The sequence below is a fragment of the Megalobrama amblycephala genome, linkage group LG4, assembly GCF_018812025.1.
Source record: "Megalobrama amblycephala isolate DHTTF-2021 linkage group LG4, ASM1881202v1, whole genome shotgun sequence".
NCBI classification, from domain to species: Eukaryota; Metazoa; Chordata; class Actinopteri; order Cypriniformes; family Xenocyprididae; genus Megalobrama; species Megalobrama amblycephala.
In genome coordinates this window covers 3,768,197-3,822,949 of record NC_063047.1, presented here as the reverse complement: position 1 = coordinate 3,822,949, position 54,753 = coordinate 3,768,197, and the positions used below count along the sequence as shown (strand labels likewise).

The following is a 54,753-nucleotide window of genomic DNA, read 5'->3' as shown; positions in this document are numbered from 1 at the left end:
CTTGTTTGCTTAAAATTTTTGTGAATAATTTGCTGATGCAGGTACAAAAAGACGTTTTCTAACTGCAAAAAAAAATAAAATAAATAAAACTTGTCGCCCATGGCGCCAACTATAGCTGGAGAGAAGAGATTTGGCTGTGGCTAACTTACACAGAAGAGATTTTTTTTGTTTAGCACATAAAAATTAACTACTTCATTTCAGACTGTGGTGATGTGGTTTCTCCACTGCATGGATCTTCATGTGCAGCTTCAGGTGACTTTTAATAGTGAAACTTTTTCCACACTGATCACAGGTGTGCAGCTTCTCTCTGCTGTGAATCCGCTCATGTGTTTTCAGATTTACTGACTGACTGAATCTCTTGTCACACTGTGAACACTTATAAGGTTTCTCTCCAGTGTGAATTCTCTCATGTGTTTTCAGATATGATGACTGATTGAATCTCTTGTCACAGTGTGAACACTTGTAAGGTTTTTCTCCAGTGTGAATTCTGTGGTGCTTTTTTAAATCGCTCCATGTAGTAAAAGTCTTCTCACACTCAAAGCACATGTACTCTCTCACACCAGTATGAATTTTCTCATGTTTTTGTAAACTACACAGCAGTGAAAAACTCTTTCCACACACAGAACATGAATGTGGCTTCTCCTTTGTATGAACTGTCAGGTGTGACTTCAGGTCTGATGATCTAATAAATGTTTTGTCACATTGATCACATGTGAACGGCTTCTCTCCAGTGTGAACTCTCATGTGTTCCTTAAGATGTCCTCTTTGTGTAAAGCTCTTCCCACACTGATCACATGTGAACGGCTTCTCTCCTGTATGAACTCTCATGTGAACATCAAGATTTTGTTTGGTTGAGAAACTCTTTCCACACTGAGTGCAGGTTGTAGATTTCTTGGCTCTTCTTTTCTTTAGAAATGTCTTTTTAGTCTTTAAGCGACTCAAAGGTTTTTCTCCAGGTTTGTCTTGATGTTCCTCCTCCACTTCTCTCAGTTCTTCATTCTTCTCCTTCACTTCCATCAGTCTGAAACGAAAGAAAAAAAGTAATTTAATTTTCAGTAAATCAAAATAATTTAAAGAGATAAATATGAAGTTAAAGGTCATAAAATTGAGACTTGTTGTGATAGACAACTGCTACAAAACATTATGATCATTTTGATGCATTTGCATAAATTAGTTGCATATGTCCCTGAAACTTTAACATTAATCTTCCAATCGTAAAGGACCAGCTGTCGTTCCAACGACAGAATCCAGTGGTCTGGGTGAAGGTATAATGTGTGTATGTCTTTTCAGCGCTCCTGTGAAGTTCACTTAATTGTAGAATTTAGTTCCCTTTCAGTCGGTCACGTTCGATGTACGTCAGTAGTGACCGACGAATTGGGATATCGCTAGAGAGCCCTATCAGCTTCGAGTGAACTAAAACAGGCCAATGGAATTGGCGTGCGATATTTGCATAATGCGCACCACCTCCGACAGGTGTATATAAATAGGAAGCAGATGCAATCGCACTCTGTCTTTTGCTTCGGAGCCAACCGATTGGTGTCCAGCTGTACAGACTTCAAAGAGTGTTTTTCTAAACAAGCCTGTGAAGAGGATCAGCGCTTTCTGTTGGTGTTACGGCACAGCAGCGAGGTTGCGAGCTTAACGAGGAGCCTGAGCTTTGAGCTCTCAACTGCTGTTTTTACAGCAATTTGTCCCATTTAAAGCGTGCTGTCTGTTGCGATTTGGGCCGGTTCCTACGTTGTGTTCAGGGAGTGGTGTACCCGAACACATCGTGATACTCCCTGCGTGCTTCAGCACGAGAGAGCTGTTCTTTCCCCTTCTAAAAGAGCTTCACAGACGAACCCTGCGTCTTTATCAAGATGTCATTTCGTCTGTGCGTTACTGGGTGCGGTCGTTCCCTGGTCCCTGCTGATGGGCACAATCTCTGCATCACGTGTTTGGGCGTTCAGCACGCTGAAGCAGCTTTTGTGGATAGTTCATTTTCTCACTGCGGGAATATGACTATCGCAGTGCTGAGATCGAGACTCTCGTTCCTTGGTTCTCAGGGAGCGGGGGTCCCCTCCCCTATGCCCCATGCGGCCGTTTTTTCCGGCTCCGGTCGGAATGACGGTTCGGCGGCGTATAGGCAAGGTGATCTGAGGATTACGGTTAGGGCTTCCCCGCCGAGCACCGCTCCGCGGGCCCCTGCCGCCTCATCAGCACTGCAACCCGTCGTGCTGCCATCGGTTTCCGCTGGGCCCTCTACGGCCCTCTAGCCGTTACCTTTGGTGCACCCGCTGAGGATCAGATGTCGATCTCAGCATCGGAAGGTGAGCAGGAGTCCTCGGGAGATGAAGACTCGGCTGCGCTCCCTCCCTCTGGGACTGTAGCGTTGCCCGAAGCCGATCCCGAGTTGACGGCTGTGCTTTCCCGGGCAGTCGAGAGTGCCGGACTCGTGTGGAACCCTCCACCCTTTCCCGGGCCCTCTTGGCTTGATGATTGATGCCTTTCTTCCCGGAGGTGCACGATGAGGTGACCAGATCTTGGCGGGCGCCGTATAGCATTCGTGCGAGGTCTGGACCCTCGTCCGCCTTCACCTCCCTGGATGGCGGAGAGGCCAGGGGATATGCGAGGATCCCGCCAGTCGAGCGGTCCGTTGCAATGCAGCTGTGTCCAACTGCCACTGGCTGGCGTGGTGAACCGCGTCTCCCGTCCCGGGCCTGTAAATTCTCGTCAGGATTGACAGAGAAAGCTTACAGAGCCTGTGGACAAGCTGCCTCCGCCCTGTATGCCATGGCACTTTTGCAGGTTTATCAGGCAAAAGCGCTTTCAGAAATGCCCCAGGGAGGGCTTGACCAACAGTTGCTTGGGGAGCTGTGTGCTGCCACCGACCTCGCCTTAGTAGTCCAGCAACACCACCTCTGGCTGACCCTTGCGGACATGAGGGAAACCGACAAACATCGGTTCCTGGACTCCCGTATCTCCGGTCGACCTTTTCGGCGATGCGGTGGAGAGCTTCGCCCAACAGTTCTCCACCGCACAGAAGCAGGCTGAGGCGATCAAACATGTCATGCCCCGGCGGTCCGCTGCTGCCTCCACCCTGCCGCCGGCGGCTCAGCCTCAGCCTGCTCGTCGCCGAGGGCGCCCACCCGCGTCGTCCTCCACCTCTGCTAAGTTGGTAAAGCAGCAGCCAACACCAGCCAAACAGTAGGGTGCCAGTCGCGGACGTGGTGCCCAGCCCTGGCAGCCCTGGAGGGGAAGGATCCTGCTCTACGGGAGAGTTTTCCATCATCTCCCAATTTGTGTGTGTGTCTGTCAGTCCACCGCCGCTGGCTCTCCGGAGACCAACGGTACCCACTTCCTCACAAAAAGAGCAGTTTCCCCAACCTCCAGTTCACAAGAGGGTGCGTCTGTCAGCGTGCGAGGCCCCGCCTTGCCGCTCGCAGGCCCTTCTCACTTCGCCAGCAGGTGGCAGTGTGATGTGTAAGCCGCGCTCCGTGCGCCGTCTCCCATACGCACTGCTGCCTCGCAGAGTCCGACCACTCTCCGGGCCGCTCCCATGCCGTCCGAGTCGGGTCCCCGTACTCTGCCTCGCTGCCCCACCCCCGGTACGTCTGTGGTGCCTTTGGTCCCGCTGGCTCGGTGTCTGGAAGCGTGGATAGCGCTCCCCAGCCCATCCCGCTGGCTCATTCACACCATCAGACTCGGCTATGCGATTCAGTTCACCCGGCGTCCCCCAGTTTTCAGGGCTGTCCACTTCACTCAGGAGATTGCTGTCCTCCTGGCGAAGGATGCAATCAAGCCGGTCCCTCCAGCCGATATGAAGTCAGGGTTTTACAGCCCCTACTTCATTGTACCAAAAAAGGTCGGTGGGCTACGGCCAATTCTGGATATGCGCGTCTTGAACCGGTACCTTCACAAGCTGCCGTTCAAGATGCTCATGCAGAAGCGCATTTTCAAATGCGTCCGTCCCCAGGATTGGTTTGCAGTGATCGACCTGAAGGACGCGTACTTTCATGTCTCGATTCTGCCTCGTCACAGACCCTTCCTACGGTTTGCGTTCGAGGGTCGGGCATATCAGTACAAAGTCCTACCCTTCAGGCTGGCCCTGTCGCCCCGCGTCTTCACGAAGGTTGCAGAGGCGGCCATTGTTCCCCTCAAGGAACAGGGCGTTCGCATCCTCAACTACCTCGACGACTGGTTGATCCTGGCCAGCTCGCGAGAGCAGTTGTGCGAACACAGGGACATGGTTTTAGCTCACCTCAGTCGGTTGGGTCTTCGGGTCAACTGGGACAAGAGCAAACTCAACCCCGGGCAGAGGATCTCTTATCTCGGTCTAGAGCTAGACTCAGTCGCCCGGACTGTGTGACTCACCGAGGAGCACGTCCAGTCGGTGTTGACCTGCCTGAGTACGCTCAAGCGCAGGACAGCGGCCCCACTGAAGGACTTTCAGAGGCTCCTATGGCATCTGCAGCCGCGGTCACGCCGCTCGGGTTGCTCCATATGAGGCTGCTTCAACACTGGCTCCGCGGCCAGGTCCCGAGATGGGCACCCTCATCCGGTGGTCGGACCCCTCGTTCCTGCGGGCGGGAGTGCCCCTCGAACAGGTGTCCAGGCACGCTGTGGTCTCCACAGATGCCTCTGCCACCGGATGGGGGGCCACGTACAACGGGCATGCAGTGTCGGGTCTTTGGACGGGGCCTCAGCTGCATTGGCATATCAATTGCCTGGAGTTGCTAGCAGTACGTCTTGCACTGGGCCGCTTCAAGGAGCTGCTGTCAGACAAGCACGTACTGCTCCGCTCAGACAGCACTGCGGCCGTTGCGTACATCAACCATCAGGGTGGTCTATGCTCCTGTCGCATGTCGCAACTCACCCGCCATCTCTTGTTATGGAGTCAGAAGCATCTGAGGTCACTTCGTGCCATTCATGTCCCAGGTGTGCTCAACCGTGCAGCCGACGAGCTCTCACGGCAGCCTCCACTTGCGGGCGAGTGGCGGCTCCATCCCCAGGCGGTCCAGCTGATCTGGCAGCTTTTCGGCGAGGCCCAGATAGATGTTTGCCTCCCCAGAAACTGCCCACTGCCAGTGGTTCTATTCCCTGACCGGTGGCACGCTCGGCACGGATGCCCTGGCACACAGCTGGCCCTGGGGCCTACGCAAATATGTGTTTCCCCCAGTGAACCTTCTCGCACAGCTCCTGTGCAAGGTCAGGGAGGACGAGGAGCAGGTCTTGTTAGTGGCTCCATACTGGCCCACTCGGACCTGGTTTTCGGACTTGATGCTCCTCACGACAGCCCCTCCCTGGCCGATTCCTCTGAGGAAGGACCTCCTGACTCAGAGACGGGGCACCCTATGGCACCCGCGTCCCGACCTGTGGAACCTCCATGTGTGGTCCCTGGATGGGATGCGGAGGTTCTGAGTGATCTCCCGCAAGCGGTCGTAGACACCATCACTTCCGCTAGAGCTCCTTCCACGAGTAGCCTCTATGCGTTGAAGTGGAACCTATTCGTTGAATGGTGCTCCTCTCGCCAAGAGGACTCCCAATCATGCTCGGTCAGATCTGTGCTTTCCTTCCTGCAAGAGGGCTTGGAGCGAAGGCTGTCTCTCTCCACCCTCAAGGTGTATGTTGCCGCTATCGCCGCACATCACCATGCAGGGGGCATGAAGACTAAATCCTCCTCGCCCTTCCTCCATACCCTCTTGGGATCTGACCCTGGTTCTTACATCTCTCCGGGGTCATCCCTTCAAACCTTTGCAATCAGTCGAGTTAAAAGCACTGTCTCTCAAGACCGTCCTCCTGGTTGCATTGGCTTCGCTTAAGAGGGTAGGGGATCTGCACGCATTTTCGGTCGACAAATCGTGCCTAGAGTTCGGGCCCGGTGACTCTCACGTCATCCTGAGACCCCGGCCCGGATATTTGCCCAAGGTTCCTACCACTCCCTTCAGAGATCAGGTAGTGAACCTGCAAGCGCTGCCTTCGGAGGAGGCAGACCCAGCCCTAGCTTTGCTCTGTCCCGTCCGCGCTCTGCGTGTGTACGTAGACAGAACGCGAAGCTTCAGGACCTCAGATCAGCTCTTCGTCTGTTACGGAGGCCAGCAGAAGGGAAAGGCTGTCTCCAAGCAGAGGATGGCCCACTGGATAGTGGATGCCATCGCCCTGGCATACGAATCCCAGGGCGTGCCTTGCCCTCTTGGGTTGAGAGCCCACTCCACCAGAGGAGTGGCCTCTTCCTGGGCGCTGGCTCATGGCGCCTCGCTGACAGATATCTGTAGAGCTGCGGGCTGGGCGCACAACTAACACGTTCGCTAGATTCTATAGCCTACGTGTAGAGCCGGTATCTTCCCGTGTACTCGCTTCCACTAGCCGGTAGACCCGTTGAACCCGCTCTAAGTGTCGGCTTGCAATGCCACTCCCGCCCCCTGGGCCGGATACGTGCATCTTTGACTCCAGTCGCGTTCCCCGCTTGGCGAACCCTGTCGAGTTCCTCCGCCTTCCCCTTCGGCTCGGACATTGCGGAGTGTCTGATGCCAGGCCAACATCCGTCTCTGAAGTTGTCTGTTTGGCTGGGTTCCATATGCTGTGACTCCTCTACGTGAAGTGGTCCCATATGTGTAATTGTCCACGGTCAAACTCCCTACGGTGAGCCCGTGTCTTTCCCTTAGCAGAGCCAGCTCTGCTGTCACCTGTCAGATATGTCTCCCCCTACTCAGGTGGAGCCATCCCAGGGACTCCATATGCGTACTGCCCCCCGGCCTCCGCAGCGTCCCCTTCGGGTTCGCTTCCCCAGTGTAGTCTAGTTTACTTAGTGGGTATTTGGTTAGACAGCAGTAAACTCTCTCGGCGTAAAGCTTGCCCCCTTCACCGTCCCAGTTGGTGCGACGGGTGGCTAGAGCTTGCGCTGGGCACTGGAAGGGGTTTCGTAACTGTGGCGCTTTATTTGGGATCCCAATTCGTCGGTCACTACTGACGTACGTCGAACGTGACCGACTGAAAGGGAACGTCTCGGTTACATGTGTAACCCTCGTTCCCTGAGGGAGGGAACGGAGACGTACGTCCCGTCGCCACAGTTTCTATACCCTCGCTGCTGCGTGGACACCAGTTGTCTCCTCAGCGAAAAACAGAGTGTGATTGCATCTGCTTCCTATTTCTATACACCTGTCAGAGGCGGTGCGCATTATGCAAATATCGCACGCCAATTCCTTTGGCCTGTTTTAGTTCACTCGAAGCTAATAGGGCTCTCTAGCGATATCCCAATTCGTTGGTCACTACTGGCGTACGTCTCCGTTCCCTCCTTCAGGGAACGAGGGTTACACATGTAACCGAGACGTCTCAATTTTACTTTAGCTGCTCATTTAATCTGACTCCAATTTCAAATGTTTTTACATCAAGATTTACTGAATTAATAGCCTGACTTCGTCATACTCATATTCTAGGCAGAATGTGAGTCTGATACTGCTCCATTGCACTTGAATTATGGGGCGTGTCTTAACCGAACCAGTAAAAAAAAAAAAACTCTGCACTCAATTGGATAGACCTACAACCAATCAGAGCAACGCAGTAAGTGACGTATGTTGAACTTGTACTTAAACTTTTGCCGAATCCCGTTGGAAGGACGGCAAACACATCTTTCCCATCGACAAATGCCTTGATTGCGGTTCTTTGTTCGTCTTTTAAAATTAATGCGCTGTCGATTTCTTTTATTACAGACGTGATAGTGGAATCTAAACATCTTACTTCTCCAGCTGCAGTCAACCAATTCAACCCAAGCGCTCTTTGATGACGTGGGTGGTTACGTAACCGCAGATAGCCTGTCCATCATCGATTAAAGCCCGCCCTGGCAATTTGATTGGCTCTGCCTTCTGGGAGCCGAGCATAATTACTCCACAATGGATCGAGTCCAGACCGAACTTCCCGTCCAAAAAATGTTGTGGGTGGGGTTCGGGCTGGCACCCAGGCTACTGAATTAAGACAATCAGCACTGAATGGAGGTCTTCTGGCTACAGAATTTCCCAAATAGCTGCTCTGTCACCTTCCCTTAAATAATTCTTGATAATTTATAAATAATATTAAGAAAATAAAGAACACATTGCTCTGAAATATTTTGAGTAATATATTTGATCAATGACAAAATTATCTAATGTGATATTAACAGCCATATTTTTACATATTTAATAAATTTTCCTAAAAACTGTGTAATTATTAAGGGCCGTTCACAGAGACTTCTCCTTCCACTGACTTCCTTTCATACACATGTGAATGTGGGACACCAGAAACACAAGATCAAGTAAATTTTGCAGTAAAGTGGAGTAGATTGTATATTTTAAAATTTTGGAGTGATTATTATTTGTTATTTATGTTTTTATATCACGTCATATCTTGAACATTGCTGTGTCTGTAGAAAGTTCACATGCTCAAAGTCTAGACTGACTGCATCTTTAAATGTGTTATTATCAGTGTCCTACATGATTCACTCAACCCTGTTACTTCTGACATGATTTTCCTCCTTTCAAAACCAGAGGATTTCTTAAAACTGTGACACCAGGAAGTGACATCATCTGGGCTCTTTCTACAGCATGATGGGAGGACAAGAAAATAATCCCAATCCATTGTCTCAGTTTTTACACAAATGAATGACTGCATTCATCAACCCTGTTACCAAAGTTACTGTAAGAAGAGATTTTGCTCAAGTTACACTCACAACCCTGTCAGCCATTCTGGAAAGTTCATTCACTTCATACATTTTGGTGTTACAGTTTATTCCTAAAATTAGCAATGTTGAAAACTGTATTGAAAATGCCTAAATTCTGGAAACACTTTTGCAAACTGTGAAGCAGATATTGAAATAAATGTAAAATAAATATTTAGTTTGATCTGATGTTGACAATCAGTATGAAAGTTTCTCAAACTTCCCTTTACTGAGCTTCTGTTAGGAAAGAACATTATGTATAATTTCATAGTTTAACTGCATATCTAAATATGCAGAAGTGTTTGAATCTTTCTAACATGAATGTTGTCATTAAAGTTTCATTATGTATTTGATAGTTTGATGAATGAAGAATAAACACCAACCTCTTTGTTCTTCAGAGTGTTTTATTCTGCAGGGTTCTGGATCACTCATCTTCTCACTGTCCTCTTTAATAAACTCAGTTTTTACTGGTTTCAGCTCCTGATGCTCGTCTGATGGGAATATCCCAGTATTTATTGATGAACTGCTGTGGGAGGGGCTTCACTGATGATGTGACTGCTGTGGGAGGAGCTTCATTGATTATGTGACTGCTGTGGGAGGAGCTTCACTGATAGTGACCTGTAGTGGGCGGATCTTCACTGACTGAACCAGAGATTGGTTGGAGGAGATGATCGGCCCAAATCTAAAATATCAGTTACTGTGTTTGTTTTTATAGGGTTAAAGTCCAGAGATCAAACTGTAGTGTCTGCATCAAATTTAAATCGAAAACCCATTAAATGCAAGTGTCTATTTTAAAGTTTCAAATTACTTTTGTGAAAACCAAATGTTTTAATGTCCCATCATCATTTAGTGTAACAGATATATTTATGTAAAAATGAAACAATTTTTTTTTGACTAGAACTTAATAAAGTATATAAAAGAGTAAGAGATCATACTAAATCTCATTATATTTTAAATGATTAAAAAACTTCTTGGTGACAAATAGGTGAAAGCTAGTGGGACGAATGATAGTGGCAACGTATAAAGATTTAAAATGACAATTAAAGAGTATTTTGGGCTTCACTGTGATCCTTCAATACAGTGTTTGAATGTTGTCAAATGATTCTTGTTCTAAATATGCCTGACAAGATTTTTTCTTTCTTTCTTTCTTTCTTTCTTTCTTTCTTTCTTTTTTTTCTATATTAACCCCTTTTGTATTTCACTCTTAAACTAATTGCATTAATCATTTATATCCATCTATCGTAAAGCAAATGAGGCTAATTTAGAACTTTTTGTTTCTCATTCTAACTTTATTTTGTTTCTTCATTAAAATAATGACAGATGTCTAGAAAAGTAGTAAAGAACTGTAAGAAAAACATTTATGGCATGAAGACAGAAATAAACATATCTGTAACCAACAAATCCCCTCAGTCTGTTGACAGCAATGAAATGAGCTTTAAGTGTCAATTTACAGCAGATCTGAAGACATCAGCATAATAAATGAGGTGAAAACAGGAACTATTGACATGAAATAAAGAGTGTTTTCAGCAGTTTCTCTGTTAATATTGATGATCCTCAGACTATCAACACTCATTCAACAAGACATTAGCAGATCATCTCACTTTATTCTGAGTGTTTGCTGTTAGAAAGTGATTATTTGAATCAGCATATACATTATTTGCATTGTGGTTGATCTGACTGTGCATTATTGTGACCGCGCAATAATTACGATTTGTACAATAATAATAATTTATGAGTGTAATGTAATGAGTGGATTGTGTAATATTGTGAATTGTGCAATGTGAGTAGTGTGCAATGTGAGGTGTGTGCAATAATGTGGATCGTGCAGTGGCCCTTTGTGACCCCAGCTCCCGGGACAACGGATGGAAATTAGCCTTCGGCTACAATCCGGTGTGTTTACATTCATGTACAATCGTGTCTGTCCATTAACACACACTGCCCCTATCAAATAATAAATAAATAAACATCAGTCAAATATATGAGAAAAGACTATAAAACTGCTCTATTGAAAGACAATACTGTTATTTCTGACAATATAACATGAATAAAACATTAACACAAAAACAAACACTAATGACACTAATTTAACATTAGTTTCTTCTTTTCTCAGAGATGGAGTGTGAAAGCAGGAGATACCAACACGTGCTCTACAGGTGAGCCCTGATACGAAACACCAAAAACAATCCTGAGGAGTTTAAATGTGTTATGTCTAAGTTCAAAATGAACAAAGCTCATATTAATGTACAGATTATACAACATAAATATTACAAAACACACACAAATGTCATATATATTGTCAGTCGCTGTGTCTTTTAATCTTTCAGCTTTAACCCTGTGATTATTCAGGTAGGGTCAGGATAGTCAGATCTGCCTCAATCATAATGTCGTCACCCGCCGCAGCTGAAGATCTTCAGGAGTGATGGAGAAGACTCTCTTGAGCTTCTGTTCTGAGGCTAAAGTCTCACGGGAGTCTCACAGGAGGCAGTCATAACAATAAAAACACTTTTTTTATTGGTTACGATACAAAGCAGATAAAACTTAAATCATCTTAAGCTAAAAAGCTCTATAATCTTCACTTAATGCAGTTCATCTGAGGAAACCTTTCACTTCTCAGACTCCCATTCTGGTTTATATTTCTGAAAACTCATTTTAGTGTATTTCATTTACAATGAGTTCACACTTTAATTCATCCTCTCTAATCTACATGTAGCCTATACTGGTGATTATACTGGATTTAATACAGATCACTGCTTTGATATCTTAAATATGAGATGTTTCTGTATTATGACAATAACCTTACTTTGTGCTGCTCTTTATTTTCGAAAGGTTTTGTGATCATTGTCTCTTCTGATCTAATTTCACTACTGCAATCAATGTACTTATTATTAGAAAATCAAACTTTGAGTTCATATCTCTGTAGTAATTCATCTTTGGTGGTTGATGATGGTGAGTGTGTGTTGATTTTTGTATTATTAATGTCATATTGTGAGAAATAACAGCTGGATCCAAGTGAAGAACATAAATACAGGTAATACAAATCATGTAATCTAAACCAGTTTATGTTAAGTATTTTTAATGTACTGCTGTAATGTACTGCTGTACTGTTAATCTGTAGTAAGTGCTTTGCTTGCGGGCTGTAATCTTGTATGTAGTAATGTGCTGCCTTTTAATCCACAGTTTAGATTGGTTAGGTTTTATTTAGAAAGGAGCAAATCAGCAGTGAAACAATATTCTTGTGTGTGTGTGTGTTATATATATATATATATATATATATATATATATATATATATATATATATATATACACATTTACTAAATAGTGCTAAATAAAAAACAAATATTGGTGTAAGTAGCTTTTTTTTATTAAAAGGTAAGTATGATGAACCAAAACATTTAAAGAGAAGTAATTTCTTGACCATTAAAAGTGTTATATAGCCCACTGAATCATTCTCAGACTTAATACTGACAACAATGGAAGCACTTGGGAGAGAACTGTCAGGAGACTTATTTCTTAGCACAGAAGAATACAAGAGGATTACCAAATCATTGTTTTAAGTGTGAAAATATAGCAAAAGTAACACAGAAATTCAAAATCAATAGACCTGTGACAAGACCCCTGAAACAATAAGGCCTTCATTTGTAAGCTTTCATTAAGTGATGAGTGATTTTTTGCTAGACAAAGAGCAGGAGAAATACTAAGTGAGTGTTTCAGAGCCAGCAAAAGCTATGAAAAGAGTAACCGAGTAAGATGCAGTCTGCAGAAGTGACATGTATGGTTGTTGTCCACACTGAAACTACCCACTGTAGTCAAAGCACAATAAAGTCAGCTAGCCTTTTCCAAGGCCCATATTTAATCTATACTCTGGTCTCATATTATATATATATATATATATATATATATATATATATATATATATATATATATAGTGAATTCAGGTTGATTGTGACACTTTTTGCTATTGAATTGAATTATATATGTATGTGTGTGTGTGTGTGTGTGTGTGTGTGTGTGTGTGTGTGTGTGTGTGTGTCACCTACAGGTTTTCCCTTCTTACTGGCTAAATGTTTTGTGTCCAATATTTAATTGTTTTAAAATATATGATACATTTTTTCCTGGTTTTGTTTGGCAGCTGTAGTACTCTTTGTGGTTATTAGAAGAGCAGAAATTAAAATCACAAAATTTAAAATTTAAATAAATATGCACAGACTAAATTTTAATTGGTAAGATGAATCTAAACTCAGTAAATGGCCCAAAGTATTGATTTACCCCATTACAATAGTCCATTTACAGTTACTATCATAAAAATACACTTACTTGTAGGATTAAAATTGTAAATAAGTTACATTTAATGTCCAACATCAAATATTTTAGCGAAATGTATATTTTGGAATTATTGCGCTTCTATTGCATCCCGTCTGTTTAGCGCGCAACAGCGCTCGTTCACTGTGAAGTTTAGCCTCAAAATGGAAATATTTGCATGATTTTCTAACATTTACAGATGGAGAATAAACTTGTGAAAAGTAAGTTATGCACTGAGGAAAACACCATGTCTCAAACGCATAAAATAGCACAAAATGTATGCCGTTTCCTATGGTGGATCGATTTGATCCATGATCGACCTCTAGGGCTGCTTAAAAAAAGCGTGCACGCGAAATTATCTTGACTAGGTAAACCTGGATCGAATTAGCGGGACTGCGTGAACTTCAATTACCTTTTATGAAACCGTTTTAGCCCAAACTCATTTGTTAGGTTAATTCAAGTCAGGGTTTGGAGTTTAATCCTCGCTTTTCTTAGCATCTTTTATGAAACAGCTCTCAGATCTGCCCAAATCAAAAATATCAGTTAGGCTACTGTGTTTGTTTTCATAGGGTTAAAGTCCAAATATCAAACTGTAGTGTCTGCATCAAATTAAATGGACAAAAGTGATTTTACATAGAAAACCCACTAAATGAAATGTGTCTGTTTAATGTTTCAAATTACTTTTGTGAAAATAAAATCTTTTAATGTGCCATCATTTGGTGTAACAGATATATTTAATGCAAAAAGGAAATAGTTATTTTAACCTGTATTTAATAAAATATATAAAAGAATAAGAGATCATACTAAATTTCATTATATTTTAAATGATTAAAAACTTCTTGGTGACAAATGAGTGAAAGCTAGTGGTTTGAAGGAAAGTGGTATAAAGATTTATAAAGATTTAAAATGTCAATTAAAGAGTATTTTGGGCTGCACTGTGATCCTTCAGTACAGTGTTTGAATGTTGTCAAATGATTCTTGTTCTAAATATGCCTGAAAAGTTTTTTCTTTTTCAATTAATTATTTTTTTTGTGCTATATACCCCTTTTTGTATTTCACCCATAAACTAAACGCATTCAGAATTTATATCAGTCTATCATAAAACAACTGATTATTGTCTTTATTCTGTTTCTCCATTAAAATAATGACAGATATCTAGAAAAGTAGTAAAGAACTGTAAGAAAAACAGTTAAAAGCTCAAAGATAAAAATAATTGTTTATATTTGAGGTCCACAAATCCCCTCAGTTTGTTGACAGCAATGAAATGAGCTTTAAGTGTCAATTTACAGCAGATCTGAAGACATCAGCATAATAAATGAGGTGAAAACAGGAACTATTGACATGAAATAAAGAGTGTTTTCAGCAGTTTCTCTGTTAATATTGATGATCCTCAGACTATCAACACTCATTCAACAAGACATTCACATCATTAGCAGATCATCTCACTTTATTCTGAGTGTTTGCTGTTAGAAACACATTATTGGAGTCCTATAAACTGCTCTACTGAAAGACAATACTGTTATTTCTCACAACATGACACCAATAATACAAAATCCAACACTAATGACACTCATCTTCAACAACCACTGCTGCTAAACATTTTACCATATTAAAACAAAACATTTCGTTTTAGATAAATTAATTTATTTAATTAATTACACAATATGGCAATTAATTAATCACAATTTAATCCCATGTAAAATCTGTCTGAGAAATTACCTCCAAAAGATCATCTAAGAGACATTACAAAAAGTAGCTTTAAATATTTTATTTGATTCAACGTGAGGGTGAGTAAATGATAATTATTAATTATTAATATGGAAAAATTTATTTATTAAAGTTATTCTCTAAAAAATAATTTAAAACTGCCAGTAGGTGGAAGTTAATGTCTTAATGAGTAAGTTACTGAGTCCTTTCCATTCAATTGATTCATTCAAACGACTGATTCATTCAGAAATGAAGTAAATGGCTCTCTTTATGAGTGCACCACTAAATCGATTCACCCGATTGATTCGCTCAAAATGCAGATTCATTCAGAAACAAAACGAAACACTGTTTAATAACAACATCATACTAAATCAAAAGCAAAACATTTATAATAGTTTTAGATAAATGACCATATTAATAAAAAATAAAAACATGTTCCAGAAAGTGACAAAGTAGTTCCTTATGCAATGATGTCCATACAACAAATGAAAGCTTTACAAAAACTGCAAATAGTTTAAGTAGAAATCTAAAATCTCAGAGTTTTTCTCTAAGTGAGATCTTTCCAGCAGGATTTGTGAGTCTGAGACGGGAGAGTTTTCAGTTTCTGCACATAAAAGTGTTACATGTTAAAGATCTAATTACTTTATTACAATGAATCTTATCATAAAATCAAACCATGTTTCATGGTTATAGTTAATTAATAGTTATTAAGCAGCAGTGGTTGATGAAGATGAGTGTCATTATTGTTTGTTTTTGTATGGTTTTTTATCTATGTCATGTTGTGAGAAATAACAGTATTATCTCTCAATAGATCAGTTTTATAGTCTTTTCTCATATATCGTGACTCCAATAATGTGTTTCTAACAGCAAACACTCAGAATAAAGTGAGATGATGTGAATGTCTTGTTGAATGAGTGTTGATAGTCTGAGGATCATCAATATTAACAGAGAAACTGCTGAAAACACTCTTTATTTCATGTCAATAGTTCCTGTTTTCACCTCATTTATTATGCTGATGTCTTCAGATCTGCTGTAAATTGACACTTAAAGCTCATTTCATTGCTGTCAACAGACTGAGGAGATTTGATGACTACAGATATGTACAATTATTTTTGTCTTTGTGCTTTTAACTGTTTTTCTTACCATTATTAATATTTGTAAAATTTCGTTACATTATATTGTTATCATTTATATATAAAAACAAACCCTGTTACTGATATATATATTTTTTTATTTTGGCAGATCAGCTCCTCCCACACTGGGATTCATCATCAGTGAAGCTCCTCCCACATCAGTCACATCATCAGTGAAGCTCCTCCCACTGGAATGCATCAATAAATACTGGAATATTTCCATCAGATGAGCATCAGAGCATCAGGAAGAGCTGAAATCTGTAAAGACTGAGTTTATTGAAGAGGACAGTGAGAACATGAGTGATCCAGAACCCTGCAGAATGAAACACAGTGAAGATACTGAAGAACAAAGAGGTTGGTGTTTATTCTTCATTCATTCATGATGCTGAACAACATTCATGTTGGAAAGATTCAACTACACATTTAAATATGCAGTTCATCTAATATTCAACAAATGGTCAGTAAAGTGAGATTTGAAAAATGTTCATATTGATTGTCAACATCAGGTCAAAATACAGATTATTTTACATTTATTTTAAATCTGGTTCAAAATTTGCAATAATGTGACCAACATTTTAGACTTGTTTCAAAAGAAAAAACAGTAATATCAGTAAACACCAAACTGTATCAAGTAAATTCACCTTCCAGAATGGCTGACAGGGTTGTAAGCTTGACTTAAGCAAAAGCTGATTTATAGTTATTGATAAAGTTGTATTTTTCATAAAATGTAGAAGTTATTCATAGTTATATAGAATATTCTTCTTACAATAACTTTGGTAACAGGTTTGACGAATGTGATCAACACTGTACAGTTTGTGTAAAAACTGAGACGATGGATGGAGATTATTTTCTTGTCCTCCCATCATGCTGTAGAAAGAGCCCAGATGATGTCACTTCCTGGGCGTCACAGTTTTAAGATGAGGAAAATTCATAACGGGGTTGAGGGTCGAAATTCACTTGAGTTTGTTTTCAGTGTCCCACATTCACATGTGTGGAAGTCTGTGAAAGAAAAAGTGACTAACTCTTAATAATTAAACAGTTTTAGTACAATAAATATCAATCTAAAAGTTGGTGTCAAAATATAGCAATAATTGTGATTCATCAACATATTTAATAGTTCTCACTACAGAAACATGGTGATTTGTCTATGTTTTAAATATAATAACTGTTTCAGGGACATAATAAATATATAAAAGGCATCAAAGTGATCAGAATATTTCATAGCAGTTGTCTACTTCAGTACATGAAGGTTTACTTTATGTTCTTTCACTTCATAATCCTCATTTTGAATTACTTTAATATACTGAAAATTAACTTTTATTGTGATTTCAGAGCTGATGGAAGTGAAGGAGGAGAGTGAAGAACTGAGTGAAGTGGAGGAGGAACATCATGACAAACCTGGAGAAAAATCTTTGAGTCGCTCAAAGGCTAAAAATACTTTTTTAAAGAAAACAAGAGCCAAGAAATCTACAACCTGCACTCAGTGTGGAAAGAGTTTATCAACCAAAAAAAGTCTTGATGTTCACATGAGAATTCATACAGGAGAGAAGCCATTCACATGTGATCAGTGTGGGAAGAGTTTCTCAAATAAAAAACATCTTGAGCTTCACATGAGAGTTCATACAGGAGAGAAGCCGTTCACATGTGATCAATGTGGGAAGAGCTTCAAACAAAAAGGACATCTTAAGAGTCACATGAAAGTTCACACTGGAGAGAAGCCACACACATGTGATCAGTGTGGGAAGAGTTTTACATCAAAACAAAGTCTTGAGATTCACAGTGCAGTTCATACCGGAGAGAAGCGGTTCGCATGTAATGAATGCGGCAAAACGTTTCGCTGGGCAACAAACCTGAAGAGACACCTGAGAGTTCATACAAAGGAGAAGCCACATTCATGTTCTGTGTGTGGAAAGAGTTTTTCACGGCTGTATAGTTTACAAGAACATGAGAAAATACACACTGGTGTGAGAGAGTACATGTGCTTTGAGTGTGAGAAAACTTTTACTACAGCATACAGTTTAAAAGTGCACCAGAGAATTCACACTGGAGAAAAACCTTACAAGTGTTCACAGTGTGACAAGAGATTCAGTGATTCATCATCTCTGAAAACACATGAGAGGATCCACACTGGAGAGAAACATTACAAGTGTTCACACTGTGACAAGAGATTCAATCAGTCATCATCTCTGAAAACACATGAGAGGATCCACAGCAGAGAGAAGCGGCACACGTGTGATCAGTGTGGAAAGAGTTTCTCTTTTAAAAGTCACCTGAAGATACACATGAAGATCCATGCAGTGGAGAAACCACATCTCCACAGTCTGAATTCACGATAAGTAGTTAATCTTTATGTGCTGAGGAACAAAGTAGTTTCCTTAAAAGTGCCCTAGATTCAAAAATTGAATTTACCTTTATCATTTGTTTAAAAGACCTCCGAAGAACAGGCGAATCTCAACATAACACAGACTGTGACACAACAGTCGGGATCATTAATATGTACGCCCCCAATATTTGCATAATGCCAGCCCATGATCAAGTGATTACACAAGCCAGTATTAACGTCTGGATCTGTGCACAGCTGAATCATCAGACTAGGTAAGCAAGCAAGAACAACAGCGAAAAATGGCAGATGGAGCAATAATAACTGACATGATCCATGATATCATGATATTTTTACTGATATTTGTAAACTGTCTTTCTAAATGTTTCGTTAGCATGTTGCTAATGTACTGTTAAATGTGGTTAAAGTTACCATCATTTCTTACTGTATTCATGGAGACAAGAGCCGTCGCTATTTTCATTTTTAAACACTTGCAGTCTGTATAATTCACAAACACAACTTCATTCTTTATAAATCTCTCCAACAGTGTAGCATTAGCCTTTAGCCACGGATCACAGCCTCAAATTCATTCAGAATCAATGTAAACAATATAACAGTATACAATACTGTTTGTACACTTTGTAACACTTTGTAAAGATCCATTTGAGGGTTATATTAGCTGTGTAAACTTTGTTTAGGCACTGTTCAAGGCAAGCCTGAGCTCTGTTGGCGGAGAACACGAGAATTAAAGGGGCCGCACAGCATAAATCGGCACGTTTATAAAAAAAAATTTTTTTTTAAAAATCTATGGGGTATTTTGAGCTGAAACTTCACAGACACATTCAGGAGACACCTTAGACTTATATTACATCTTGTGAAAAAGCATTCTTGGGCACCTTTAAAGCCATAATAAGCGGCAGGACAGTTTGGTGGTTGCTTAATGTCTGCTTGGAAAATCTGAATCTTCTCTTGAAACCACAACAGAATGATCAAATCACTGTTAAAACAGATTGTATGGATTCTTCCCTTAAGGTCAGTTTGACAAACTAGTGACTTACACTTAGTGAACAAACTGCCATGTTTCTATTATTGTCATTTACAACATAGCAATAAAATAACCTAAAACTGACTATTAACTTGTTGTTGCTCATCTTCATTCGTTCCATGTTAAATCTTCCACCATTTCCCATCATCATTCCTTCGATCTTCTGTAGTAGTTCTTGTACCTGGATGTCTGATTTACTCTTGATCTTGAAACAGTAAAATTGTCCTCCACATTCAGTCAACATCACGATCTTTCAGTTTAAGATGTTCATCAATGCCTGTTCCAGATCCTCCAGTTCATCTCCATGCGTGAACAGAATCATGATGTACTTCTGAACTTCAGTAGTAAAGGTAAGCAAAAAACAGGCCATCATAGTCAGAAAATTAGACAGTTTTCGGAAAATATTTACAATATTTCAAACCATGCCTTGACAAGTGCTCCATTCTGACAGTTCACAGAATTATATGTGGCAAGTCAAAAACATCTATGATAAGACAAAATCTATTAGGCAATCATAGTAAGAAAATTTGACAGTTTCCAGACTATATTTACAATTCAATGTGCCAAATAATAAAGACACAGACAAGAATGACACTGTGTAGACTCACTGGGCCCATGCCTTGACAAATGGTCCATTCTGATAGTTAATGAGAAGACATGACACTGCAAACAGTTGATTAATGCTACCAGAAATGGACAAGGGGATGACTGCGTCAAACAACTTGTGTTCCTTCACCCGCCGGATAAGGCGTTTAACACACACCCTGAGCCTGGCAACAGACTGAGTGTGTCTCACCTCTCCAGTATACAGGTGCTGGTCATATAATTAGAATATCGTGGAAAAAGGTAATTTTTTTATTGTAAATTATTTTTAAAAATGAAACTTTCATATATTCTAGATTCCCTACATGTAAAGTAAAACATTTCAAAAGTTTTTTTTTTTTTTTTAATTTTCATGATTAGAGCATACAGCTCATGAAAGTCCAAAATCCAGTATCTCAAAATATTAGAATATTTCCTAAGATCAATCAAAAAATGGATTTTCAAAACAGAAAAGTTCAAGTTCTTTAAAGTATGTTCATTTGTGCACTCAATACTTGGTCGGCAGCACATATTACAGCAAATGACTTGCTCCTAGCACAAATTACAGCATCAGTGAAGTGTGTCATGGAAGTGATCAGCCTGTGGCACTGCTGAGGCACTATTGAGCCTTCAGATCATCTGTATATTGTTGGATCGACTGTTTCTCATCTTTCTCTTGAAAATATCCCATAGATTCAGGGGTCAGGCATGTTGGCTGGCCAATAAAACACAGTAATATCATGGTCAGCAAACCACTTGGAAGTGGTTTTTGCACGGTGGGCAGGTGCTAAAGTCCTGCTGGAAAAGGAAATCAGCATCTCCATAAAGCTTGTCAGCAGATGGAAGCATAAAGTGCTCCAAAATCTCCTGGAAGATGGCTGCATTGACTTTGCACTTGATAAAACACAATGGACCAACACCAGCAGACGTCACGGCCCCCTCAAATCATTACTGACTTCAGAAACTTCCAGCTAGACTTCAAGCAGCTTGGATTCTGTGCCTCTCCAGTCTTCCTTCAGACTCTGGGACCATGATTTCAACATGAAATGCAAAATTTACTTTTATCTGAAAAGAGGACTTTCATCCACTGTTCACTGTCCAGTTATTTTTCTCCTTAGCCCAGGTAAGATGCTTCTGACGTTGTTTCTGTTTCAGAAGTGGCTTGGTAGTCCTTTTCCTGAAGATGTCTGAGTGTGGTGGCTCTTGATGCGCTGACTCCGGCTTCATTTGACTCATTGTGAAGCTCTCCCAAGTGTTTGAATCGGCTTTACTTGACAGTATTCTCAAGCTTGCGGTCATCCCTTGTGCACCTTTGCCTACCCAATTTCTTCCTTCCAGTCAATTTTGCATTTAATATGCTTTGATACATCACTCTGTAAACAGCCAACCCATTCAGTAATGACCTTCTGTGACTTACTCTCTTTGTGGAGGCTGTCAATGATTGTCTCCTGGACCATTGCCATGTCAGCAGTCTTCCCCATTAGTGTGGTTTCAAAGAACAAGAGATACCCAGAATTTATACTGTAGGGATGGTCATTTAATGAAACTCAAATGAAAAATTCTAATAAACAAAAAAAAAAAAAAAAACTTTTGAAATGTTTTATTTTACATGTAGGGAATCTAGAATATATGAAAGTTTCATTTTTTAAAATAATTTACAATACAAAAATGAACTTTTTCACAATATTCTAATTATATGACCAGCACCTGTATATGACCAATATTCAGTCATAGCGCTACCTGCTGGCAAAAGGAAATGGCATTTTTACATTTAATTCACTACCAGAAACACATTTCAATATGCCATGAAGTACCAAACATGCGAGACACGTTAAATCATGCAGCACTTGGCTAAGTGGTAATGTATGCGATTAACGCCTGTTGATGAATATGATGATTATGCAATTACTCTATTTTGTTTAAAGTTGTTTTGGCTTTGTAGTAGTTTATGTAAACCAATTAGTGATGATGCATTAAAATGTATTAAAATGATGTAATGTAGAAAAGCAAACTAATGACATTATGTATGCATGTATACTTAACCATGTTAAAGTAATTTGTATATGACTACTTTACTTACAGTATATGTTAACTATGAAACTGTGGTGTATAGTATATTAAAGTAACATAGAGTAGAAAACATTTATGTATTAGATACAAGAGAATTGTAATGTTGTAGATAAGGCATGTTTTACAGACAAAAACGAGACGGACACAGAGGAGAAGAGCCAAGAGGAGAGCTAACAAGAGGAAAAGCAGGCTACGTCAGAAACACCTTAAAAGGATGGTGGAAGACTTGGCAGCTCTCCAACTGATGACAGCAGAAGAGAATTTAACATCGGCAGTGAACTGTTTGAGTATAAAAGACTGATGAGAAGACTGGCCAGACAGATACTGATTGAGCAGTGTCTCTCGACGCGAGAAACCCAGCTTTTACACCTTTGATTGAAACTTTGCTTTGTTTAGATAACTTTGTTAATAACCTTTGTTTGCCTTTACTTTTGTTAAATTGTAATTAAAACTATTATTACATTAATTGCAAATAATTGTCTACCGATATTCTTATTACTAAACCCTTGAGCACGAACAGACCACAGAGAAGTCTTCTGAACATATTGTAAGTATTGTTTGAATGCTTATGATTTAGGTCAGATTTGACTTACTCAACCTAACCTGAGAATAATAAATAATAAGGTTAAAGGTGTTAAGGTAAAAGTTACCCACCATAAAACACGCCACAAAACAGGAAGTTGTTATAACTTAGGCATACAATGTCCGATCTGCTCCAAACTTAAGACATTTGATAATATTTCTGGCCTGAACACATCTATATCACAATATTCAGTTACGGTCAAAGCGCCACCTGTTGGCAGCAGGAAGTGTGCCACTTTGACATGACTTTGCTTTTATTCTCCTGTATTTACACACTTACATGCATGTCGCCCACTATTCACTCTTTTCTGAAGGCCAATGGGTGAGCCCGGGTGCGAGGGCCCTTTCAGTGCTGCTTGCAGCTTTAATTAACATTACATTTGCGAGTATGAGTCTCACTCGGCATGTGAATGAGTATAACTTGAACACAGCCACTTATACACTTCTATGGGTTTGATTTTGGTTGTCATTTGTTGAAATAAATACAAAATAAAAATAAAAAAATACAGTGTGTCAGTGTCTGTCCGCTGAATGCCCATCCGATTCTCCTCCAAGGCCATATGGGAAAGTGAATATTTACAGTTACATTTACACCCTACCAACACAGAAATGGATCGACTTCTGTCAGGTTGTTGAACATTTATTTATTCTGACATTTTCTATAATATGATTGCTGAAGCAGCAGCACGTGACACTGTTCTCATGGTAATCAGATCAACATTGTAAACCGAATTCTAAAAAACTGATGTGAAAACACCTGTAGCGATCACGTGTAGCGATCAGTTATTAATCAATTTATGGTGAAATATGAATATAATAATTCATAAATCTTTATGAATAATTATTATGAGCATACCAACGCAAGGGGGAATTAATCATATATGGTGAATTAATTACAACGAATTATAATCAATCACATATATGAATAGTTCTGGTTTAATAATTATGTAGAGAAACTATCCGTTTGTCCAGCAAACCAGTAAGTTTTCCACAGACTATTATAACGGAAGTGTTATCCTCTGGCCACGAGGATAAATTCCTATGATAGCATCAAACAGAGAGTGATTGTATTAGAATCGAAACGTTAAAGTGACCTGGTTTTTGTTGAATGAGCAAGAGAACAATCGAGTATGAATAATGTGTTTAATATATGAAAACTACCGAGGTTATACGTCTAAATATATACAGAAGATATACACATATATATATACAAGAGTGAAAATGAAGAAAAGACAGGAAAAGAAAGATGATCAAAGAATGGCAAATTACAACAGTTAAACCTTTTGAAAGCCAGCACAGAAATCAGTTTAAATGAATTTCAAAGAAATCATAATACTTGCATATTGGTTCAAGTCAGTGTGCAGTAGAGTTTTAGTGCGCTTGGCTTGGTTGGTCCTTTCCGAGAGGGGTTTCTCCGGCGGGGTTTTCAAACGAGGTTTAAAGAGTAACTTAACCGAAGAGAGAGAGAGTCCAAAGAAGTGGTGTTCCCGAAAGAGGAGTGCAATGGAGGTGTGTGGTCACCGGAGATGTCCGGGAGAGGCATGCACGAGGTGCTCGAGAGACAATCGGGAGAAACTGTGCGTCTTTGCTTTTATGGAAAACGAAACTAACCCACCTCCCAAGTTGGGTGGCCAATAGATGCAATGCAATCTTTGGCGGGCAAGGATTCCTTTGTCTTTTCTTGCGAACTCATTTGCATAATTTACGAGGTTGGATCAGTGTTCATTTTTCTTCAAAGTACTATTAAAAATTAGGGTTGTTCCGATTCCGATACTAGTATCGGAAATACCACCGATACCACCAAAAATTCTGGCATTGGTATCGGCGAGTATTTAAACTCACGTACTCACGATACCATTTTCTTAAACAATACCTAGTTGTGCCCGCTATCTTTGCTTAACACAGCAAATCGGAAATCAATTCTTCTTCGCGGCCAAGAATGCAAACACAGGAAGTTGTGCTGTGTTGCCACAAGCAACCACTGTTTAGAGCAGCGAAGAAGTGAAAACGCGCTAGCAGTATGTCTGCTGTTTGGCATTATTTCAGACCAGTAAAACGGCAACATGTCTCATATGCAATGCTGCAATTTCGAGGGGTGGCACAAGTATTGATTATTTTCTTATATAATTATATTCCTAGATTTATTTGTTGCACTGTTTTTATACAGTTATATTGTAAAACTAAAATACCTTTTTCAGTTTACAGTGTTAGATTTGTGGCTGCATTTGAAGTTCTTTTTCACTTAAAATAAATAAATAATATAACTAATAAAATGTATGTCAGATAATAAAAATACTCTAGTTCACTGTATTTGTTCTTGTTTTATTAAGGGATAAGTCTGAAAGCACACCATAAATAATTCTATCAATTTATACAGGGCTTGTAGTATATACAGCTGTTTATACAGAATACATACCCAGGTATCGGATCAGTACTCGGTATCGGCCGATACCCTGAGCTCAGGTATCGGAATCGGTATCGGGAATGGAAAAGGGGTATCGGCACATCTCTATTAAAAATAGAACAATACATTCTACAGGGATGTGAGATACATTATGGAATAAGGGAGATAAAGAGCTTTAAAAAGAATCTAAACTCATCACATCAGAACAGCATATAGAAGAAGTTATAGTTTACAGGCAAATTCCATCAATAAACTAACACACCTACACTTATTTATCCTAAACACTGGGAAACATACATGCACGTGTATATATGATGGGTACTTTTGGCACAGTCATATTTTGAGAATAACTGTACATACCATCTCTAGGCATGTTTGTGTGTGTGTGTCTATGTGTGTGTTGGTATGTGATCTGGTACTGAGTCTCTGGACCCACAACAGGGGGTATCCTTTGAAGTCCCAAGAGCTGGCAGTATAGCCACCTGGTCAGCTTCGGCCAGGTGGTAAAGTTGTTAAAAGGGCTTGTCTTTTGCATACCGGCCGGAACCGAGGGGAGATTTTACCACACAGTCCAGCCTGCTAAAAGCGTTCTGAACATTCCAAAGTTTATTGACTACAAACGGATCCATCCAGACGCTACACACCAAATAATCATTCAAAGGGATAAAATATCTTCTCTTCACTGCAAACAATACCATGAAGAATGTTAACATTTAACAAAGTTAAAAACAAATAAAATAAGCAGGTTCCATATTCATTTCAGTATCAGCAGACACAAAACGCTATAAAAGGTGACAACTTTTAAAGTTAAAAAAAGATACAAGTTATGTAAATGATAAAGGCTCATTGTGGTTTCTCAGTTTGATAGATTTGATCAACCGTAAACAATGCAAAAAATAGGAATTTTGAGTTTGTAATAGTAGCGTAAGCTTTGTGAACTGTTGCGTCGACCTCAATTTATTGCAATATTGAGCTGTTCAATTTTATTTTGATATTACAAAATAATGAATCAAAGTTACAGGCTTTTCTCCAGTGTGAGTTGTCATATGGCCTTTAAGGTTTCCTTTCTGACTGAAACTCTGTCCACACTGTTGGCAGGTGTAAGGCTTTTCTCCAGTGTGAATTCTCATGTGGATTTTAAGTTTTGCTTTGTCACTGAAACTCTTTCCACACTGCTGGCAGGAGAATGGGCTCTCTCCAGTGTGAATTATCATGTGTTGCCTGAGGCTTTGCTCCCGTTTGAAGTCATTCCCGCACAGAGTGCAGGTGTAAGGCTTTTCTCTAGTGTGAATCATCATGTGGACTTTAAGGTTTCCTTTTCTTCTGAAACTCTGTCCACACTGTTGGCAGGTGAAAGGTTTCTCTCCAGTGTGAATGCTCATGTGGTCTATAAGGTGTTTTTTATGTTTGAAACTCTTTCCACACTGTTGGCAGGTGAAACAACTTTTAGTTCCTGTCTTTTGAGCTCCTTTTTGTAAGGAAAACTCTGTTGATTTTTCTTCACTCATTAAATTATAATGTTCTTTCTCTTCTTCCCTTTCATTAAGTTCATGACTTGCCTCTCTCAGTGCCATCAGGTCTAGGACAAAAATAGACACAAAACAAAACAAAAAAACAATTCAGACATTTAAAGCATCAAAATCAACAACATGTATGATCTATACCCTATCCAATTGTATGGATCAGAAATAGGCAGCTTTGGTACTGGATGACCACTGTTTTGCAGACTTAAGTTTCATCCCTAAGCAAATACACCTGCCCTTAATTTTCAAGCATTCCTGAAGACTTGAGGCTGATTTATACTTCTGAGGATAGTGAAGCTCTGCAGCATCTACTGGATAAGGTGATCATTTTTTTACTTTTAAAACTGCACTTTCCAAAAGATGGGCAAAAATCTCACACTAAACAATGTCAAATTATCCATGTGATCCCCATGAATGAAATTTAGAAATTTGGGTCTTTTAGAAAGTGAATTGCACATAAAAAGCTGTTTTTGTATAAAAACCTACTCAAAAAAAGATTTATTTATTTATATAAATGTAAAAGATATGATAAATCCTTTATAAAACTGCACAAATATGAAGTCAAAACATTAATAAACAGAGTAAAATTACGTTTGTTTTTTAAAAAACAATTATTTTGTTACAAAATTAGATACTCAAATTTTTTTTTTTAATTTGTAGATCTAGAAAGTGTTAACCACTGCACAAAGTTTCATGTCATTTGGACAAAGACTAAAAAGACCCTATAAGGGTTAAATGTAACTCTCTAAGCTTTTGATTGCTTGGAATCTGCTATGGAGCTGATTTATAGATGCACTTATGTTCCAGAAAATACTGTAACTATAAAAGGACTATTTTAAAAGGCTTGAATATGTGCCACACTTACTGCTGCCAGCTGGTGACACGATAACCATGAACAACAATTGATCAGCTCCCATGACCAAACATACAACCACAACATGAAATGTGATTTATACAAATCCATTTCCAGCTACATTCATATGTGGTTTGAAATCCTATTCAAAAATTGTATTTCTGGAAGTCTGTTTCAGTCCGAGCGCTCTGATCAGATTTAGCGTGGTTTATTTGACTTGCTCACGCCTCGTCAAACATAAACATCAGACATTGTTATAGGAAACATGTTTAAAGTCACTGCAGAAACAAGGTTGTGTTGTTGCCGAACAAGGAGAAAACTGAGACATATTTTGAAACCAGCGGAGATGATAGCACAGAATAAAGCTAGAACAAAAAATTATATATGATTCCACCAAATTAGCTTTTTTTTTGTAATATGGCAAAGCTCTTAACATCAATCAATCAAGTATTATTTAATTAATAATAGAACTTTATTAACAAGAATTAAAACTTGATAACCATGAATGCATATTTGTCATTTTAACTAAGCAGAACTGGTGGTGGTGCTTAAGATATTGTTTGTCAATCAGTGTTTGTTAAAAAAATATATTGATAATGGTAATTATTATTACAAGAAGATTATACTACTACTTCCGCTTTTCCAGTCATTAGTTTGAGCAAAGAATATACTCTTTGGTATGAGGAAACGCAGCTCTGTTTATCATATTAGATACATTTGAGAGTGTGGAAAATGATGTTATAACGTTACTGCTGTGAGACACTGTTACACACTGCTGTAAGATAGATCGATTTTACAATATCATATTAAATTCTGGATGGCTTGTGTTGATAAATGGCATGCAATTAATTTTAAAACGTATTGGATGATGGAGAAAAAAAATAAAGCTGCATCTGATTATGCTATGTTAGCTACTTCACAAAATAGTGCTTTTCTTTGAGGCATGGTAAAGCATGGTACTCACAAGAAAATTAGATTTAAACAATAAGACTAAACGTGTTAAACTATATAACGATAATTAGTTTTCTGCCTATGAAAAAAAAAAGTTGTTCCCTTGTCTATTAAAACATGTGATTTATTAAAGCGTCTTTGGTGTTTCCATGGTTTCTACAAAATAAAATCGGTAACCGAGGGTAACGCAGGTATGACGCCACTGACAGGCCTTGGTTAAAATTGCAATTTTCTCATGATTTACAAATTGTTGGAAACATTTGGGATATTGTAAGTACTGAAGTGAACAAAATACATAACACTGGCCTAGTGGTTTTTGGATATTTTACTGCAAAAATATTACCTATTGTACCTTTAACCCTTCACAGATTCGACATTCGACATGCAGTGATGGGAATAACGGCGTTATAAATAACGCGCGTTACTAACGCTGTTACTTTTTTCAGTAACGAGTAATCAAACAAATTACTTTTTCTCCCGTTACAACGCCGTTAGCGTTACTGACAAAAAAAATGCCGCGTTACTATAATTGAGCTCACTGAAGCGGTTTTCATCCGAGTAAGCTCTCTCTCAGCCATAGGACCTGCAAAGTTTTTTTCTCTGGTGTGTGCTGCGGTTAGTCATACACAAATATAATTTTAAACTGATAATAATGTATGATGCGCTGTGTGTGTGTCTGTCAGAGCATGCGCGCGAAGCGCGAGCTCAAACCAGAATACCCTTTTTGATGCTTGATCGAAAATATGTGAAATGAGTTTTTTTCTAGTCGACTAGTAGTTGTTCATTTAAGCTATTGGTTGACTAATCACATTTATATTAATTTAATGTCTTAAATACTGGAGAGAATAAACCATAATAAGGAGCGTTTACATAATATAGGCTATATAGCACTCAAGGGCACGCATAATTGCCATAAAGAACCGGCAAAAGAAATGATTATGAGTGTGACAAAAACAGCAAGGAGACATTTTAATTGTTTATTAATAAAGTAATGTTTTCTGAATCAGTGTCGGCTGCAAAGATGAAGTTGACATTGCTGATTCTCATTGCTGATCATCTGCTCATATGGACGCGCCTAGAGAGATAATGCACATTTCATTCGGATTAGGCTATATAATCAGAGTAGCCTCTTTCTTTTCGTGTTTAATTACTTCATTTTCGTTAAAGTAGATATTTCAAGCTTTCTATAGATATATTTCTCATGTCTGCGAGGCAAGCAGCCTCTGAGTTTCGGTTCATTTAGCCTATAAGACGCGCTCCAGTTCACGCGCCAGTGATCGCGCCCGCGCCTCCATGTCATGATTTTATTGTCTGCTATATTTGCTTGTTATATATTAAATCCAAGCAATTGGTTGATGAAACATTGATTAAAATTAAGATACAATTTTTACACAACGAAATTCACTTTAAAGAGAGGCTTTCTATAAAACAAAATTTAATGAAGTGTTTAAAATCACGTCTGACCCACTCCATGTCTCCCGATATATTTGCGCATCTTATGATGCATCTTACTCACGCTGTTCACTTTTCATAATCGAATAAATGGATTTAAAACATAACATAGGACTATTTAAACATAAATATGAAACTACGTTTTCTTTAATGGCTACCAACACAGTACAGAGTCGTGAGCCAGAGCGGATCAAGAATAATTTATTCTTAGACTTATATGTAATATTGGGGGCATTCAATTTATTTGCCATATTTTTATTTATTTATTTATTTATTTTTAAGTAACGCAATAGTTACTTTCCCTGGTAATTAGTTACTTTTATAATGATGTAACTCAGTTACTAACTCCATTACTATTTGTGAGAAGTAACTAGTAACTATAACTAATTACTTTTTTAAAGTAACGTGCCCAACACTGTCGACATGTGACCATAAATGTCCGAGTAGCCTATTTTAGAGTTGTTTCTGCTTTTATAAGAAAATTTAAGTGATCGCGCCGGCGCCTCGCGTACACACAACATATATCAGTTTTAGTAACTTGACATCGCAGCCTGTTAATTGTAAAAATAACATACATTCAACCAAATATGTAAAAAGTTATAGTAGTATGTAGTGTTGTCAAAAGTACCGGTACTTCGGTACCAAGTCGGTACTGAAATTTTGAAAATGTGACGATGCCAGCATTTCTGTAGTACCGGTAGTACCGAGAATCCGGGTATATTCGGTACCCACTGATAAGGCTGTTGGCAGTATTTACTTGAATATGACACGAGTGAAGCACAAAGCTTTGTTTACAGAAGAAATAATAGGTTAGCAATTAAATGTGACATCGCAGCCATGGAAACATTTTGGTTAATGCCGAATAAGAGAGGTGCGTGAGTCCATACATTTAGGCTTTGTATACTGTTTTGCGAATCGCGATCTGGTCACCTGATTAGCAGAGAATTTAACAATATTCCATTAGTTATTCCACTGAACATGGAATCTGTTTCTTTTCCCAAATCTTCACTCACGCAGGGGATTATAGTTTCTTTCGTTCGCGTTTAGGCCTATTATAGGCTATTCGCATTATTTACTGTGGTAAAGTAGAAAAAACACCGTAGGACAGAAACCTTTTTGCTTGCACGTCAGTTTCTATTTAACAGAGTTTGTGCTTGTTATTAGACTTTATAAGGCGCGTCAAGTTTATTTGTATATATCGCGTTTCATACGCTGGTGATTTTTACTTTCGTTTTCTCTGGCAGCGCTAAATCAAACATAGCCTGAATGTCTTGCCCCTGCAGAGGATAAAACTTGCTCTTCAGACCTTTTACAACAAGTGTCAGTTGTTTGTAACATCAGGAGATAACGAAGATAATATTAAAGAGAAATGGTCTCATTCCTGCTCGTGTCCCACATCCCTCTCAAAGCGCAAAGCGGCTATATCAAAATAATAACGGGACTTTGGCTATATGACGCGTCTTTGTGTGGAAATAAAAAACGAATGCTTTTTGAAATAATATTTAACTTTCTTATTATTTAGGTTACCATTATTTACCGATATTTATTTCATAGTTTTACAGGCTGTAGTGTGTTGTTTCTCTGACGGAATAGCTAAAATAAACACGCACGTCTGTTACCCCTGTTGAAAAAACGAGCATATGCTGGTAAAGTAGGTTTTGAAGCTGGTATGCTGGTTTGAGCTGGTTTATGCTGGTCCAGGACCAGCTTAGGACTAGTATGGACCAGCAGCACCTACCTTACCAGCATATGCTGTTTTTTTCAACAGTACACAATGGATGTTTGAGCATTTAATTATTTATTTATTTTTTTTTATATTTCAAAATTTATTTAATTGAGGTAGCCTATATATACACACACACAAACACACACACTCCAAATCATATTTAATGTTTTTAAAATAGGCTATATAAAATAGTAAAATAGTTCCAATAGATTTTACTGTGGTACCGAAATTGGTACCGAGAACCGTAAAATTTTCATGGTATCGGTACCGACTACTGGAATTTTGGTACCGTGACAACACTAGTAGTATGTGTACAATAAAAGTGTTTAAATAATATAGTTTAGCCAAATCGTGAATATGGAAACATTTGGATTTGTGCCAAATTATAGGTTATAACGCCGGTTAGTAGGTTACAGTATAGGTGCCCCCAAATACACAAATATACCCGTACGTCTTACGACTGGTTTTGTGGTCCAGGATCAGATTTTATGGAAACACTGAATTTTACAGTAATGTAGTTACACATTACTACATTTACTCACTATAGTAATGAGTTAATAAAGCTTAATTACAAGTAACCAAACCCTAACTCTAGCTCTACAGTAAGTCCACTTGAAGGAGTGAATGAACCAAGTGAGTGAATTCAGACACTTTTCTTCAAGATTATATTTCTGTATATTCTCTATTTCTGTAGAGCTGGACATTTTAATAATGATCAAATGACTGAGTTCAGCTGTGAGAATAAAACCAACCTGTTTGTTCCTCAGTATCTTCATGTTTCACACTGAATGTTTCTTCAATCTTCATGTCTTCAGACTCCTCTTTAATAATTATCTTCATGTTGTCAGTCTCATCTTTAATAAACATTGTCTTTATGTCTTCAGTCTCATCTTTAATAATTATCTTCATGTCTTCAGTCTCCTCTTTAATAAACACCATCTTTATATCTTCACTCTCCTCCTCTTTAATAAACTCCATCTTTAAGAAGAGAATAATTAACAGAGTTAATGGTCTTAAATGACCCTGTTAGACAAAACAAATCTCTAAAAACTAACGCTGCAAATGAATAAACTTAATATTAAGGCATTTATGACTGATGAAAACATGTTTAGTTTGTTAGTGTTTGTTGTTCTCGTTCATGTTCACTGTTTGAGCGCGAGTCGTGATTCACTGAATCATTTATCAAAGTGTTTGATTCAATTGAAAAGTTCAGTTTCTCCATCATTACTCTCCAGAGACTGAACTCGTGTTCATAATAAACTGATTTATGATATATATAGAGAGAGAAATGAGACGCAGGTTTACTGTTTCTCATCAGTGGATGAGCTTTACTCACACAAATATCCTTCATTACAGTTAGATAAAGAATCACAATGTTACATTAAATAGTAAATAAACTCATTTCACATCGCTTGTTTAAAACAAAACACAAAACTATAAATCATTGAACTGTTTCTATCGATTAAAACAGATTAAATTCTTAAAACAAACCTTTCTTCAGCAGAATCACAGCAGATGCAGGATCTCGACGCAGTCTTATGACGTCATGCCTTCACTCCAAAATAAAAGTCCTGTTCAGACGCTGCATTGTCTACAATCACAGAAGTGCATAGACTGTTTTACCAGTTAATCTTTGTATTAAAATTAAAACAGTGAGAAATATGATACAAACAATCATGGTAAAAAGAAATATGATACAAACAAATTTTCAAAAAAGATTTGAAACACATTAAAAGGTCAAAGTATATATATATATAAAATATGAACATTAATTAGTTAATTTTAGTCTAAAAATGGGTATAAAATGTGTAAAAAGTTATCTTTCAAGTGACAAGTCTTTAAAGGGGCTGATTATGCAAAATTCAAAACTATACCTGTTCTGTCTCCATGCATTATATATTCTCAGTTTCTGACATTACAGAGAATACGAATCTGACGTCATTTATTCGAAACGCCCACTGCGTTTCGAATTATGGGTTGCACGGGTTTGTTTTCACAGATAAATATTTATAATCTGTAAAAATGATGGAAATCAAATACTATCACTTAATGCTGAAGTTCATGAACATTTTTATTAAGGAACATATAATACGTAATGCACATATATACATCACTATAGTTATGTGTAACCCGTCCGTTATTGCTGTGGAAGAATCACGCTTTTTCATGGCCTGTTGAAAGTACCTTGTTGATGCTTTTACACTCTTAAAGGGTTAGTTCACCCCAAAAAAAAAATTCTGTCATTAATTACTCACCCTCATGTCGTTTCACACCCGTAAGACCTTCGTTAATCTTCGGAACACAAATTAAGATATTTTTGTTGAAATCTGATGGCTCCGTGAGGCCTCCATAGGGAGCAATGACATTTCCTCTCTCAAGATCCATTAATGTACTAAAAACATATTTAAATCAGTTCATGTGAGTACAGTGGTTCAATATTAATATTATAAAGCCACGAGAATATTTTTGGTGCACCAAAAAAACAAAATAACGACTTATTTAGTGATGGCTGATTTCAAAACACTGCTTCACATTTGATTTAGGGCTGCAAAAAAAATGGTCAAGCTGATAATCACGATTATTTTTGCTCAAAATTATAATCACGATTATTAATCATGATTATTCTATCAAAAGAGTAATGTAACTATGGCTATTTTGCAAGTTCTTTACCAACCTACACTTCACCCAAAAGGCCTGTAGGTGGCACAAAGTCTTAATTTAACCAACTATGATAACTTCGTTAGATGGTAAATTAATACAAAACATGGTTTTGGTGAGCGCTTTGTAATATGTATTCACATTAGATTTTAAAGCAACACAATTCGTTTGCAAATAAGACAAACCAGATTCAAATTGCCTGGCAAATTCGTAAAGCAAAGAACAATCATTTCTAGCTGATCAACATTAGGAAAACTGGTGAAACCTTTAGGAACTTCAAAAGATAAAACAGCGAAACTTCTAATATTACTTCCAATATTTCCAAATTATGTTCATTTTCATAGAGCGGGCTAATATCGTGACGATTATTTAAAATCAATCGAGAGAAGCAGATATCGTTATCGTGATTAAAATACGATTAATTGTGCAGCCCTAATTTAATTTAATTTAATTTAATTTGACTTGACATTTGATATTCAACAGTGTTCGTGACATTTATTCAACAGTGCCTTTGATCTGCCTGCATTGACACTTTTCCTTAAAAGGAAAATTATATACCAGTTATCAATGTAAAGCTGCTTTGACACAATCTGCATTGTAAAAAGCGCTATATAAATAAAGGTGACTTGACTTGACTTCAGGAAGCATCTGAGCGTTATTAATCAGTGTATCGAATCATGAATCGGATCGCGGTCCAAACCCGCCAAACGGCTGAAATCACGTGACTTTGGTGCTCCGAACCGCTGATTCGATACACTGATTCATTTGTGCTCCGATGCTTCCTGAAGCAGTGTTTTGAAATCATCCATCACTAATTAAGTTATTTTGTTTTTATTGGCGCACCAAAAATATTCTCGTGGCTTTATAATATTAATATTGAACCACTGTACTCACATGAACTGATTTAGATGTGTTTTTAGTGCATTAATGGATCTTGAGAGAGGAAATGTCATTACTCCCTATGGAGGCCTCACGGAGCCATCGGATTTCAACTAAAATATCTTAATTTGTGTTTCGAAGATGAACGAAGGTCTTACGGGTGTGGAACGGCATGAGGGTGAGTAATAAATGACAGAATTTTCATTTTTGGGTGAACTAACCCTTTAAATGTCCTTTAAATGTTTGTTGGTTGAAGGGTGAGTAGAATAATGTCGTCTCATTGTACCCATATAAAATAAAACATATTATTGTGTTCATAGAGTGAGTCTTTCACTTACTGTTTACAGCTTAACGGAAGTTACACCCATAATTCGCACAAAGCATCATGGGGCGTAGGAATAGTGATGGGACATTTGAACCGAGGCTTCGGAGCTTGTGTCGAGCATAAATGGGCGTGCCAGATGAAGAGTCGATTCGAGGCTTGTGTTGGGAATGTAGAAATCACGTGAACGATGACAAACGAGGCCTCGGTTTGTGTGGAATACGTCATCGGTTCGGTTTGAGTGTCGCTTCCGGATAAAGGGGGTTCGAAACACGCGCCACCTTGTGGGTGTTTCAGGAGTAGTAGAACCAGTAGTAGTAGTAGAGTGTCGGAGAGTCAGAGTTAGAGTTGTGTTATTGTCGTTATTGTATTATTAGAGCTATATTATTATATTATATTAGGTTAGTATATTGTTATTATTAATTATATTAATTATATTATATTACATAGATAAGATTGGTTGCTTTGGATTTTTGGACTTGGACTGGACTGCTTGTTGATTTGGATCGCCCTTTTGGATTTGTTTGCTTTTTTTGTGACCTCTTAATGGAGCCAGCAAGAAAGAGGAAATCCTCCCCTGTCTGGGAGCATTTTGAAATGGTTGCTCACAATAAGGTATGTGTAATTGTTATATTGTACTGTCTTAATATAATTATAATCCTCACTATATGGCTGTATAATGTTTCATGTCTATTATTTCATGTTTCAAGGTGAAATGCTTGCTGTGCCTGAAGGAGCTGACATACAGCAATAACACCTCCTCCATGCTCAGGCATTATCGAGCACTGCATGAACATGCAGAAACTAGTAACAATCCACACAGTACTCAAAGTAATACATAATTTTTTTTTTTTTATTTATTTAAATAAGGTGTTAAGCTCCTACAATACACCAGCTTTGTATTTTATTATAGATTCCAAAAAAGAAATGGTGAATGAGGTCCTGGTGAACATGGTCGTCAAGGACTCCCAACCCTTTTCCATTGTGGAAGATGCTGGATTTAGGGAGCTCCTGCATGTGTTGGATCCTACTTATGTTATCCCAACTCGAAAGGTATATGATTAATAAAGTGGTTTATAATTATTTAAGCAGTTAATTAAAAGTAACTGCATTTCTTTTTATCCACAGGTCATGGTTGAAAATAAATACAAGGAGGCTAAGGAGAAGGTCAGAGAGCAGTTGCAGAAAGTTGCGGCTGTAAGCCTTACGTCTGACATGTGGACATCCCTACACATGGATGCCTACCTAGCAGTAACCTGCCATTTCATAGATGAAAACGACAAGCTCTGCACTATTTCACTAGGTGTAGAGCATTTTCCTAAGAGCCATACCGCTGAGAACTTGGCTACTGGACACATCAAGCTCATGGAGGAGTGGGGCATAAAGGAGAAAGTGAAGTGCCTGGTAACTGATGCGGCAGCCAATATGATTGCATGTGTAAGATCATTACATGTTAGGCATGCAATATGCATTGCACATGCACTAAATCTCATTGTGAGGAAGTCCTTTGATGACATCAGCAGCTTCAATGACATTAGATTGAAATGTAGGAAACTTGTGACATATTTCCGAACAAGCACAACAGCAAAAGAAAGACTGGTCCAAGTACAGGAGCAGATGGGGAGACCAGTACTCAAGCTGATAATTGAAGGGACACTCGCTGGAACAGCACTTATAACATGCTGGAACGGCTCTATCAGCTGAGAGAGCCAGTGGGGGCAGCCCTTGCCTGTCTAAGGACTGACATCACCCCACCTACTGCCTTTGAGTATGAGGCTGTCCAAGAGGCCTTACATGTTCTTGCCCCTTTCCACCAGGCTACATTAGAGCTTTCTGCTGAGAAAAGAGTATCTGCCTCAAAAGTGATTCCTTTGATGAAGATGTTGAATCATATGGTAACGAGTAAGCTGGAAGGCCTCAAGTCCAATTTAACAAGGCAGCTGGGTGACAGCCTGGTCCGGAGGGTCAGAGAAAATGCTGTACATTTTGAATCATTAAGTGTGATGACCATACCCACATTATTGGATCCCAGATTCAAAAATCTGGGATTCTTAAGCCAAGGGAAACTACAAGAAGCAGTATCAAGATTAAAATCAGAATGTGCTACTGTAATCAGAAGTTCTGGTGCCCATTCTGCTTCCACCAATACATCCCCAGCTCAGCTGCCAGCCTCTTCGGAAGCAGGTCAATCTACAAACAACAGTAAGTAGTATATTTCTTTGTTCTGTGAATTTTCACATAAGTGATTAGTACTGTGAACCATTATTAATGGAATTTTTCTCTTTGTACCTCTATTATTAGGTGACCTTTGGCATCTGCTGGATAGCACGGTCGATCACAGTAGAAGGAGCTCAAGTGCAACAGCAGATGCTACTGTTAAAGTGGACCGATGTTTATCAGAAGTGAATCTCTCAAGATCTGAGGATCCACTAGTATATTGGGCTCAACAGAAGCATCTATATCCTCACTTATACCAGCTGGCACTGTCATTCTTATGTTCCCCTGCATCCTCTGTTCCTTGCGAAAGGATCTTTTCCAAGGCTGGAGAGGTTTTGTCCAAGAAGAGGAATCGTCTAAACCCCAACACACTTCAAAAAATTCTGTTCCTCAATAAAAATCAATAATAATCCTTCCTTCACCCACCCCAAACTTCTCTGTTGCTGTTTGCAATATTACACTCCCTTGTACATACTGTCATTATCCAAACAATTTATGAATAATTAATTAACTGTGTGTGTGTGTGTGTGTGTGTGTGTGTCTGAGCCAGTTGTCTCTGCACAAGTAAAGTCAGACAGAGAAAAATATATATTTTATTTTATACCCAGGCAATGCACAAATGTCTGTTCAGGTCATAGACTCAGGATTAATTTTGTCTGCTATTTCTTTGTAAAAAAATATGAACGTAGTGTCCGTGACATCACCCGTAGGTTTCTGAAGAACGTTTTTGAAGCATAAATGAGGCCGCTGCCATCTTGGTAGTGCGTCACACTTGGAGGATAACTGAAAATGGGCAAAGAGGTGGGACGTGGGTGGAGCACAGTCTATGGAGTGGAGCGGAGGTGTCTAGTTGCTAAAACCATGGCTAAAACCAAGCCTGCTGAGCTCGACGTGAATGTCAAGTTGATATTGGTGGTTAATTTGAATTTTCTACCATCTTACTATTGAGGCAAGTTTACCTGATACTACACAACTATTAATTTGTTATTGATATATACCATACAAGGATTAAAAGTTTTAATATATGTGGTAACTGTCACAGACACGTCAGGTTCCACCTCACTGCAGTACCCACGCACTCAATCACCAGCCTTCTAATCACCGCCACCTGCACGTCATTAACTCTGCAATCACCAGCACCATAAAGCCACCACACTCACACACACTCACTGTCCGGTCTCATTCGCACTACGACATATGTATGCTTACCTTAAGGACTCCCAAACGACTTACCTACCTGCTCCAGCGATCTCCTTCATCTCCTTCGTCTCCTGGTCTCCCCGTGTGCAAACCTACCTGTGTGTGTGAGTGTCTCCATCGTCTCCCTCCATTGCATCTCTCATCCAGCATCTGCAAGTTTAAAAGGACAGTATTATATCCCATTCATCTCTCATCACGCTATATCTGCTTGTTATCACTCTGTGCTCAACTACTTGTGAATAAATACTTAACTGGATTGCTTCTACTTCAGTCTCCGTGTCTCTGTTGTAACAGAAGACCGGACCTTAACAACTTCACAGCATGAGCACCAACGACCCGTTTCAAGAGCTCGTGGACACGCTGCGCCGAGCACTCACACCACAGCTATCGTCATCTTCCTCCAGCAACGCTTCCACTCCAGCACCAGCCAGCACCGCTTCCTCACCAGCATTCACCGCCAGTCCCATGGCCAAACCGGCGCCCTACTCTGGATCGGCGGAGGAATGCAGCGGATTCCTTCTCCAATGCGAACTGGTCCTGGAGATGCAGCCGCACTTCTACACCACCGACACGGCTAAAATAGCGTTCATCATCTCGCAATTGCAAGGTAAGGCCCTGCAATGGGCAGACTCTCTGTGGACTCAAAAAGGCCCTGTGGTCAGATCATACTCGGCGTTCGTCTCTCACTTCCGGGAGGTCTTCGGGAAACCTCTGACGGATTCATCGACTGGTGAGAAACTCTACAATCTAAAACAACGTAATCTCTCTGTTAACGAATATGCCTTGCAGTTCCGAACACTAGCCGCCACCAGCGGATGGAATGAACAAGCTCTCATCACATCATTCCGTCAGGGGTTGGAACCCAATATGCGGCTGCATGTCGCTGCATACGAGGACTCCATTGGACTTGAAAGCTTTATCCAACTCGCCATTCGCGTGGGGTCCCGTATGCAGTCGTGTCTCCTAGAGCACCAGGGCCAGTCAACCATCACCAACCTCCTCCGTCGGTCCGAACCCGTCAGCCCTCCAGAACCAGCCACCAAACCCATGCAGATTGATCATTCTCGTCTCACCACAAATGAAAGACAAAGAAGGCTGACCCTGAACTTATGTTTATATTGTGGATCACCTGGGCATGTCATCTCCACATGCCCAACCCGTCCTCCTCGGCCCGTGGTGAGTGCAATTTTTCCCTCTATCCAAAAAATGAAACCACTCACTACTGTTGTAATCCTTACTGCTGCAAACACCTCTGTTCCAGTGGTGGCGCTCCTCGACTCAGGGTCAGCAGGAAATTTCATCTCTGGTGCCCTCTGCCGACAACTCAACCTCAAAGTCTCCCCGTCTCCGACTAGCTATCAAATCCACTCCATCACGGGCAAACCCCTGAGCCGTAAGAACATCCGTCATTATGTGGGACCTCTTCAACTCTGTGTCGGCATGCTGCACTCTGAGAAGGTACATCTGCTGGTTCTGGAAGAATCCACCGCTGACGTGGTTCTAGGGCGCCCGTGGCTAGAACAACACAATCCCACCATCTCTTGGCGCACGGGCGAAGTCCTGAAGTGGGGCGATCACTGCTTTCCCGACTGTTTCCCAGCGCTTCCTGTTCCAAAGTCTCCACTCTCCAAGTCTCTCTCCATGAACGCCACCTCTATCGAAAGCCCTGTCGAGAAACGCTCCGTGGATGTCCCCCGGACTACGCCCCCTTCAGTGACGTTTTCTGCCCGCAGCGCGCCTCCAAACTTCCTCCACACCGGCCATGGGACTGTGCCATCGATCTGCTACCGGGTGAACCAGTGCCTAGGGGACGCATCTACCCCCTATCACTACCGGAGGAGAAGGCCATGGAGGAATACATCAAAGAGGCACTCGAACAGGGATACATCCGCCCGTCTACTTCCCCTGCTGCTTCAAGCTTCTTTTTCGTGGCAAAGAAGGACGGAGGCTTGAGGCCCTGCATCGACTACCGTGCCCTCAACAAAATCACCGTCAAATTCCGCTACCCACTTCCCCTCGTCCCAGCGGCCCTGGAACATCTCCGCGGTGCCACTGTGTTCACTAAGTTGGACCTCCGCAGCGCGTACAACCTCATCCGGATACGTGAGGGGGACGAGTGGAAGACCGCCTTTGTCACGCCCACCGGACACTACGAATATCTCGTCATGCCGTATGGCCTGGTCAACGCCCCCTCCGTATTCCAGGATTTCATTCACGAGGTGCTCCGGGAGTTTCTCCACAAGTTCGTTCTGGTATATATTGATGACATCCTCATCTACTCCCGGAGCTTGGCCGAACATCGCCACCACGTTGCGGAGGTCCTTCAACGCTTACGGCAGTTTCACCTCTTCCTAAAAGCTGAAAAGTGCTCCTTTCACCAGCCCTCCGTCCAGTTTCTAGGATACATCATTGACCACAGTGGCATCCGGATGGACGAGGGGAAGGTCACCGCTATCCAGTCCTGGCCCACTCCATCAACTATCAAAGAGCTCCAACGATTCCTATGTTTCTCCAACTTCTACCGCAGATTTATCAAGAATTACAGTACCATCGTCAGTCCACTCACCAACTTACTCCGTAACCAGCCCAAGTCTCTGTCCTGGTCCCAACTTGCCACCAACGCCTTCGAGACCCTGAAAAGAGCCTTCACCACCGCTCCCCTCCTCGTCCACCCTAACCCGGACCTACCATTCATCGTGGAAGTGGACGCCTCCACCACCGGAGTGGGAGCGGTCCTTTCACAGCAGCAGGGGACGCCAAGTAGACTCCATCCATGCGCCTTCTTCTCCCGCAAGCTCAACCCGGCGGAGGTCAATTATGACATCGGTGACCGCGAACTCCTGGCCGTCAAGCTTGCCCTCGAGGAGTGGAGGCATTGGTTGGAGGGGGCTACTCATCCGTTTCAAGTTCTCACTGACCATAAAAACCTCGAATATCTGAAGGCTGCCAAAAGACTCAACCCTCGCCAAGCTCGCTGGGCCATGTTTTTCTCGAGATTCAATTTCTCCATCTCTTACCGCCCTGGTTCTAAGAACACTAAAGCTGACGCTCTGTCTCGTATCCATTCCCCTGAGGAAAAGCCCGAAGAGCCTGAAAAGATCCTGCCGGAGTCTATCTTCGTGAACCCTATCCAGTGGTCTGAAGAAACCATTCCCTCCTCCAATGCCTCCACACGCACTCCGCCGGGTTGCCCCCAAGGCTTGCAATACGTCACACGGGCACGTCGCACTCCACTTCTGCACAATACCCACTCATCACTTGGCACTGGTCACCCGGGGGTCAATGAGACCCTCTCGTTGCTCAAACAACGCTTCTGGTGGCCCAACATGGCCAACGACGTCAGAAGGTACGTGCAGGGCTGCAGGGAGTGCGCCATCTCCAAAAGTCCACGCCATCTTCCCACCGGCAAGCTACTTCCTCTGCCCGTTCCTGAGCGACCCTGGTCACACCTGGGAGTGGACTTCGTCACCGATCTCCCTGAGTCTGACGGTCACACGTGCATCCTGGTGGTGGTAGACCGCTTCTCTAAGTCCTGCCGTTTGATACCCCTGGAGGGTCTACCTACCGCTATGGCCACTGCAGAGATGCTATTCAACCATGTTTTTCGCTACTATGGAATACCTGAAGATATAGTCTCCGACAGAGGACCCCAATTCATTTCCCACGTCTGGAAGGCCTTCTTCTCCCTCCTGGGTGTGACCGTCAGCCTGTCATCTGGATACCATCCTCAGTCGAACGGGCAGACGGAAAGGAAGATCCAGGAGATTGGCCGCTTCCTGCGTACCTTCTGTCACGGCCACCAGAACTCCTGGAACCAGTACCTGGGTTGGGCCGAGTACGCACAGAACTCCCTCCGTCAAGCCACAACTGGACTAACACCCTTCCAGTGCGTACTCGGCTACCAACCCCCGCTGTTCCCCTGGGATGGGGAACCCTCCAACGTCCCTGCAGTCGACTACTGGTTCCGGGAGAGCGAGAGGGTATGGGACTCAGCTCACCACCAACTGCAGAGAGCCCTGCGCAGACGCAAGAGGACAGCCGACCTTCGGCGCTCCGACGCTCCAGTCTATCAACCGGGGCAGAAGGTCTGGCTGTCCACCAGGGACATCAGGATGCGTCTGCCCTGCAAGAAGCTGAGTCCCCGCTTCATTGGCCCGTTCACCATCCTTCGGCAGATCAACCCCGTCACTTACCGTCTCCAACTCCCTGCACAGTATAGTAGAATTCATCCTACTTTCCACGTTTCTCTACTAAAACCTCACCACCCTTCTGTTGTTCCCTCCACAGAACCTGACGTGGCAGCCGCCGAGCCCCCCCTTCCACTCATCCTGGAGGACGGCACAGCTTACGTGGTTCATGAGATCCTGGATTCCCGGCGCCGTGGTGGTCAGCTCGAATACCTCGTTGACTGGGAAGGTTATGGCCCCGAGGAACGCTCATGGGTACCCAAGAATGATATCCTTGATCCTATCCTATTACAGAACTTCCACGCCAATCACCCGGACAGACCTGCCCCACGACCTAGAGGACGACCACCACGGCGTCGAGGTCCGCGGCCCTCAGGAGCGGGCCGTGGGAGGGGGGGTACTGTCACAGACACGTCAGGTTCCACCTCACTGCAGTACCCACGCACTCAATCACCAGCCTTCTAATCACCGCCACCTGCACGTCATTAACTCTGCAATCACCAGCACCATAAAGCCACCACACTCACACACACTTACTGTCCGGTCTCGTTCGCACTACGACATATGTATGCTTACCTTAAGGACTCCCAAACGACTTACCTACCTGCTCCAGCGATCTCCTTCATCTCCTTCGTCTCCTGGTCTCCCCGTGTGCAAACCTACCTGTGTGTGTGAGTGTCTCCATCGTCTCCCTCCATTGCATCTCTCATCCAGCATCTGCAAGTTTAAAAGGACAGTATTATATCCCATTCATCTCTCATCACGCTATATCTGCTTGTTATCACTCTGTGCTCAACTACTTGTGAATAAATACTTAACTGGATTGCTTCTACTTCAGTCTCCGTGTCTCTGTTGTAACAGTAACGTTCTTGTGAGATCATCTTGAATATGACATTTGAGAAGGAAATGCACTTTATATTTTTACAAGATGTTAATTTTCTTTTAGTGACACTGACTTCATTATGGCCAGTTGTGACCACAAACCCACATCCACCATGTCTGCACACGGCTTAAACTGTAAGTACTAGTCTTGACTGCTTTACATTTGACAGCTGATATTACAGTGTCCGTCTTAAAATGACAACACAAAATTACACTGTCATCTGTATTTTGAGGTTTTGCTATCTTGATCTATGTTCTCCCACACATGTGACAGCATTGTCAAGATAAAAAAACTGAGCTACCGTTCATAGTTAAATTCTTCATTACCTAAAGCATTTACTAAACTCATTTATGTTCCTTCCATAGACACAGTGTGGATCATAGGTGACAGCCATGTCAGACGTGGTGCCCAGAGAGCTGCAGAGACCATGGGAAGAGACCTCAGTCTACCAGGCACCCGTGTCTGCTGGTTTGGCTGGGGTGGACTCCGTTGGAGAGGACTTCTCCCCTTCTTCTCCCATTCCCTGCGAGGAAGAGCAGCACTGGATGTCCTCCTCATCCACTGTGGCGGAAACGACCTGGGGGAGGTTAGCAGTGTACAGCTGGTGAATGCCACGAAGGAGGACCTGCACCAGCTTAAGCTCCGGCACATTGGCATGAAGATCTTGATGTCGGCCGTGACCCAGAGGTGCCGGTGGAAGGCTGGTGTGAATCCGGTGAAAATAGACAAGGCCAGGAAGTTTGTTAACAGTGTTATGGCTACATTTGTTGGTAGCTTAAATGGTGCCATGATTGAGCACCCTCACATTAGACATGACAGTCCTGGGCTATTTTTGAAAGATGGAGTTCATTTCACACCTAGGGGAAATGATATGTTTTTAAGTACAGTAGCTGACTGCCTTAAAGGCCACATCCAATTGCAGTGAACTGCTTACAGTGGGCAGTGTCACTGCTTTTGAATTTGGTCTTTAGGGCCCATTTTGTTAAGCCCAAATATAGCCCTGACCATCAAGGCTAATGTTGAGTTTTTTTACGCAACACCTGTAGCCATAACACTGTTACCAGCTCTGCTCTTCCTCATCCCTATTCCCATTCCCACCCTTTATCCCTCTCACCACCATCCACCATCGCCTACCTTCCCATGGACTCTGCAGCAAAAACCTAAAGACTGAATTAACCCTGGCAGTCTTCTTTATTTTAACTTTTAAAATAAATTGTTTGAGCACTTTTTATGGCATGCATTGATTTTTTTTGTTTCATTGCTTTATGAAGTTAATTTAGAGTGTGATAAACGATTTTTCCCACTTAAAGGGAATCATTTACTCTAGTCATCATTTACTCACCCTCAAGTTGTTCTAAACCTGAGTTTGTTTTTTTTGTTTCTAATAATAGCACACTTCTTTTTTTATAAGGGCAACCATCGTCCATACATGTGTCATTATTTCTGACAGCAAAAATGTGCAATATTGTATTATTGCATTTGTATTATTATACTTACCCTTCCTCTGTCAGTTTCTAGGGAGTTGTTGTACTCTATATCTTGTTGTTGCCTGAGGGCCCTCCACGTGCTCAAATCCTGCACAGATCCATTAATTTTGAAGTAATAGAACACGATAAGAAAAAACAAATTATTTCTGTATGTGAATATAGAATAAACACGAATAATGAATGGAACTGATCTAGCAAACAAAAGTTTTGTGTAAGTCTGGTCTATTAACCTGCTAACTGTAGCGGGACACTTTTTTTATTGCCATTTTTCCCCAATCACATGTGTTTGTAATCATAATAAATTGGATTATTAGAAAGCTTAAACACTCAATATTCACCATTGGTCAATTTACCATATTTTGATGTGGTTTATGGATTTGTGCCAGATTATATGCATTGTGTTTTACTTGGCATGACTAAACAATTGTCAAAGTTGTGGCTGGAGGAATCTGGGAGTTCTACATTGGCTCTCCAGACAATCAATGTGTTGTTAATGCACGCTTGTCTAAAATAAAATCCCCTCAGTATATTCGCAGACTTCCCAGAGATCTCAGTGAAAGAAAGCACTGGAAGGCTGCTGAGTGGAGAGCTTGGCTTCTTTTTTATGCATTGCCTTGCCTGAAAGATATTCTCCCTTCAAAATATCTTTGCCATTTTGTGCTATTAGTGTTTACCTACTTTTGAGTGACAGCATTTCAAAAGATGATGTAAAAACAGCAGACCAACTATTCCTTGAGTTTGTTTTTCGCTTTCAGATGCTGTATGGAGAAAAGTGTATGATATTTAATGTCCACTTACTACAGCATTTGTCAGCGAGTGTGAAAAATTGGGGACCTCTTTGGGCGCATTCAGCATTTAATTTTGAAAATGGCAATGGAAAGCTTGTAAGACTTGTTAAAAATGCCAGGGGAGCACCACTTCAAATTGTTAACAAGTTCATTATGAGTAGAACTCTTCCATTGTTAGCAAGCACAGACACAATCAGTGAGAGCACACTCCAGTTTTGTCGAGAAGTTACTGAAACAAACAGACTAAAGCATACTGACTCACTTGGTGAAGTCTGTTTTCTTGGCTCTGCTGAAATTTTGTCACTCAGTTTTGAGGAGGAAGTTGCTGTGAGGCGAACTGTTCAAAACATGCCTAGAGGTACAGAGTTTAACATCTACTGCCGACTGATGGTGAACTCTGAGGTCATTCACTCCACTGATTACCAAAAACCAGTCAGGTCAAATGACACTGTAGTTGTTTTGAAGGATGGAACATTTGGCATTGTCAGTAAGATCGTAACTTTGAGGATTGAAGAGTCAGAGAGATGCCTTGTGCTGATAAAAGAAATCTGTCCAGTTGATGTACCCCTTTTGGAGACTGGAAGATCAAGGGTTTTTCTTCCTCATATTTTACTGTGCGCTTCTAATTTTGGTCAGTTAAGGTTCCACCAACCGAAATCTTAAAAAAATGCTTGCACATTACCTTCACAAATGAAAAATACATCTGCATCTTTCCAAACACAATTGAAAGGGACATTTAATTGAAAAGAAAATATAAACTCTATAACAGCACCACAAAATTACTATAAAAAGTTAGGTTACATGTGTGATATTGTGTCACATGTGTTATGATATTCCACTTTATTACATACAGGTAGGTGCAAAAACAATTATTTTGAATAATTATAGTATGTTAGCATTTTTTCAACTGTAGTTTATAGTATTTTACCTATATGATATTTAAAAGGTGAATATGTATGTTTTTTCCAAAGTATAAATTATATTTTTTATAAATATCTTTTTAAAAATTATTTCATATTATAAATTGTGTGTATATATATATATATATATATATATATATATATATATATATATATATATGTGTGTGTGTGTGTGTATATTTTATAAATATCTTTTTAAAAATTATATTTTTTAAATATCTGTTTAGCTTACATTTACATTAATATTTCAAATGGAATATTGTGCTGTATTCTGTGCTCTGTATTTTTATCTTGTGTATGAATTATAATCATTTTAAAATTTCTGTTTCATTATTTAATATCTGTTTGCCTAACTTGATATTAAGTTTCATATTTGCTATTTATTTGATCTGAAAGTCATGAAAAATCATTGGGATGTTTTTAATAGTCAATATAGCATATGCATACTATATCCATTTTAGAAGGGCCGTACAAATGTACACTGACTGGTATATACATAAGTTTGGTATATAATAGGTGCAGCTGGACCACCAGCCCAACATGGTCCCGACAAGCTAATGACCAGCTTGGACCAGCTTACAGCTACCAGCTGGTTTTAGCTGTATTTTCCACTAGGGGCAATCGCACCAGGGTTCATTTTAATCGAACCAAACATGACAAGTGTGAATGCACCAGGGTGCGTTCACACTTGTAGTTTGGTTAGTTTGGTTCATTTGGTCCGGACCAAAGAAGAAAAAAAACCATTTAGTCCTGGTCCGATTAGCATTCAGATCGGCAATTTTATCACCGAACCAAAAGATATCGAACCTTCAGGCATAGGGATACAAATCACAACGTGATTGGTCGGATTTTATGACGTATTGCCTATTTTGAGACGGAACTTACCGAACATCCAAAACAGTGCTGTTTGCTGAGGTAAATGCGCTCGTTGTGTGTATGTAGCCTGCATGTGATGGTATTTTGGCCAGCTGGGAATTCGTGAAGAGCTTATAAAATGTGTAAAGGAGTCAAAACACCGGCAGGAATCCATCCGTCACAAAGGATCTGCTGCGTGGAGACGCTCGTCTGATGCCTGTGATGGGCAAACTCGCGACTATGACAAGAAAACCGACATGCGTGAGGATTCTGTTCTTTTTAGGGTCTCATCTTCCTGTTTTTGGTTCGGTTACATGTCTTTGGTCCGTGTTGCATTCATATATTATTCGAACCGCACCAGAGTCCGTTTGGAAGCGGACCGAGACCCATCTTTTCAGCAGGTCTCAGTCCGCTTGTTTGGTGCGCTCCAGGGTTCGGATGGCAGCGTTCACATATGTTCAAACGAACCGCACTAACAGAGCAATTGCACCAGGGTTCGTTTTAATCTAACCAAACATGACAAGTGTGAACGCACCCTTAGTGCACTGCCCCAGTGACAAAAACCATACCTTTTTTTCTGACAGTCTGCTTATGGATTATTATTGCAGTGATTATGTTTCTAGCATGTTATGCAACAGTTCTTCTGACTCCTAATTGATGGATTGTGTAGCTTTTCATTTCTTAGACAGTCCCTTGTTTGACTCAAACATAACTTTTAAAAAAGGTTCAAACATTCACTGATGCTCCAGAAGGAAACACGATGCATTAAGAGTCGGGGTTGAAATCTTTTGAATTTGAATATCAAGGTAAAATGTACTTATTTTGTCTTCTGGGAAACATGCAAGTATCTTCTGTATAGCTTCTGAAGGGCAGTACTAAATGAAAAAAGATGATATTTAAACAAAATGTGAAAAATGTACACATCTTCATCCTGTTCAAAAGTTTAATGCAAAAAATAATTAATGTCATTGTGTTTCCTTCTGGAGCATCAGTGAATGTTTGAACCTTTTTTAATAGTTGAGTTTGAGTCCCTCAGTTGTCCTCAGTGTGAAAAGACGGATCTCAAAATCATTCAGTCACTGCTGGAAAGAGTTCAAATATGAAAAAAATGCTTGAAAACTGATGAATCTGCAGGAGCTGGAGGATTTTTCTGAAGAACAGAGCTCAGTTTAACTGCTCGGAATGAACAAGAGACTCATGAACAACCATCACAAAACATTAAAACAGTCGTAGATCATCAGGTAACCACACACAGTATTGAGATTCAATGGCATGTAAACTTTTGAACTGTGTCATTTTTATAAATTCAGCTATTTTTATCTTGTGTACAACATATTTTATGTAAAATATCTTATTTAGGACAGTACTAAAAAAATAACATGCACTTTAATAACATCTATCTTTTTTTTGATAAAATTATTAACATTTTGCAGATTCTAACGGGTATGTAAACTTTTGACCACAGCTATAAGAATGCAGTAAATATAAGCTTTCATAACCTTTTCTAATTACAAAAATAGTATACTTTCTTTCAAAAGAGACCTATTTAGGCTTTTCTTCCAAAGCATGAATTACAATAATCTACATCACATTTTTCTCTGTGCTCAAAAAGGGAACAGGAAAGGTGGTTAAACTAGTTCAAAGTAAAAACTGTCTCAACATTTATTTCCAGAAAGTTAATGATAACTTAATGACTAAAAACTTCCTGTGAACAATGTTTTTCAGTGCTAGCTGCCTGAAAGAGATCTTCTGTCCCAAGCCAGTCCAGCCTGGACAGGTCATTAGAAAAAATGCAGGCAAGCATCCTTCTTACAGAGTCTTTTGTTGTTCTTCCCCCTTTCGCAGCCAAAAACCTCACCTGTAAAATAAACTGTCCATAGTTAGTGATCTTTAGACTTCATAAGCATATATATAAGAGCAATATAATAGGACTTACACTGTATAAAAAAAAATATCTTTTATAACACTGTATAAAAGAATTATCTTTTTACATTGATTCAGTTAAGTTGTATGATCTTAGAATTATAAGTGCTTTCAACTTGTTAAAGTTTATTTGGAATAATTTTACGTATGTAAAGTGAACTTTTTTAAGTTTTCAATACCACAGCTTATGTTCATTTAACCTATTTTGACTTATTTCTTAGTAAACCAAAATTACCAATTTATCCTGTAGTTCAACATTATTAGTGAGCCGATGCTCAAACTCATTTAGCATCAGCCTGTCCTTAAGAGGCAGAGCCATGTCCTCTTGAGAGCCTCTGGTCAGCTGCTTTAGAAGGTTGTGGTTTATGCTGCTCTGGTACTGCAGCTCTCTGACATCCTCAGTCAGTTTCCTCAGGTGCTGAAGAATGAGCCTATGCAAATCTTAAAACATCACATTGGACTTTGGAATGAATAACAAGATTAAAAAACCTTCGCAAAAACAGCTCAGGAGCTAAATAACCAATGCAGACACATATCTTTTGAAAATCTACAACCTGTGCAATTATAGTGCAGTTACCTTCAGACTGACGATCAGCAGGGCCCATGGGAAGATTGAGCTGTTTGGGATGAAAATTAGCAGGAAGTTAATTTAAAAATTCTTATTTTTATTTATTTTGAGCTCTATATTATTTCATTTACATTTACATTTATTCATTTGGCAGACGCTTTTATCCAAAGCGACTTATAAGTGAGGAATACAACAAGCGAGTCGTCATGACGAGGCAAATAGACACAAGAAGTGCTCACAATACAAGTTTGGGCAGTGCTCAGAGTATCATGGTAGATCTGTAAGCAAGCGTCAATGCCTTGAATTTGATGCGAGCAGCAAGTGGTAGCCAGTGCAGAGAGATGAAGAGAGGCGTGACGTGGGCTCTTTTGGGCTCGTTGAAGACGAGACGTGCTGCTGCGTTCTGAATCATTTGCAGAGGCTTGATTGTGCATGATGGCAGTCCAGCCAGAAGTGCATTGCAGTAATCAAGCCTAGAAATGACCAGAGCCTGGACCAGAAGTTGAGTTGCATGCTCTGTTAGGAAGGGCCTGATTTTCCTGATGTTGAATAGTGCAAATCTGCATGACCGTGCTGTCTTAGCAATGTGGTCTTTGAAGGTCAGTTGGTCATCAAGGATTACTCCAAGATTTCTGGCCGAATTTGATGAGGTAATTGAGGATGTGCCAAGCTGGATGCTGAAATCGTGATTTAGAGTCGGATTGGCAGGGAAGACAAGGATCTCAGATGATGTTCTTTCATTCTTTTTTTCAATTAAATTTTAGAACATTTTGATAAAACTGTAATCTTAAACATTAGACAGTCTGTGTAAATAACCTTGGCTATCAATTTCATGTTAATTAGAATAACTCACTGTAGGGCTTTTACCATTATTTTTTCCACGGCAGAGGAAACAGAATCTGCATCAGAAGTGGCATTTAGATGCATGTATAAAACTGAATATGAATGTGCAGAACAAGCATGAAAAACACTGTTTAACAACTTTACAATAAAGATCTATAAAGCTTTTGTGGATTTTACAAATTATCTTTAATATACAATATTCTGAAAAAGTGACATTTCCCTTTTTGCAAAGTTCAAATGTTGATAAAATATATAACTTTAACTAAAGATACATTTTTGATTTGCAGTTGTCATGCTTAAACACTGGTTCTGCAGATTTTTTGACATTTCAAAATTGCATTGTTTTTGTAACCATCACATTAGTTTATGGTATACGTAACTTTCATGTTTAGTTTTTTTTTAAATCAGCTTACAACAGATTCCTTATTTGGTAACACCATTCAAAAGAGCATTCACTACAAATAACATTTTAAAGGTGCCCTCGAATGAAAAATTGAATTTACCTCGGCATAGTTAAATAACAAGAGTTCAGTACATGGAAATGACATACAGTGAGTCTCAAACTCCATTGTTTCCTCCTTCTTATATAAATCGAATTTGTTTAAAAGACCTCCGAAGAACAGGCGAATCTCAACATAACACCGACTGTTACGTAACAGTCGGGATCATTAATATGTACGCCCCCAATATTTGCATATGCCAGCCCATGTTCAAGGCATTACACAAGGGCAGCCAGTATTAACGTCTGGATCTGTGCACAGCTGAATCATCAGACTAGGTAAGCAAGCAAGAACAATAGCGAAAAGTGGCAGATGGAGCAATAATAACTGACATGATCCATGATAACATGATATTTTTAGTGATATTTAGGGCCCGAGCATCGATGGTGTGAGGACCTATTGGAATTGCTCAGCCAAAATTTTCTTCTTCTCCAAAATGAATCACATTTTTGAGGGCCTAAACGTTCTCAAAAACTCATGAAACTTTGCACACGCGTCAGAAGTGGTGAAAATTTACATCTGATATGGGTTTCAGAATTAGGTGTGGCAAAATGGCTCGATAGCGCCACCTACAAAATTTCAATTAAGCGCCCTTCGTGCTACGTTTCACGTACAGTTATGAAATTCGGTAGACAGATCTAAAAGCCCAATACCTACAAAAAAGCCCCTGGGGTGCAAAGTTTGTAAACCCAACAGGAAGTGAGATATTTTGAATTTTCTCTACAAAATTTTGGCAGTTTTTGCCATTTCCACATGTTGTACTTTAACAAACTCCTCCTAGAGCTTTAATCAGATCAACATCATATTTGGTCAGTCTAATCTAAAGGCCTTTGTGACGTTAAATTGCGAAGATCTAGAGTTTTCCATGAAACAGGAAGTTGTTGTAACTCGGGCATACAATGTCTGATCTGCCCCAAACTTCACATGTTTTATTAGAGTCCTGACCTGAAGACATCTTCATAACAATATTCAGTTACAGTCATAGCGCCACCTGGGGGCAACAGGAAATGACATGTTTTACACTGTGATTAACTCCTCCTAGAGATTTAATCAGATCAATGTCATTTTTTGTCAGTCTAATCTAAAGGCCTTTGTGACGTTAAATTGCAAAGATCTTGAGTTTTCGGTGAAGGGCGTGTCCGTGGCGGCATGACAAAGTTTGTTGTTCCGCCATGAAAAAGGAAGCCGTTGTAACTCAGACATACAATGTCTGATCTGCTCCAAACTTCACATGTGTGATAAGAGTCCTGGCCTGAACATATCTATATGCCAATATTCAGTTAGTCATAGTGCCACCTGCTGGCAACAGGAAATGGCATGCTTTACACTGTAATTCCCTCCCAGAACCACATTTCAATATGCCACAAAGTACCAAACATACTAGAAACACGTTAAATCATGCAACACTTGGCTAAGTGCTAATGTATGCGATTAACGCCATGAAACAGGAAGTTGTTGTAACTCAGGCATATAATGTCCGATCTGCTCCAAAATTCACGTGTTTGATAACAGTCCGGGTCTGAATATATCTATATCGCAATATTTGGTTATGGTCAAAGCGTTACCTGTTGGCAGCAGGAAGTGTGGCAATTCGAAATGACTTAATGACTTAAAAAAAAGGCATAATTCTCCTGTATTCATTCGCTTACATGCATGTCGACCACTGTTCTCTGTTTTCCTAAGGCCAACGGGTGGCGGTGAGCCCGGGTGCGAGGGCCCTTTCATTGCTGCTTGCAGCTTTAATTGTAAATTGTCTTTTTAAATGTGTTTAAAGTTACCATCGGTTATTACTGTATTCACGGAGACAAGAGCCGTCGCTATTTTCATTAATAAAACACTTGCAGTCTGTATAATTCATAAACACAACTTCATTCTTTATAAATCTCTCCAACAGTGTAGCATTAGCCGTTAGCCACGGAGCACAGCCTCAAATTCATTCAGAATCAATGTAAACAATATAACAGTATACAATACTCACATAATCCGATGCATGCATGCCGAACACTTTGTAAAGATCCATTTTGAGGGTTATATTAGCTGTGTAAACTTTGTTTATGCACTGATCAAGGCAAGCGCAAGCTCCGTGGGCGGGGGAGCACGAGAATTAAAGGGGCCGCAGCATAAAATCGGCTCATATTTAATGATTCCCCAAAATGGGCAGTTAAAAAAATTAATTTAAAAAAATCTATGGGGTATTTTGAGCTGAAACTTCACAGACACCTTAGACTTATATTACATCTTTTGAAAACAAGTTCTAGGGCACCTTTAAACAAGGCACCAACAGATATACTGCTTGGGCCCCCAAACAGTGACTGTTTCACTGAGTCTTAGTGCCTCCAAATAAACATCCAAGCCAAAACACTGACTTGACCTTAGGGGATTGATGTTTTGAGTGACTTCTCGGAGTCGGACTTCTGTTAAAGGTGCCATTTCAGCCTTAGGGTCAATTATGGGCCCAGTGTGTTTCATACACTCTGCAGGACTGAGTAGACTGCCTTGCTGCTGGCTGTCGATAAGGCTAGAAAAGTCTTGAAAGATTAGCCTGCACAAAATCTGTTCTGGAGGTTGATGGCTGAGGGAAATTAATGGAATTTCAAAACTGATGAGATTCATTTGTTCTCACTGCCAGATGAGAGGAAATAGACCTTATTTGGCCTGTGTTCCCCTCACATGTATTATGTTCAGTCGTTGCTGCAGTGTCAGCAGGGTTTGAGTGTCTGGGTGTTTGGTTATTCAGTAACAGCTGAACAGCGTCCTGGATAAGTCGGGCAGCTTGCAGATTTGTGTCACTTCTGCTAAAAAGAAAAAAAGAAAAAAGAAAGAAAAGAGAAAAAAGATGTGACATTACATTAGTAAATCAGATTACATTAACCTACATGAGATATAAATATTTTTAATAAATGTAATAAAAAGATTATTGTGATTAGATTACCCGTCAGTTATGGTTCAACTTTAATATAATATAAATATAACTTAAATATATATAAATATAATATAACGTGATGTATTTTGAACTCAAAGAGATGCAGTTTCCCAATACTAACCCACAGCAGAAGAACATACCTCAAAAAGGCACCAGGACATCAGTCTGAGATCGGAAGTGGGCGGAGTAGAAAGACCAGGAAAAAGCCCTTCTTCAACTTGGACAGATGATGACAGACAACTGGCCAAAACGCACTTAGTGTTTTGTTTCCAAATTAAGGATGAT

General features: G+C 40.2%; 1 protein-coding gene and 1 long non-coding RNA gene across 2 annotated transcripts; one reads left to right on the top strand and one right to left on the bottom strand.

The window, feature by feature from the left end:
* Window positions 1–2,283: 2,283 nt before the first annotated feature.
* Window positions 2,284–32,445, bottom strand: LOC125266032 (zinc finger protein OZF-like). The gene is made up of 3 exons (XM_048186519.1): window positions 32,068–32,445; window positions 25,898–26,389; window positions 2,284–2,699 (listed from the first exon to the last, which is right to left on the bottom strand). The coding sequence occupies exons 1-3, from the start codon at window positions 32,291–32,293 to the stop codon at window positions 2,284–2,286; spliced, it is 1,134 nt and encodes a 377-aa protein (XP_048042476.1). The 5' UTR covers window positions 32,294–32,445.
* Window positions 32,446–35,739: 3,294 nt separating this feature from the next.
* On the top strand, window positions 35,740–36,109 carry LOC125266053. The gene is made up of 3 exons (XR_007184409.1): window positions 35,740–35,789; window positions 35,885–36,005; window positions 36,088–36,109. It is a non-coding gene; the product is annotated as an uncharacterized LOC125266053 (long non-coding RNA).
* Window positions 36,110–54,753: the final 18,644 nt, after the last annotated feature.

Excerpts from the sequence above, each read along its gene's own strand:
- LOC125266032 (XM_048186519.1), bottom strand. The coding sequence starts at position 32,293 with ATGGAGTTTATTAAAGAGGAGGAGAGTGAAGATATAAAGATGGTGTTT. Across the intron at positions 26,390-32,067 it reads AGATACTGAGGAACAAACAG|ACCTGATGGCACTGAGAGAG; the intron begins GTTGGTTTTATT and ends TTTTTGTCCTAG. Across the intron at positions 2,700-25,897 it reads GCCTTACACCTGCCAACAGT|GCCCGGGACGGGAGACGCGG; the intron begins GTGGACAGAGTT and ends GAGAATTTACAG.